The sequence below is a fragment of the Pleurodeles waltl genome, chromosome 7 (assembly GCF_031143425.1).
Source record: "Pleurodeles waltl isolate 20211129_DDA chromosome 7, aPleWal1.hap1.20221129, whole genome shotgun sequence".
Taxonomy (NCBI): Eukaryota; Metazoa; Chordata; class Amphibia; order Caudata; family Salamandridae; genus Pleurodeles; species Pleurodeles waltl.
In genome coordinates, this window is record NC_090446.1 from 1,499,911,811 (window position 1) to 1,499,983,899 (window position 72,089).

At 48.9% G+C, this 72,089-nt stretch overlaps 1 protein-coding gene across 1 annotated transcript; it reads left to right on the forward strand.

Annotated features, from left to right (window-relative positions):
- Positions 1-7,259: 7,259 nt before the first annotated feature.
- Positions 7,260-44,002, forward strand: LOC138246586 (interferon-inducible GTPase 5-like). Its single transcript, XM_069201277.1, has 2 exons — positions 7,260-7,473; positions 40,928-44,002. The coding sequence occupies exon 2, from the start codon at positions 41,000-41,002 to the stop codon at positions 42,224-42,226; it is 1,227 nt and encodes a 408-aa protein (XP_069057378.1). The 5' UTR covers positions 7,260-7,473; positions 40,928-40,999; the 3' UTR covers positions 42,227-44,002.
- Positions 44,003-72,089: the final 28,087 nt, after the last annotated feature.

The following is a 72,089-nucleotide window of genomic DNA, read 5'->3' on the forward strand; positions in this document are numbered from 1 at the left end:
TTGAAACCGACAGACAGGATAGAGGTAGACCTGTGAAAGTTAATGTAATGTCAAACATGAAAATGTTCTCACCTGTGTGTCACTGGAAATATTGCTGTATGACTGACTCCCTGTTGTCGTTGTCTTCTTCCTCAGCTTCCTCCTCATCACTGTCCACAGGCTCCACAGGCTTCACAGCTGCTACAACACCGTCATCTGGATTATCCTCCAGAAAAGGCACCTGGTGTCGCAAAGCCAGATTATGAAGCATGGAGCAGGCGATGATGATGACGCACACCTTCTTCGCTGAGTAGAATAGGGATCCACCTGTCATATGGAGGCACCTGAACCTGGCCTTTAGGAGGCCGAAGGTGCATTCGATCACCATCCTAGTCCGCCCATGGGCCTCATTGTACCGTTCCTCTGCCCTGGTCCTGGGATTCCTCACTGGGGTCAATAGCCAGGAAAGGTTGGGGTAACCAGAGTCCCCCAATAGCCATACACGGTGCCTCTGGAGTTGACCCATCATATCAGAGATGCTGCTATTCCGCAGGATGTAGGCGTCATGCACAGAGCCAGGGAACATAGCATTTACCTGTGAGATGTACTGGTCTGCCAAACAGACCATCTGAACATTCATAGAATGAAAACTCTTCCTGTTCCTGTACACCTGTTCACTCCTGTGGGGGGGGGGCAGAGCTACATGGGTCCATTCAATGGCACCTATGACGTTGGGGATATGTTCAAGGGCATAGAAGTCACCTTTAACTGTAGGCAAATCTGCCACCTCAGGAAAAATGATGTATCTCCTTACGTGTTTCAGCAGGGCAGATAACACTCTGGACAGCACGTTGGAAAACATAGGCTGGGACATCCCTGATGCCATGGCCACTGTTGTCTGAAAAGACCCACTTGCAAGGAAATGGAGCACTGACAGCACCTGCACGTCAGGGGGGATTTCCAGTCGGATGGCGGATTGGTGACATCAGGTCTGGCTCCAACTGGGTACATAGTTCCTGGATTGTGGCACGGTCAAACCGGTAGGTGACGATTACATGTCGCTCTTCCATTGTCAACAGGTCCACCAGCGGTCGGTACACCGGAGGATTCCACCATCTTCTCACATGTCCCAGCTGACGGTGCCTACGAAGGACAACAGCGACGAATCAGTCATAATTCCTCCAGGTATGTACCCACAGTTACACACAAGACTACACCACTCACAAATCCCTTCCTGTATGTTTGTTGAGTGTAGGCCTAGCTATGTGTGACGCAGAAGAAAATGAAGGCATGTGGGCCCCTGAAATGGCAGCTGCCTGACCTCTAAACTGGGACAATGGGATTGTGGGGTAACTGCGCTGGCGTTGCACACCGTCACGGTAGGCGGTCGTAGACCGCGGCGCAATGCTGCATTGGTTAACATTGGACCCTATGGGTCCCAGGAGCCAATGAACAGGTGCGCCGGCGGTGATGATGCGCACCGCCGCGGACGTCACCGCCATTTTCTATCTGTTCAATCACTAAATACCTGACCTTCGACAGGAGAGGACCTACACTGCAAGTACTGCTGTGACCTCGGTCTGGAAGCGACGATGGCTGCTGCGTCTGGGGAAAGGGCCCCTGCCTTCACTGCACAGGAGTTGGAGAAACTGGTAGACGGGGTCCTCCCCCAGTACACGCTACTCTACGGTCCTCCAGACCAACAGGTTAGTACACAGGGAGCACGTTGTATGGGCTAGGCCTGGGTGAAGAGGGCTGGTTGGATGAGGGAAGGGGGCAGAGTTCATAGAACATTTATGCATGGTAATGAATGGGCCACATGGCCAGAGTAGGGAGGGGGCCACTCACATCGACGGTGCAGTTGGTAATGACTGTTCCTCTTTCCTTCTGCATGTCATGTAGGTCAGCGCCCACCAAAAGAGGGACATTTGGCGTGCCATCGCCAAGGAGGTCTGGACCTTGGGGGCCCACCAGAGACGGGGCACCCACTGCCGGAAAAAATGGGAGGACATTCGCCGCTGCAGCAAGAAGACGGCGGAGGCTCAGCTGGGGATGGCCTCCCAACGTGGGAGGGGTGCCCGTCGCACCATGACCCCCCTGATGTTCCGGATCCTGGCGGTGGTCTACCCGGAGTTGGATGAGCGCTTGAGGGCATCACAGCAGACACAAGGGGGTGAGTACAACCTCATTCTGCGGACTTTGCGCGCAGTAGATGGGTTTGGGTGGGGGAGGAGGCCTGTGGGTGTACCTAGCCTAGGACGAGTTTCGTAGGCTAGGCCCCTCCGTAATGCAGGCCATGTGGCACTCTACCCCACCTCAGCAGAGTGCCAAGTACAGGTATAGTTGCCCCTGTGGCATCCATGTGTGCAGATGTCCACCATAGCCATGTAGGCCATATCCCAGAGATTGCATGTGCAGAGGGCAGGAGCACGGCGTAATGCAGGGGGCTGCTGTGTCGGTCTTGTCCGCCAACAGTTGCGGTATGCCATGCACTAAAACTCCCTTTCTTCTGTCTCCCCCCCTTTTTCTGCTCTCCCTGTCCTTTTGTACATCAGCATCATCAGGCGGAGGTACAGTGGCACCGGAGCACGAGGGAGCTGCATCCCACATGGCCATGGAGGGCCACACCACGGACTCAGAATGCACCAGTGGGACGGAGGGCGAGGGGAGCTTCACGTCGGCCACCGGATCACCAAGCAGCGACACGGACTCGTTCGCCGATGGGGGCTCCCTTGTGGTGGCGGCACCATCTGTGCGCCCCACTTCTACAGGTACAGCCGCCACCTCCGCTACCAGCACCGCCCTCCCAGCAGCCCCTCAGCATTCGCCCCGTGCCCGCTCACCCAGGAGGGTGGGCATCACCTTTGCCCCAGGCACCTCAGCCCCTGCCCCTGTCACCCCAGATGCCCTCAGTGAGGAGGCCATTGACCTCCTCAGGTCACTCACTGTTGGGCAGTCTACCATTGTGAATGCCATCCAGGGTGTAGAACGAGAGTTGCAACACAGTAATGCATTCCTGGAGGGCATTCATTATGGTCAGGCTGTTCTTCAGCGAACCCTGCAATCTCTGGCCTCAGCACTGATGGCAGCCATTGTCCCTGTGTCCAGCCTCCCCCCTCCAACCTCCTCCACCCAGAACCAATCTCCTGTACCCCAGCCCATCCCAAGCACACCTACAGACCAGCATGCACACAAGTCAGCACACACAAGTAGCTCAAGCAAACATAAGCACCACACAACCCACAGGCACTCACGCAAGCCTCACCCACGTACAGACACAGCAACATCCACTGCCTCCACTGTGTCCCCCTCCTCCTCTTCTCCCTCCTCCCTCCCAGTCTCGTCTACACACACACCTGCATGCACCACATCTACAGGCACCATGAATCGCACAAGGAGACCCAGCACCACGAGCCGCTCACCTGGACTCGCCACCTCCACTGCCATTTACACGTCCCCTCTGTCCTCTCCCAGTGTGTCTGTGACGCCCCCTCCCAAAGTATACAAACGCGGGCACCCACACACCCAACATCCATCCACCTCACGACAGCCTCCAGTACCTGCACCTGCACCCAAAACACCTAAAGTGACACCTCCGACAACCACCTCCTCTTCCTCCACTCCCAGACCCCCTCCAACTACCCATCCCAGTGTACGTCAGAAACTGGCCTCTCTGTAAAGTTGACCTTTTTGCTCCCACCCCCCCCTCCAATTCATCAGTCCCGTTGTAGCGCCTCAGCTAAAAAGCCTCCAATACCAGTGGTGCCTGTTCAAGGTTTTTGGAGTGCACCGGCCACCAGGGCAGGCAGTGTGACCCGGAGCCAAGGCACTGGCAGCCCACCCCCTGTAAAGGCTCTAAAATTAGAGATTGGACGACGGGACCGTGTGAAGACTCCTGGTGGGAAAACAACTCACAAGGGTTCCAAGGGGACTGGAGAGTCAGCTGTGACTCCACCAAAGGTGGGGAAGGGCCAGAGGAAGTCTGCCCAGCCTGTTGTGAGTGTCACGGCGGAGAACGGCGCCATCATTCCCGGCGGTCGAGACACAACCGCCAGCACCGTCGTCACTGGTCAGGAGGCCACCGCCAGAGTCACAGGCCAGGAGGGCCCAAGTATCGTCACTGGTCAGGAGACCACCGCCGGAGTCACAAGCCAGGAGGGCCCAAGTATCGTCACTGGTCAGGAGACCACCGCCGGGGTCACAGGCCAGGAGGGCCCAAGTATCGTCACTGGTCAGGAGGCCACCGCCGGAGTCACAGGCCAGGAGGGCCCAAGTATGGTCACTGGTCAGGAGACTACCGCCGGAGTCACAGGCCAGGAGGGCCCAAGTATTGTCACTGGTCAGGAGGCCACCGCCAGAGTCACAGGCCAGGAGGGCCCAAGTATCGTCACTGGTCAGGAGACCACCGCCAGAGTCACAGCCCAGGAGGGCCCAAGTATCGTCACTGGTCAGGAGACCACCGCCGGAGTCAGTGCCCAAGAGGGCCACGGCTGCCACAGCCCAGGTGGGCTATGATGGAACGTCATGCCACACACCAATGCCCAGTGTAGGGAACGTCATGCCACACACCAATGCCCAGTGTAGGGAACGTCATGCCACACACCAATGTCTGTACCAGAACCGCCATGGCAAAGCACCGCTGAACAGGGCAAAGACCGCAATGGTGAAGACCGCTGAACAGGGCAAAGACCGCCATGGCAAAGCACCGCTGAACAGGGCAAAGACCGCAATGGTGAAGACCGCTGAACAGTCCAAAGACCGCCATGGCAAAGCACCGCTGAACAGGGCAAAGACCGCCATGGCAAAGCACCGCTGAACAGGGCAAAGACCGCCATGGTGAAGACCGCTGAACAGGGCAAAGACTGCCATGGTGAAGACCGCTGAACAGGGCAAAGACCGCCATGGCAAAGCACCGCTGAACAGGGCAAAGACTGCAATGGTGAAGACCGCTGAACAGTCCAAAGACCGCCATGGCAAAGCACCGCTGAACAGGGCAAAGACCGCCATGGCAAAGCACCGCTGAACAGGGCAAAGGCCGCAATGGTGAAGACCGCTGAACAGGGCAAAGACCGCCATGGTGAAGACCGCTCAACAGGGCAAAGACCGCCATGGCAAAGCACCGCTGAACAGGGCAAAGACCGCAATGGTGAAGACCGCTGAACAGTCCAAAGACCGCCATGGCAAAGCACTGCTGAACAGGGCAAAGACCGCCATGGCAAAGCATCGCTGAACAGGGCAAAGACCGCCACGGCAAAGCACCGCTGAACAGGGCAAAGACCGCCATGGCAAAGCACCGCTGAACAGGGCAAAGACCGCCATGGTGAAGACCGCTGAACAGGGCAAAGACCGCCATGGCAAAGCACCGCTAAACAGGGCAAAGACCGCCATGGCAAAGCACCGCTGAACAGGGCAAAGACCGCCATGGTGAAGACCGCTGAACAAGGCAAAGACCGCCATGGCAAAGCACCGCTGAACAGGGCAAAGACCGCCATGGCAAAGCGCCGCTGAACAGGGCAAAGACCGCAATGGTGAAGACCGCTGAACAGGGCAAAGACCGCCATGGTGAAGACCGCTGAACAGGGCATGCACCGGGTAGGAATGCATAGACTGCCACATCAGGCATCCTTATCCCATGTGCAGCTGGGACAGTGACAGGACAGGAACTTTCACGGGGAGACTCATCCAGTCTGGGCACCAGTCCCCCCCAGAACCAGTGGAGAATGTTATCCACTTGTGAGACTGTGGCTTTGCACTCCCCAGGATGGCACAGTGGGCAAGCCACCCACTGTAGAGACTTGTGAGACTGTGGCTTTGCACTCCCCAGGATGGCACAGTGGGCAACCCACCCACTGTAGGGACTTGTGAGACTGTGGCTTTGCACTCCCCAGGATGGAATAGAGGGCATGGAGCCCCGTCGTGGATCTGGCTTTGCACTCATCCGGCTGAGGTGCCCCCCTTTCTCTTCCCCCTGGGGTGCTTGTAGTATTTCTATCTGATGCCCCGGCAGTGTTCTCTCCGATTCCGGACAGGTATCTTTAGTGGGCCTCGCCCATGCATTTTTGGACTGTTGGTGCACGGACATTGTTATGTACATATCTGCACTACTTCTCGTAATGTATATATTTCTGACTGAATTTCGTATATATCTGTATATTTTTGTAAGACATGTATATTGCTACATTACAATGTTTGAACGGATTTCGCTTTGTCTTTTCATTCTTCCGGGGGGATTGTGGGTTGTTACTGTGATTTTTGTGGATGCATTGGTGTGTATGTTGTATTATGCGAGGTTGGGGGTGGGGGTGTTTGGTGGGTGTCCCCCTAACTTTTACCTCCCCCCTCCCCCATGTCGTAGGTACAGTACTCACCGTTGTCTTCGGCGCCTACGTAGATGATGGTCGTAGAGGAGCAGAAAGACAAGGGCAGGGAGTATTTGGAGTTCCGGGTCCATGGAGTCCTCGTTCCTCGTGGGATGTGTTGAGGTGAGCGTTTTCCCATTGCAGAAACTGTTTCCGCTGTGTTTTTATCCACGGTGAATCCACCCCGGAAAAGGTGGGTTGTAATACTATGGGTGGTACATTGTGTTCCGCCTGTCTGTTGGCGGTGACCGCCGCACTGCTTGTCTGTACTGCCGTGGCGGGCGTTGTGTTAAAGTGGCTGTCTTTTTTGGCGGTTTCCGCCAGGGTCATAATTCCATTTTTTTATCCGCCGCACTGTTTGCGGTATTACCGCAGCTTTAACACCGTCCGCCAGGGTTGTAATGACCCCCAATATAATTTGTTAAAATAGTGTATTGCACTCAAATATACTCGTAGTAGACCTGCTAAACATTTGTGCGAAGTCTTAAGACCTGATGCCATTTCTTGTGATGTCCCTTCTTGTGAAGTCATGAGTTGTGATGTAATTGTCTCTGATGCCACGTGTGATGTCACCCATGGTGTCACTTGCAAACTGCTTACCCCCCACACACACTTCTGTTTTTTTGGACTTGTGCCATGCTTCTATGTGTTAAAGAAATGCTCTTAAAATTTTAGGGGTCCTTATCTTATGTGTACATGTTGCTCTCTCTTTCCTTTACATGCCGAAGCTTTTGGTGGCTCGGCTCGTGCTGTGGTACTTAGGGCCAAGCCAGACCCTGGGCTCGGCTCTGCTGTTCACGTCCTGTGGGTGGAAGAGGGAGATTCCCTGCAGTCCAAGGACACTCCCTCAGGCTCTCAAGAGGGGCGGGATTCACCCCGAGGCCGCACCCCAAGGCGGAAAACCGCTAGTTGAATTAAGAAAGTCACTCACTTTACAGGAAAGCGCCGCCAGCTCTCGGAGGAAACGAAACTAGCGGTAGAGGTTGCACTTAGTTTCGAATAATGCGCCTGTAGCTTCTCGCGGACTTCAGTCAGTGACGTCAGAAGTCAGACACATTTAAGTGCCCTCCGAGTGTCTGCTCCCCAGAGTGCACCTCCAGCAGCCGCCTGCCTCCAGGAGTCCCCCCAAGACCAGGTGAGTGAGCGGGGTTCGGGGTGGGGGAGCCAGCACATTACCAGAGAGCCGAGCCAGAGCTGAGCCTGACGCCGAGCCAAGGCCCTGGCCCGGCTCTAAGAGCCGTGCACGAGCCGAGCCGTCAACATCTGTATCGTGTAAATCATGCAACCAACGTAATGAAAAACCACGATAAAGTCGCTTCAAAATTGAAAAAAAAAAGTGAATGACTTTAACATGTGGTGGGATATGAACCGAGTCCGTCAGTTTATCGCACTGAATCGGGGGTATTTATTAAAAGCCATGGTTTTTACATGTAAACTTAGACGCTTTCATGCTCCGTCTCGCCTTGGACAGCCCATTAGTGAGGAAGGATGCAAGAGAAGGGAGCCCCCCTCATTGTCATCAGTTACTGCCTGTTTAAGTGACACACATGGGTTAGAATCAGGGAGTCTGAATATGTTCCTCGATATTGTTTCTGTGCTTGTTAACTCTTGGCGCAGATGTCACAATATAGGCCCAGATTTAAGAAAAGGGCGCTTCAAATTGCGCAGCCCCGTCCCCCTAACGCCACCACGCGTGCGCCGTATTTAAGATACAGATGCAATTGTGGCGCTTTGCTCCACTAGTGTCAAAAAGTCTGACGCTACTGGAGCAAAGTGCAAGGAGGCCCATTGATTCCAATGGGTGCGTCCTTTTAAAGGCTGCTCTCAGCAGTCGTGAAAAATGACGCTAAAATGGATCTTGTAGATTTCATTGCTTCTTTTTTGCGGGCCTCCTTGCGCTGAAACGCCCCCTTTGCATACATTATGCATGGTGCATGCATGATGTAGCACAAGGCTCGCAAAGTGGCGCAATGCATGCACTGTGCCACTTTGTAGATATGGTGCAGCGTTTTTGGCAATCTAACGCCACTTTAGCTTAACAAAAATGACTCTAATGTGGTGTTAGATGGCGCAAGGCCATCCTTGAATTTGGACCATGGTGTATTAAATCAAATGCAAGAGGTTTTTCTAGCGCACACATCCTCAACCCACCTATTTGAAAGCACTCTACTGTGTAATAATGGAAAAAACAGGCTGGTAAAAAAAAGTATTTGCCTAGGATCACACAATTTGGTCAAACAGGGAAGCTGTGGCTGAACCCTGGTTTTCTGATTTCAGATTGTACAAGATGGCTACCACATTTTCCTATTTCAAATTGCAAAATAATGCTTTTTCTTCCATTCTTGGCGCAGGGCGTCACACCGTGGGTGGCAGGCAGAAGCCACATGAAGGCCTGTGTCGTTTTGGGGGCAAGGCTTCAAGAGGACCCCCGGTGCCGGATTACCAAATAGGCAAAGTAGGCACAGACATGTGGACCCCATCTTTTAGGGCCCCACGACAACAGATCAAAATAATATTGATTTGATCTTGAAAGAAAATTACAATCAAGCTTTCTTAAATTGTTTTCATGAGATAGACAGCATGAATCGACTCAAAGAAACGAAAACTTTACATTAAAAACTCTATAGAAAAAATACTGCATCATTGTAATGTACCCATTAACAACTTTAACCCATAAACCATAGACATCTGATTCACATAACAGTTTGTCACTTTTACGTCCGTGTAATGTTTTGTTTTGTGTAATATTTGTTTATTAAAATTGTTAGTTGCTAAAATTAAAAACGTATTAGGAGATAATTTGTGAGGGGGGCCACAAAATTTCAAGTGCCTAGGGGCCTCCACACAGGGTTTAATCCGGCACTGACCCCGAGATCAGCCAGACCCAAGCATGTGGCTCAGGCTTCCAGTGGCTCGCCCACCCATAGTTCAGGGGCTCACACCATAAGGCGGGCAGCGCTTTCGTCAACAATACACCACAGTCAGGGCGACCAGATGACCACACGTCACAGGTACACCAGGTCCCCAGTTCTGGACTCTGCTTTGCAAGTGAGTGCGATCTGGAAGGTGTGGTCTTGGTTCATTGAACTAGCACACCTGATAATGATATGTTAAAGCAAAGTCCAGGAATGGAAAAGTGATGCCCCGTGACCTGGTCTCGCTAAACAAGGTTGAAGTGAGTGGGGACCATGGGGAGCCGAGTGCTGCAGCAATTACTTTTTTAGTGATAAATGTGTGTACTGCCCGTATAACTGTTTTCGCAGTTGCAGTGGTTTCTCTTCTGCAATTGAGGTTGGACACTTTCGTCGCATAAAGCAAATATTCCCTTCTAGGGCCCATCCTGCCCCTGTCCCCTAACCTATCAGAATACCCACCCATCCTTCACTCCCCACACTGTATAACGTTTGTACTTTGACCTCATTTAAAACACAGCTACATCTAGTCTAATTCTGCTGTTTAAACAATAAACCTGCTGCATCTGTGTGACCTTGGGCATGGCTCTGTTGTTCAATCTAGATTGGGCATTGCCAACAAATAGCTCGTGAGCTACTAGTAGCTCTCCAACTAACTGTAAGTAGCTCTCCTGTGTGCAGTTCAACCTACTAAATTAGAAGCTGTCGCTTGGTTGAATTAATATATGTATTCCTACGGAGACCTATTACTAATTACTTATTAGTAATATCATTACCTTGATGCCAGGGACACTGCAGCAATGTCTACCATGTAGAAGCAGTCCAAATTGACAAAACCTTTTTCACATTATGGTTGGAATCCCCACCTGCTGATGTGATCACTGTGGGTAATGTGGCTTGGAGTGGCCACTAATGTAATCTTGTCTGACGTGGTCACTATTCCCACACTAAAAACATTAATTGCTCGGGATGAAATGAATTGAACATGAGTAGTCCTTATTACAGAAAAGGTTGGAGATTTCTGATCTAGGTAATTCTCTGCTGTTTACACGACAAGCCTGCTCATTCTGTATGACTTGAGGGATAGTTCTGCTTTCCACACCACTGTGTGCATGAGGCGCAGCTCTGCTGTTTAATGAATACATTTGGAACGTCTGGGGTGACTTGACGTCTAGTTGGATAGTATGCCTGTCAATTATTGGGGATGTGTGCATTTTTTTCTTCCCCCTGTCTGTTTAGTCACTTACCTTGCAGCAAGCTCAGATGCGGTGTTTAATTTGTACATAAACAGGTGCATGGGTCCAAGGAGTTGCTCATGACGCCACTACAGGGTGCACTGCAGACTGGAACAGACAACACTGTCACATGCCAGGGTGAATGTTCCCTACTAAGCATCACTAGCCTATAAATATAATTTGAAAATTCTATAGTACCTGAAGCAGTAAGAAGGGCCTGGACACACTACTAGAATTCCTTTTCAAATGTGTATTTCATTGTTAAACTGAGGTAATCTGTACAAAAATAGACACACAGCGCCACCATGTACTAAATAAGTACTGTTACGGAGCACCTGCAAACACCGATCACCTAGGTTCCCTAGTGCTGAATCCACCCTGATGTCAACAGCAGTTTTTCCTTCAGGGCAGACGAGCGTCGCCCCTCTGCGTAAAATGCCCTTGAGTGATGACAAATAAAATGGTAATAAAGTTAATTTATTACCCTTTTATTTCCCATCCTCCGTCCTGAACCGAGTTTCAGGACGGGGCGGGGCCACTGCTGCTGAGTGGCAGCAGTGAGCTGTGCACAGTTTAAAGTGCGCATGTCCCTTTGTCCGGCTGTCTTTCTTTGGCCAGCCAGACATGCACACTTTAAACTCCTCTAGCCCAGCTGTCTTCAGACAGCTGGGTTAGAGAAAGCACAGGCCTCAAGTGCTCTTGTGAGCCCTGAGAGAGGTCGCTTCCTCCAATCCCAACGCTTCTTTCATGCTGGTTGCCAGCATGAAAGCAGCACCAGAATTGCTTCAGGGAGTTTGCTGAAGCCAGAGAGGAGACCGGAGTGAGGAGGACACGTCATGCAGCACGCAAGGTAAGTTTAAAAAAATATATATATATTTACACCACTACACACATGTAGTGCTTTCCTCTTATTTAGTTTCTAAGAATACAGAATGTAATGACTAATGCAATGTCAAAGCCCATAGGCGGCTAAACTGAAAGTAATGGCTAATGCCATGTCAAAGCCAATAGGCGGCTCAACTGAACAAAACATACCATGTGCTACTGGTGAACATTGAGCAACTAATATGCGCAGTGGTGAAACACAAAGTCATTGGTCAAAACAAAATTCAACAAGTGGCAGTACAACACACACACACACACACACACCAAAACCACATTTGCCTGACCCCCCGCCTACGTGTCAGCTGCCGCTGACCCCATGGCTCCTTAATCCACCAGCAAATACTCCCTGCCCCTTTATCCCTCTCTTGCTTGTCCCAGCTTTCTCCCTTTGTGCATCTTTTCCTTTTGTGCATCTTTCTCTTCCTCCTTTCCAGTCTGTGTGTGTAGGAAGTTGGCTCTGTATGTGCTATTTCAAAGTAAGGAATAGCATGCACAGAGTCCAAGGGTTCCCCTTAGAGGTAAGATAGTGGCAAAAAGAGATAATACTAATGCTCTATTTTGTGGTAGTGTGGTCGAGCAGTAGGCTTATCAAAGGAGTAGTGTTAAGCATTTGTTGTACATACACACAGGCAATAAATGAGGAACACGCACTCAGAGACAAGTCCAGCCGATAGGTTTTGTCATAGAAAAATATCTTTTCTTAGTTTATTTTAAGAACCACAGGTTCAAATTTTACATGTAATATCTCATTCGAAAGGTATTGCAGGTAAGTACTCTAGGAACTTTGAATCATTACTTTAGCATGTATACTTTTTACATAAAACACAAATAGCTGTTTTAAAAGTGGACACAGTGCAATTTTCACAGTTCCTGGGGGAGGTAAAGTTTTGTTAGATTTCACAGGTAAGTAAGTCACTTACAGGTTTCAGTTTTTGGTCCAAGGTAGCCCACCGTTGGGGGTTCAGAGCAACCCCAAAGTTATCACACCAGCAGCTCAGGGCCGGTCAGGTGCAAAGGTCAAAGAGATGCCCAAAACACATAGGCTTCAATGGAGGTAAGGGGGTGCCCAGGTTCCAGTCTGCCAGCAGGTAAGTACCCGCGTCTTCGGAGGGCAGACCAGGGGGGTTTTGTAGGGCACCGTGGGGGACACAAGTCCACACAAAAAGTACACCCTCAGCAGCGCGGGGCGGCCGGGTGCAGTGTGCAAACAAGCGTCGGGTTTCCTTTAGTTTTCAATGGGAGACCAAGAGGTCTCTTCAGCGATGCAGGCAGGCAAGGGGGGGGCTCCTCGGGGTAGCCACCACCTGGGCAAGGGAGAGGGCCTCCTGGGGGTCACTCCTGCACAGAAGTTCCGATCCTTCAGGTGCTGGGGGCTGCGGGTGCAGGGTCTTTTCCAGCCGTCGGGAAATGGAGTTCAGACAGTCGCGGTCAGGGGGAGCCTGGGGATTCCCTCTGCAGGCGTCGCTGTGGGGGCTCAGGGGGGACAACTTTGGTTACTCACAGTCGTAGAGTCGCCGGAGGGTCCTCCCTGAAGCGTTGTTTCTCCACCAGTCGAGTCGGGGTCGCCGGGTGCAGTGTTGCAAGTCTCACGCTTCTTGCGGGGAGTTGCAGGGGTCTTTAAATCTGCTACTTGAAACAAAGTTGCAGTTCTTTTGGAGCAGGGCCGCTGTCCTCGGGAGTTTCTAGTCTTTCTTGAAGCAGGGCAGTCCTCAGAGGATTCAGAGGTCGCTGGTCCCTTGGAAAGCGTCGCTGGAGCAGGTTTCTTTTGGAAGGCAGGAGACAGGCCGGTAGGACTGGGGCCAAAGCAGTTGGTGTCTTCTGTTCTTTCTCTGCAGGGGTTTTTCAGCGCAGCAGTCTTCTTCAGGTAAGTTGCAGGAATCTAAATTCTTAGGTTCAGGGGAGCCCTTAAATACTCAATTTAAGGGCGTGTTTAGGTCTGGGGGGTTAGTAGCCAATGGCTACTAGCCCTGAGGGTGGGTACACCCTCTTTGTGCCTCCTCCCAAAGGGAGGGGGGCACATCCCTAATCCTATTGGGGGAATCCTCCATCTGCAAGATGGAGGATTTCTAAAAGTCAGAGTCACCTCAGCTCAGGACACCTTAGGGGCTGTCCTGACTGGCCAGTGACTCCTCCTTGTTTTTCTCATTATCTCTCCTGGACTTGCCGCCAAAAGTGGGGGCTGGGTCCAGGGGGCGGGCATCTCCACTAGCTGGAGTGCCCTGGGGCATTGTAACACGAAGCTTGAGCCTTTGAAGCTCACTGCTAGGTGTTACAGTTCCTGCAGGGGGGAGGTGTGAAGCACCTCCACCCAGAGCAGGCTTTGTTTCTGTCCTCTGAGAGCACAAAGGCTCTCACCGCATGAGGTCAGAAACTCATCTCTCAGCAGAAGGCTGGCACAGACCAGTCAGTCCTGCACTGAACAATTGGGTAAAATACAGGGGGCATCTCTAAGGTGCCCTCTGTGTGCATTTTTTAATAAATCCAACACTTGTATCAGTGTGGGTTTATTATTCTGAGAAGTTTGGTACCAAACTTCCCAGTATTCAGTGTAGCCATTATGGAGCTGTGGAGTTCGTTTTTGACAGACTCCCAGCCCATATACTCTTATGGCTACCCTGCACTTACAATGTCTAAGGTTTTGCTTAGACACTGTAGGGGCATAGTGCTCATGCACATATGCCCTCACCTGTGGTATAGTGCACCCTGCCTTAGGGCTGTAAGGCCTGCTAGAGGAGTGACTTACCTATGCCGCAGGCAGTGTGAGGTTGGCATGGCACCCTGAGAGGAGTGCCATGTCGACTTAGTCATTTTCTCCCCACCAGCACACACAAGCTGGCAAGCAGTGTGTCTGTGCTGAGTGAGGGGTCCCTAGGGTGGCATAAGACATGCTGCAGCCCTTAGAGACCTTCCCTGGCATCAGGGCCCTTGGTACCAGGGGTACCAGTTACAAGGGACTTACCTGGGTGCCAGGGTTGTGCCAATTGTGGAGACAATGGTACATTTTAGGTGGAAGAACACTGGTGCTGGGGCCTGGTTAGCAGGGTCCCAGCACACTTCAGTCAAGTCAGCATCAGTATCAGGCAAAAAGTGGGGGGTAACTGCAACAGGGAGCCATTTCTTTACACAAGCCCCCCCCAGCCCACAGGCCAGGAGACTCAGCCAAAGCTGGGAGAGTCTTCCTAGTCTGTCAGGCGAGGAAGAGTAGAGGAAATAGGCTGGTTTGTTGCAGGGCCTACTCTGCCTTACATCCTCCTGTTCAGGTCATTCCCTCTGGGGAACTGACCCACTTCCACAGTGATAGGACCTAGTCTGAATTGCCTCTTGTTTGTCTCTTTAATATCTCCACCCATTCTCTCTATTTTGGGGTTAGAGGTATCCACCTCTGCTAATCTTATCTTAGCCAGGGTCACCCCTAGCTTACCCAAAGAGGTTACCCAGAGCTGGAGTAACCCCACCATGACCAACAGGGTCAGGGGGCCTAACTTGCTATTTGGCATGGGGTCAGACCACCATGCCAAGGATAGTGCAGCTATAAAGGCTAACACCCAGCAGAGGCCACTGACAGCTGTCAGTGCCCAGAACCACACCTTTAGCTCTTCACCTACAAGGGAAGGGGCTAAGTTACAGGCTTCTTTGGGTTCAGGGTGCCTGTCTGCTGTATTAGAGTGGGGGGTTACCACATCTTGTAGTAAACACCCTTCTTCCACTCTTTCTTCTGTTAGCTGAGGAGCCACACACTCAGGCTTAACAGTTGCCTGACTAGCCAGGACTTCTTGTGGGTCAGGTTGGACTGTACCAGTGTCACTTTTGGAGTTCTCCCCTACTGGAGCAGAATCTCCTTGGCTTGCTGGAACCTTGGCTAAAGGTGGCCCACCTTTCCTATTCTGTTTTCTTTTCTTTTTCTTCTGGGGCCTACTTGCAGTTCCTGCCGGTGCAGGACCTCCAGAATCCTTGGGAGAAGACTGGCACTGGACCAGTTCCTCTCTTGGGCTCTGACTAACCTCTGGGTAGTCATTTCCAAGGAGACAATCAAGGGGGAGGTCTGTACTGACTACCACCCTTCTCCAGCTAAAAGTACCACCCACTTCTATGGGCACAAAAGCCACAGGCCTATCAGTGACCCTGTCTGGGCTAACTCTTACTCTGGCAGTCTCACCTGGGATGTACTGGTTTGAGAACACCAGCCTGTCATGCACAATGGTGTGACTGGCACAAGTGTCTCTCAGGGCAGTGGCTGGGATTCCATTCACCAGTAGGTGGTGGAAGTGTCTACTTCCCTCTGGAATCTCCAATTCACCTGTTGGGCCCTTTTTCCAGTTGAAGGCTATGAAGACCTCCTCATCTGAGGAGTCATCCCCAATGGCTACACTGGTTACCCCTGGGATTTTGCTAGGGGGTTTGTTTTTGGGACAAGAAGTGTCCTTGGTGTGGTGCCCTGTCTGTTTACAGTTATGGCACCATGCCTTAGTGGCATCCCAGCTCTTACCCTGGTACCCACCTTTGTTTTGGGTTGTGTCTTGGGGCCCAACCACCTGTTCTGGTTTTTGGGGGCCTACAGAGGACTCTTTTTCTTTGTTTCTAGTGTCACCCACTTTCTCCTGGGGAGTCTTTGTAACCCCTTTCTTTTGGTCACCCCCAGTGGAAGTTTTGGTTACCCTAGTCTTGACCCAATGGTCCGCCTTCTTTCCCAATTCTTGGGGAGAAATTGGTCCTAGGTCTACCAGATACTGATGCAACTTTTCATTGAAGCAGTTACTTAACCCCTTCGCTGCCAGGCCTTTTCCCCCTCCTGTGCCAGGCCTTTTTTTGCCTATTTGGGGCAGTTCGCGCTTAGGCCCTCATAACTTTTTGTCCACATAAGCTAACCAAGCCAAATTTGCGTCCTTTTTTTCCAACATCCTAGGGATTCTAGAGGTACCCAGACTTTGTGGGTTCCCCTGAAGGAGGCCAAGAAATTGGCCAAAATACAGTGAAAATTTAGTTTTTTTCAAAAAAATTGGAAAAAGTGGCTGCAGAAGAAGGCTTGTGGTTTTTCCCCTGAAAATGGCATCAACAAAGGGTTTGCGGTGCTAAACTCAGCAGCTTCCCAGCTTTCAGGAACAGGCAGACTTGAATCAGAAAACCCAATTTTTCAACACAATTTTGGCATTTTACTGGGGCATACCCCATTTGTGCAATTTTTTGTGCTTTCAGCCTCCTTCCAGTCAGTGAGAGAAATGGGCATGAAACCAATGCTGGATCCCAGAAACCTAAACATTTCTGAAAAGTAGACAAAATTCTAAATTCAGCAAGGGGTCATTTGTGTAGATCCTACAAGGGTTTCCTACAGAAAATAACAGCTGAAAAAGAAAAATATTGAAATTGAGGTGAAAAAACCATCAATTTTTCTCTACGTTTTACTCTGTAACTTTTCCCTGCAATGTCAGATTATCGAAAGCAATATACCGTTACGTCTGCTGGACTCCTCTGGTTGCGGGGATATATAGGGTTTGTAGGTTCATCAAGAACCCGAGGAACCCAGAGCCAATAAATGAGCTGCACCCTGCAGTGCGTTTTCATTCTATACCGGGTATACAGCAATTCATTTGCTGAAATATAAGGAGTAAAAAATTGCTATCAAGAAAACCTTTGCATTTCCAAAAAGGGCACAAGATAAGGTGTTGAGGAGCAGTGGTTATTTGCACATCTCTGAATTCCGGGGTGACCATAGTAGCACGTGAATTACAGGGAATTTCTCAAATAGATGTCTTTTTTACACACACTCCTATATTTGGAAGGAAAAAATGTAGAGAAAGACAAGGGGCAATAGTACTTGTTTTGCTAATCTATGTTCCCCCAAGTCTCCCGATAAAAATGGTACCTCACTTGTGTGGGTAGGCCTAGCACCCGCGACAGGATATGCCCCAAAACACAACGTGGACACATCACAGAAAACAGAGCTGTTTTTAGCAAAGTGACTACCTGTAGATTTTGGCCTCTAGCTCAGCCGCCACCTAGGGAAACCTACCAAACCTGTGCATTTCTGAAAACTAGAGACCTAGGGGAATCCAAGGAGGGGTGACTTGTGTGGCTCGGACCAGGTTCTGTTACCCAGAATCCTTTGCAAACCTCAAAATTTGGCTAAAAAAACACATGTTCCTCACATTTCTGTGGCAGAAAGTTCTGGAATCTGAGAGGAGCCACAAATTTCCTTCCACCCAGCGTTCCCCCACGTCTCCCGATAAAAATGATACCTCACTTGTGTGGGTAGGCCTAGCACCCGCGACAGGATATGCCCCAAAACACAACGTGGACACATCACAGAAAACAGAGCTGTTTTTAGCAAAGTGACTACCTGTAGATTTTGGCCTCTAGCTCAGCCGCCACCTAGGGAAACCTACCAAACCTGTGCATTTCTGAAAACTAGAGACCTAGGGGAATCCAAGGAGGGGTGAATTGTGTGGCTCGGACCAGGTTCTGTTACCCAGAATCCTTTGCAAACCTCAAAATTTGGCTAAAAAAACACGTTCCTCACATTTCTGTGGCAGAAAGTTCTGGAATCTGAGAGGAGCCACAAATTTCCTTCCACCCAGCGTTCCCCCACGTCTCCCGATAAAAATGATACCTCACTTGTGTGGGTAGGCCTAGCGCCCGCGACAGGATATGCCCCAAAACACAACGTGGACATATCACAGAAAACAGAGCTGTTTTTAGCAAAGTGACTACCTGTAGATTTTGGCCTCTAGCTCAGCCGCCACCTAGGGAAACCTACCAAACCTGTGCATTTCTGAAAACTAGAGACCTAGGGGAATCCAAGGAGGGGTGACTTGCGGGGCTCGGACCAGGTTCTGTTACCCAGAATCCTTTGCAAACCTCAAAATTTGGCTAAAAAAACACATGTTCCTCACATTTCTGTGGCAGAAAGTTCTGGAATCTGAGAGGAGCCACAAATTTCCTTCCACCCAGCGTTCCCCCACGTCTCCCGATAAAAATGATACCTCACTTGTGTGGGTAGGCCTAGCGCCCGCGACAGGATATGCCCCAAAACACAACGTGGACATATCACAGAAAACAGAGCTGTTTTTAGCAAAGTGACTACCTGTAGATTTTGGCCTCTAGCTCAGCCGCCACCTAGGGAAACCTACCAAACCTGTGCATTTCTGAAAACTAGAGACCTAGGGGAATCCAAGGAGGGGTGACTTGCGGGGCTCGGACCAGGTTCTGTTACCCAGAATCCTTTGCAAACCTCAAAATTTGGCTAAAAAAACACATGTTCCTCACATTTCTGTGTCAGAAAGTTCTGGAATCTGAGAGGAGCCACAAATTTCCTTCCACCCAGCGTTCCCCCACGTCTCCCGATAAAAATGATACCTCACTTGTGTGGGTAGGCCTAGCGCCCGCGACAGGATATGCCCCAAAACACAACGTGGGCACATCACAGAAAACAGAGCTGTTTTTAGCAAAGTGACTACCTGTAGATTTTGGCCTCTAGCTCAGCCGGCACCTAGGGAAACCTACCAAACCTGTGCATTTCTGAAAACTAGAGACCTAGGGGAATCCAAGGAGGGGTGACTTGCGGGGCTCGGACCAGGTTCTGTTACCCAGAATGCTTTGCAAACCTCAAAATTTGGCTAAAAATACACATGTTACTCACATTTCTGTGGCAGAAAGTTCTGGAATCTGAGAGGAGCCACAAATTTCCTTCTACCCAGCGTTCCCCCAAGTCTCCCGATAAAAATGATACCTCACTTGCGTGGGTAGGCCTAGCACCGGCGACAGGAAACACCCCAAAGCGCAACGTGGACACATCCTAAATTTTGGAAAAAAACAGAGGTGTTTTTTGCGAAGTGCCTACCTGTAGATTTTGGCCTCTAGCTCAGCCGGCACCTAGGGAAACCTACCAAACCTGTGCATTTCTGAAAACTAGAGACCTAGGGGAATCCAAGGAGGGGTGACTTGCGGGGCTCGGACCAGGTTCTGTTACCCAGAATCCTTTGCAAACCTCAAAATTTGGCTAAAAATACACATGTTACTCACATTTCTGTGGCAGAAAGTTCTGGAATCTGAGAGGAGCCACAAATTTCCTTCTACCCAGCGTTCCCCAAAGTCTCCCGATAAAAATGATACCTCACTTGTGTGGGTAGGACTAGCGCCCACGAAAGGAAAGGGCCCAAAACACAACGTGGACACATCACATTTTTTTATAAAAAGCAGTGCCTACCTGTGGATTTTGGCCTGTAGCTCAGCCGACACCTGAGGAAACCTAGCAAACCAGTGCATTTTTGAAAACTAGAAACCCAGGGGAATCCAAGATGGGGTGACTTGCGGGGCTCTGACCAGGTTATGTTACCCAGAATCCTTTGCAAACATCAAAATTTGGCCCAAAAAACACTTTTTCCTCTCATTTCGGTGACAGAAAGTTCTGGAATCTGAGAGGAGCCACAAATTTCCTTCCACCCAGCGTTCCCCTAAGTCTCTCGATAAAAATGGTACATCACTTCTGTGGGTAGGCCTAGCGCCCACAAAAGGAAATGGCCCAAAACACAACGTGGACACAACATATTTTTTCACAGAAAACAGAGGTGTTTTTTGCAAGGTGCCTACCTGTGGTGTTTGGCCTGTAGCTCAGCCGGCCCCGGGGGGGGGGGCAGAAATGCCCTAAAATAAATTTGCCCCCCCAACCCCCACACTCCCCCGCCGGGAGCGACCCTTGCCTACGGGGTCGCTCCCCCTGCGTGACATTGGCACCAAAAAACAAATCCCCGGTGCCTAGTGGTTTCTGCCCCCTTGGGGGGAGGTTGACCTAAACTCAGCCAATCTGCCCCCAAGGGGGGCAGAAATGGCCTAAATACAATTTGTCCCCCAGGGGAGCGACTTTTGCCTGATGGGTCGCTCCCCATCACAAAAAAAAAGAAACAACAAAAAAAAACACACAAAAAAAATTGCCCTGGTGCCTAGAGTGTTCTGCCCCCCCCCCCCCGGGGGCAGTTCGGCCTAATAATAGGCCGATCTGTCCCCCGGGGGGGCAGAAATGGCCTAAAATAAATTTGCCCCCCCAACCCCCATCCCCCCCCCGGGAGCGACCCTTGCCTACGGGGTCGCCCCCCCTGCGTGACATTGGCGCCAAAAAACAAATCCCCGGTGCCTAGTGGTTTCTGCCCCCTTGGGGGCAGATTGACCTAAAATTGGCCAATCTGCCCCCAGGGGGGCAGAAATGGTCTAAATACAATTTGCCCCCCCAGGGGAGCGACCCTTGCCTGATGGGTCACTCCCCATCTCTAAAAAAAGAAACAATAAAAAAAAAACACACACAAAAAAAATTGCCCTGGCGTCTAGAGTGTTCTGCCCCCCCCCCCCCGGGGGGCAGTTCGGCCTAATAATAGGCCGATCTGTCCCCCGGGGGGGCAGAAATGGCCTAAAATAAATTTGCCCCCCCCCCCCGGGAGCGACCCTTGCCTACGGGGTCGCTCCCCCTGCGTGACATTGGCGCCAAAAAACAAATCCCCGGTGCCTAGTGGTTTCTGCCCCCTTGGGGGCAGATTGACCTAAAATTGGCCAATCTGCCCCTAGGGGGGCAGAAATGGTCTAAATACAATTTGCCCCCCCAGGGGAGCGACCCTTGCCTGATGGGTCGCTCCCCATCTCTAAAAAAAGAAACAAATAAAAAAAAAAAACACAAAAAAAAAATTGCCCTGGCGCCTAGAGTGTTCTGCCCCCCCCCCCCGGGGGCAGTTCGGCCTAATAATAGGCCGATCTGTCCCCCGGGGGGGCAGAAATGGCCTAAAATAAATTTTCCCCACCACCCCCCCCCCCCCGGAGCGACCCTTGCCTACAAGCAATCCGGCTTTTGAAACCCTCGGAGGGACTTCAAAGGGAAGGAAATACTTTTCCTTCCCTTTGAAGCCCCTCCGGGCCTCCCAAGTGATTGAAAAAGAAATGCTTTTGCATTTCTTTTTCAATCGCGTTGGAAGCAGAGCTTCCAGCGCGACGAGGGAGGCCCCTGTGACACATCAGCGCGCGCGCTGACGTCACAGGGGGGGGTGGGGGGGGTCGGGGGTGGAAGGGGAAGGTCTTCCCCTTCCATCCCCGACTTGGGGGGGAAGGGGGGTGCACGGGGGCACGCTAGCGCGCCCCCAAGTTCCCCTGTGCCATGGACGAGATGATCTCGTCCAAGGCACAGGGGAACTGTAGCCTTAGACGAGATCATCTCGTCCAAGGCACAGAAGAGGTTAAAATGTGTTCTTTCATAAACAAATTATAAAGCCCAACATAGTCATGCACTTCATTTCCAGTTACCCAACCATCCAGTGTTTTCACTGAGTAGTCTACAAAATCAACCCAGGTCTGGCTCGAGGATTTTTGAGCCCCCCTGAATCTAATTCTATACTCCTCAGTGGAGAATCCAAAGCCCTCAATCAGGGTTCCTTCATGAGGTCATAAGATTCTGTATCTTTTCCAGAGAGTGTGAGGAGTCTATCCCTACACTTTCCAGTGAACATTTCCCAAAGGAGAGCACCCCAGTGAGATTTGCTTACTTTTCTGGTTACACAAGCCCTCTCAAAAGCTGTGAACCATTTGGTGATGTCATCACCATCTTCATATTTAGTTACAATCCCTTTGGGGATTTTTAACATGTCAGGAGAATCTCTGACCCTAGTTATGTTGCTGCCACCATTGATGGGTCCTAGGCCCATCTCTTGTCTTTCCCTTTCTATGGCTAGGATCTGTCTTTCCAAAGCCAATCTTTTGGTCATCCTGGCTAACTGGATGTCCTCTTCACTGGGGCTATCCTCAGTGATTTCAGAGAGGTTGGTCCCTCCTGTGGGGGAGCCAGCATCTCTGACTATTATTGTTGGAGTCAGGGCTTGAGAAGCCCTGTTCTCCCTAGATAGGACTGGTGGGGGGGAATCACCCTCCAAGTCACTATCCTCATCCTCTGTGTTTCCATCCACAGAGGGGTTGGCTCTTTCAAACTCTGCCAACAGCTCCTGGAGCTGTAGTTTGGTAGGTCTGGAGCCCATTGCTATTTTCTTTAGTTTACAGAGTGACCTTAGCTCTCTCATCTGGAGATGGAGGTAAGGTGTGGTGTCGAGTTCCACCACATTCACATCTGTGCTAGACATTATGCTTCTAAAAGTTGGAATACTTTTTAAGAATCTAAAACTGGTTCTAGAATCTAATTCAAACTTTTACAAAACTTTTAAACTCTAAAAGAAATGCTAACAGGGACTAACACAAGGCCCTAGCAGGACTTTAAAGAATTTAGAAACATTTCAAATTGCAAAAATCAATTTCTAATGACAATTTTTGGAATTTGTCGTGTGATCAGGTATTGGCTGAGTAGTCCAGCAAATGCAAAGTCTTGTACCCCACCGCTGATCCACCAATGTAGGAAGTTGGCTCTGTATGTGCTATTTCAAAGTAAGGAATAGCATGCACAGAGTCCAAGGGTTCCCCTTAGAGGTAAGATAGTGGCAAAAAGAGATAATACTAATGCTCTATTTTGTGGTAGTGTGGTCGAGCAGTAGGCTTATCAAAGGAGTAGTGTTAAGCATTTGTTGTACATACACACAGGCAATAAATGAGGAACACACACTCAGAGACAAATCCAGCCGATAGGTTTTGTTATAGAAAAATATCTTTTCTTAGTTTATTTTAAGAACCACAGGTTCAAATTTTACATGTAATATCTCATTCGAAAGGTATTGCAGATGAGTACTCTAGGAACTTTGAATCATTACTTTAGCATGTATACTTTTTACATAAAACACAAATAGCTGTTTTAAAAGTGGACACAGTGCAATTTTCACAGTTCCTGGGGGAGGTAAAGTTTTGTTAGATTTCACAGGTAAGTAAGTCACTTACAGGTTTCAGTTTTTGGTCCAAGGTAGCCCACCGTTGGGGGTTCAGAGCAACCCCAAAGTTATCACACCAGCAGCTCAGGGCCGGTCAGGTGCAAAGGTCAAAGAGATGCCCAAAACACATAGGCTTCAATGGAGGTAAGGGGGTGCCCCGGTTCCAGTCTGCCAGCAGGTAAGTACCCGCGTCTTCGGAGGGCAGACCAGGGGGGTTTTGTAGGGCACCGTGGGGGACACAAGTCCACACAAAAAGTACACCCTCAGCAGCGCGGGGCGGCCGGGTGCAGTGTGCAAACAAGCGTCGGGTTTCCTTTAGTTTTCAATGGGTGACCAAGAGGTCTCTTCAGCGATGCAGGCAGGCAAGGGGGGGGCTCCTCGGGGTAGCCACCACCTGGGCAAGGGAGAGGGCCTCCTGAGGGTCACTCCTGCACAGAAGTTCCGATCCTTCAGATGCTGGGGGCTGCGGGTGCAGGGTCTTTTCCAGCCGTCGGGAAATGGAGTTCAGACAGTCGCGGTCAGGGGGAGCCTGGGGATTCCCTCTGCAGGCGTCGCTGTGGGGGCTCAGGGGGGGACAACTTTGGTTACTCAGTCGTAGAGTCGCCGGAGGGTCCTCCCTGAAGCGTTGTTTCTCCACCAGTCGAGTCGGGGTTGCCGGGTGCAGTGTTGCAAGTCTCACGCTTCTTGCGGGGAGTTGCAGGGGTCTTTAAATCTGCTACTTGAAACAAAGTTGCAGTTCTTTTGGAGCAGGGCCGCTGTCCTCGGGAGTTTCTAGTCTTTCTTGAAGCAGGGCAGTCCTCAGAGGATTCAGAGGTCGCTGGTGCCTTGGAAAGCGTCGCTGGAGCAGGTTTCTTTTGGAAGGCAGGAGACAGGCCGGTAGGACTGGGGCCAAAGCAGTTGGTGTCTTCTGTTCTTCCTCTGCAGGGGTTTTTCAGCTCAGCAGTCTTCTTCAGGTAAGTTGCAGGAATCTAAATTCTTAGGTTCAGGGGAGCCCTTAAATACTAAATTTAAGGGCGTGTTTAGGTCTGGGGGGTTAGTAGCCAATGGCTACTAGCCCTGAGGGTGGGTACACCCTCTTTGTTCCTCCTCCCAAAGGGAGGGGGGCACATCCCTAATCCTATTGGGGGAATCCTCCATCTGCAAGATGGAGGATTTCTAAAAGTCAGAGTCACCTCAGCTCAGGACACCTTAGGGGCTGTCCTGACTGGCCAGTGACTCCTCCTTGTTTTTCTCATTATCTCTCCTGGACTTGCCGCCAAAAGTGGGGGCTGGGTCCAGGGGGCGGGCATCTCCACTAGCTGGAGTGCCCTGGGGCATTGTAACACAAAGCTTGAGCCTTTGAAGCTCACTGCTAGGTGTTACAGTTCCTGCAGGGGGGAGGTGTGAAGCACCTCCACCCAGAGCAGGCTTTGTTTCTGTCCTCCGAGAGCACAAAGGCTCTCACCGCATGAGGTCAGATACTCGTCTCTCAGCAGAAGGCTGGCACAGACCAGTCAGTCCTGCACTGAACAATTGGGTAAAATACAGGGGGCATCTCTAAGGTGCCCTCTGTGTGCATTTTTTAATAAATCCAACACTGGCATCAGTGTGGGTTTATTATTCTGAGACGTTTGGTACCAAACTTCCCAGTATTCAGTGTAGCCATTATGGAGCTGTGGAGTTCGTTTTTGACAGACTCCCAACCCATATACTCTTATGGCTACCCTGCACTTACAATGTCTAAGGTTTTGCTTAGACACTGTAGGGGCATAGTGCTCATGCACATATGCCCTCACCTGTGGTATAGTGCACCCTGCCTTAGGGCTGTAAGGCCTGCTAGAGGAGTGACTTACCTATGCCGCAGGCAGTGTGAGGTTGGCATGGCACCCTGAGAGGAGTGCCATGTCGACTTAGTCATTTTCTCCCCACCAGCACACACAAGCTGGCAAGCAGTGTGTCTGTGCTGAGTGAGGGGTCCCTAGGGTGGCATAAGACATGCTGCAGCCCTTAGAGACCTTCCCTGGCATCAGGGCCCTTGGTACCAGGGGTACCAGTTACAAGGGACTTACCTGGGTGCCAGGGTTGTGCCAATTGTGGAGACAATGGTACATTTTAGGTGGAAGAACACTGGTGCTGGGGCCTGGTTAGCAGGGTCCCAGCACACTTCTCAGTCAAGTCAGCATCAGTATCAGGCAACAAGTGGGGTTAACTGCAACAGGGAGCCATTTCTTTACAGTGTGTTTTTCTCTTTCTTGCACGTAGTCCATGTCTGAAAAGGAAAAATAAGTGGCGGTCCCCAAAAATGAGTGCCGGTGTTGCCCCACTGGCAACCACAAGCTCAAATTAAGCACTTGCTTGTGGGGGGGCAACATACATAATGCTGACAGGTCTGCTGTGCATTTGAACCCAAATTCGTTCCTATAAATGAATGCTCAGCATCAAAACATTCAAGCAATTACAAATATACTGCATTTTTCTCTCCTTACCCCTTCACCGACCAGCGAACATCAGCCAAACCATTACCACCTGGTATCCGCTCACCAATCTGGCCACCTCTGCCATCATGTCTTCCATCCACTCTGTGGCGCCCATCGACCCCTGCCCCACCACCTCTTCAAACTCGCATCAAACCCAATCAGCATGCAACTCACCAGCATCATCAACACCTCCATCTCCACATAAATCTTCCCTCACAGATGGAAAAACACTTATGTCAGACCTCTTCTAAAGAAAACATCCGTCGACCCCAGTGATACCAAAATCTATCGTCCGATCTCCCTTCTCCTCTACCGACCCAAAGTACTCGAGAAAGCCGTCAACCAGCAGCGCACTGAATTCCTGAAAAAAAAAACACCTACCAGACGCTTCACAATCAGGATTCCATTCAAATCACAGCACTGAGACAATGCTGATCGCAGCCACAGACGACATCAGAACACTCTTCGACCATGGAGAAATTGTGGCCCTGATCCTCTCCGCGACTGTCCCCTGGAGCCAGGCCTAAATATTAAAATTTATTTTTGGGGAGGGGGGCTGGTTCCAGCCCCCAGGGACTGGCTTACATTATTTTTTTTTTATTTTTTTTTGAGGGAGTGGCCGTGCGGACTCCCCTCCTCAGGCTGATCTTGACCCTGAGGACCCCATCCACCGGGGCCAGGCCTAAATACTTAATTTTCTTTTGGGGAGGGGGGGTTTCATGGCCCCCACTCCAAAGGGCCGATCTTGGGCCCCAGTGCTCGGCCATGTCACAATGTTGGGGACCGCTGGGGAAGCCTGAAGGCTCCCACGGTCCCAGCAGGCTCCCCAATTCCTGTGGAAGCCAGCATTGCTGTCATAGAGAGGGAGTTGCTACAGCAGCTCCCTCTGTGAGAACATTATCCTCTGTTTCCCTGCCTGCATTTTCACGGGCAGGGAAACAGAGGAAACCTCCAATTACATCAAGTGAGAGCTGTTTGATAGTTCGGCGGTGGTTGGAATCACGTATAGCAATGCAAATGACTATACGTTAAAAAAAAAAACTAGAAATTCACTGAAAAAACAGAAGGTTACAGAGACGTTATAGTTAGGTTCTGAATTTACTCGTAGAGAACCGTAGAATTTCAGCAGTTATAGTTAGAGTTCTTTCAAGTAACTAAAACTCACACCCTAAGGTAACTATAATTTGCGCCTTTGCCATGAACAGCTTATTACTCCACATGTTATTTCATTGATGACACATTCTATGCCATCTTTCATATTTTTTCAGTGAATATTTTTACTGAAAAAAATAAAGGTTACAGGGATGTTATAGTTTGGTTCTGAATTTACTCGAACAAAACCATAGAAATTCAGCAGTTATAGTTGGAGTTCTTTGAAGTAACTAAAACACGCGCCCTAAAGTAACTATAACTCGTACCCTCGCCATGCACAGTTGTCGCATCAATAATTTTATTGCAAATGTTGCAGTGAGAACATGAAAGATGGCATAGAATGTTTTAACCTTTGATTTTTCAGTGTTTTTCTATGTTTTTTTTAACTTATAGTAATTTTCATTGGTATACGTGAATGCAACTACCACCGCACATGGCCAGGCCTGTTTGCAGTAGGGGCTGCCAGCAAGGGCTGGCCTGTAGCTAGTCCCTGCGGCCAACCCCCCTAACCACCCAACCCGATGCTGTGCATGGCCCTTTGTGCATGCACTGTAGAAGTTGTCTGTGGCCTCTCTTGGTGTGAGAATAGGTGTGAGAGGCTGTATCGGGGTTAAGAGTGGCTATCAGAGTGTCTGGGTGTGAGTGCATACATAAGTGTTTTAGTGGGTGTGTCAGTATGTGTGCAGGTCTGTGAGTGGGTGCATCATGGTGTCAGTGTGTCTATGAGTGGGTGTGTGATGGACTGAGTGGGTTTTTGAGTGGGTGCGTAACTGAGTGGGTCTGAGTGGGTGCCTGAGGGCCTGACTGGGGCTGTTAGTGAGTGCATGAACTTCTGAGGGGGTTTGTGAATGGGTGCGTGTATGAGTGAGTCTGTGAGTGTGTGCATGCGTGTCTGAGTGGGTCTGTGAGGGGTGAATCATCTTGTCAGTGGGTGTGTGATGGTCTGAGTGGGTTTTTGAGTGGGTGCGTAACTGAGTGGGTCTGAGTTGGTGCTTGAGGGCCTGACTGGGGTTGTTAGTGAGTGCATGAACATTTGAGGGGGTCTGTGAGTGGGTGCATGAATGTCTGAGTGGGCCTGTGAGTGGGTGCGTAAGTGCCTGAGTGGGTGTGTAAGTGGGAGAATTTATTGAAAGAGAGAGCGAAAGAATGTTAGAGGGAGAGTTTTTTAGTCTTTGATGTCTGCTATACTAAGAATGAGTAATTTGTTTCCAATTTAAAATAAAAAATGTATTTAAAAAAATACATAATAATTACAAAATATATTTTTAAATGACCTTCACACTGAGCTACAGGGTTTTTATTTATATAATTGTTAGCCCTTTATGGGCTATTTGGGACCACGAGAGAGCCCTCAATGGCTCCCAGCGGTCCCTATATATTTTTTTTAATTAATGTATTAAAAAAATATATAATAATAAAATAAATAAAATGCCCTATATGGGCAATGTGGCACTGCAGGGGAAGCCTCAAGGCTTCCCTCGCAGTGCCATTGCTTCAGCAAGCAGGAAGCCGCTTTGACAGCAGCTCCTTGCTTCCTGAAACATTTCATCTCTGTCCCCTGCACGCATGGCCCCCTCCAACGAGAATAGCCCCGGGGGTAGTGATCCCTGGGGTTTTAGGGTCCCAAGGGGACCCCCTTTCTTTTTTTTAATATTTGCCCCAGGGGGTGGTAGTCTCCCGGGCAGCGGGGGTAGTGGGCCCCTCGCATATTCTAAAAGGACAGCCCCGGGAAGTGGTGGTTCCCGGGGCAGTGAGGGGGGTGGTGCTTGTGCCCCACCCGCATATTTTAAAAGGGCCCTTCCCCCGCATATTCATAAAGGAAAGCCCTGGGAGGTGGTGGTCCCCAGGGCAGCAGAGGGGCTGCGCCCCCGCATATTTTAAAAAGAAAGCCCTAGGGAGGTCGTGGTCCCCAGGGTTGGGGAGGGGCCACAGGCCACTGCATATTCATAAAGGAAAGCCCCGGTGAGGTAGTGGTTCCCAGGGCAGCAGGGGGGACTGCCAACCCTGCATATTTAAAATGAAAGCCCCAGGGAAGTGGTGGTCCCTAGGGCAGCGGGGGCCATGGGCCCCACCCACACATATTTTAAAAGGAAAGCCCTGGGGAAGTGGCGGTTCCCAGGGCAGCGGAGGGCCACAGGCCCCCCACATATAAAAAAATGAACGCTTCCGGGAGGTGGTGGTCCCCAGAGCTATGGGGGGCACTGAGAGGCCCCTCCACACTCAATTTTTAATGCCCCCGTGACCTGGCCCACCCAGGGGCCTATGAGAGAACAAGCAAGGGATCCTGCACTTGTTTTTTTACATTTTTGTGCCACAAATTTGCTAATATCACTGCGCAACAAGATTCACTGCAACCCTTTTTTTTGGGAAAATTTTCTGAAGATTCATCAAATGGTGCCAAAGATATAGGCAAGTCAAAAACGCTTTTTCTATGGAAACATGTTCCTACCACTAGGTAATATATATATTTTAAACAACAGCATCCATAGTGGAACAACGCTTATTCCGGGCTGCAATAATCCACAAGTGCTTTATTACGTCAAACCACAGAACACCTCAGGTTTAGCTGTTTTATCTCTTGAGTGTGACATGAAGTAGGCTTATTTTGTTTAGTCGTATAGAGGACAGGGAAGGTACATAGTGCTGTATTTAGAACTTTTACTTAGTTTAAAGGTTATAACTAGTTGCCATATTTATTGGCTTTGTGGCTCAGAGCAGCACAGCAAGTCGCCTTAATGCGCTGCCCTGCATCACAGGTTAATTGCAGGAATGTGTTGTATTTATCCAATATGGCACATTCCTCTCCTTTCCCCCTACGCAGGTGCCCTTTTGGCAGTCTAGTGCCATAGTGCAAGGGTGCCTGTCTTGCATGATTGTTTTTGTGCAGGAAGGAACATCTTCCTGCACAGAAACAATCCTGAGAGTCTTTTGCAGCACACATAGAAAGAGGAAAAACGAGGAGGAAAAAATATATTTCTCCTTGTTACGCCTCTCCTGGGGAGGCGTGTCTTTTTGGAACATTCCAAGATTTACAAGTTCTTGTAAATCTGGGAATGCATTAAAACCATGGATGTTGCATGGGAACATCTACACAACACTCATGGAAATGTCTCCCTTGCGCTGAGGAATGTGACTAAGGCCCTCATTACGACCCTGGCGGTCGGCGATAAAGTGACGGTTATACCGCCAACAGGCTGGCGGTAACTACCGCCAAATTTTGACCATGGTGGAAAGATCTCCATAAGACAGCCAATGTACCACACCAACCGCCAGGGTCAATGTTCCGCCCACCATATTATGACATGCCAAACCGCCACCTTTTCCGGGGCGGTATCAACGACATCAAAAGCCTGGGGAAACAGAGCTCAGAAGGGAAAGGACTCACCATTTGAGACACAGGGAAGAACCACGCCACCATGGAACATGAACTGCATGTCTTCCCGATGATCTTCTACGTTCTGCTCCACCACGAACACCAATGCCAGTGAAGGCGACGACGGTGAGTACAGCCGCCTAGCACACAAGGGAGGGGGGAGGAAAAAGGGAGTGACACACACACACACAACACACACCCCACACCCCACACACACACACACACACACACACACCATACACACAATCAGATGCATTATAAAAATTATTTTACCCAGTCACTCGGCTGAATAATGCAAGGACAAAACGATTTTGCAAAAGTGAATGTAATGAGATCAACACAGTATGAAAAATAAGTTAGGCAAGATAATAGATATATACATATGTACAGAAAAAGGGACACAGCCCAGTCCACAGTGTTCGTAGGCCACATGACCACAGCCCAAAGTCCAAGGCCACACATGTCACCGCTTCAACATGGAGAGAACACTGCAGGGGCATCAGTTGGTAAATAGGCAGGCACTTCAGGGGGACGGGGGGCCCTCAGCTGGGAGATATAACAAGAACACTTGTTCTGGAGGGGGCAACATGCCCTGTGCTTGATCCTGGGGAGTGCAAGGACACAGTCCCTCAGGTGGGTATCATACCCACTGGTTCTGAAGGGAGCAACATGCCCTGTGCTTGATCCTGGGGAGTGCTGGGTCACAGTCTCTCAGGTGGGTGTCCTACCCACTGGTTCTGGAGGGGGCAACATGCCCTGTGCTTGATCCTGGGGAGTGTTGGGCCACAGTCTCTCAGGTAGGTGTCATACCCACTGGTTCTGGAGGGGGCAACATGCCCTGTGCTTGATCCTGGGGAGTGATGGGCCACAGTCTCTCAGGTGGGTGTCATACCCACTGGCTATGGAGGAGGCAGGCCGCACAGCAGTCCATGGAGGCAGGATTACATACCGTCTGCCGGCGGTGACGGCTGCACAGTGGTGGTGCTGCTGTTGGGGGGAGGCTCCTGCCCATTCCCTGCCACCTCAGACAGCTGCACAGTGGTGGTGGTGCTGCTGGCGGGGGGAGGCTTTTGCCCATCCCCTGCAACCTCGGATGGCTGCACAACCATGGTTGGTGGTGGGGGCTCCGTCACAGTTCCTGGCCCAGGCACCTTGGTCTTCCTGCCTGCTGGTGAAGGCTTCATGGTCTTCCCGGCTGCTGGGGCAGGCTCCTTTCCCTTCTTGCCTGCTTGGTGCAGGCTCCTTGGTCTTCCTGCCTGCTGGTGCAGGCTCTTTTCCCTTGAGGCTGGCTGGTGCAGGCTCCTTCTCCTTCAGAGCATGTGGTCTGGATCCCTTTCCACCACGAGTGGGTGTGGTGACGACTGGGCCCGTGGTCTGTGTGGCTGAGGTGCTTGGCTGGGTTCTTCCTGCCTGTACGTGCAAGACGGGGGTAGGGGTAGGGAAGAGGTCAATGGTGGATAGGAACAGTTTTTTGGGACATTGGGGTGGGAAGAGGGAGAAGGAATGGGAGTGGAGGACAAGGGAGTAGTTGTTGGAGGCGTCTGCTGCTTTTGGGTGCAGGTGCATGGGCTATATGCTGTTGTGAGGTGGATGGCTGTCTGAGTGCTTGCGTTTGTGTACCTTAGGAGGTGGGGGATAGACACAGTGGGAGAGGACACAGGGGACGTGTGCATGGCTGTTGTGGAGGTGTCTGCCAGTGAGGTGTGTGTTCTGCTTGGTGTGGTGATGCTGGTAGTGGATGATGATGTAGTGCATGCAGGTGTGAGTGTGGACGGAACTGTGTGGGAGGTGGTGGAGGAGGAGGAGGGGAAGACAGTGGAAATAATGGATGTTGGTGTGTCTGCAACTGGAAGGTGTTTGTGTGAGTGCCTGTGGGATGAAGTGTGATGCTTGTGTTTGCCTATGACACTCTTGGGTGTTGTCTTGTGTGCATGCTCGTCTGCCTGTGTGCTTGGGATGGGTTGGGGTTGAGGAGAATGGGACTGGGCAGTGGAAGTTGGAGGGGGGAGGGTAGAAGCAGGGACAATGGCTGCCATCAGAGAGGAGGCCAAAGCCTGAATCGATCTCTGTTGGGCCGCCAATCCAGTGTGAATGCCCTCCAGGAATGCATTAGATTGTTGCATTTGGTCTGTCAGCCCCTGGATGGCATTCACAATGGTTGACTGCCCTACAAAGATGGATCTCAGGAGGTCAATAGCCTCCTCACTCAGGGCAGCAGGGCTAACTGGGGCAGGGCCTGATGTGCCTGGGGCGAAGGAGATGCCCACCCTCCTGGGTGAGCGGGCACAGGCAACTCGCTGAGGGGCTGCTGGGAGGGCGGTGCTGGTATGGGGGTGGCGGATGTACCTGTAGCTGGGGTCGTCACAGAAGTGTCCACCACCACCCGGGATCTTCAATCGGAGGAGGTATCTGTGTCAGAACTGTCACCTCCAGTCTCTGCCGTGGTGCTCCCTTCGCCCTCTGTCTCACTGGTGCCCTCAGCAGTGGTGGACTCTGCCTACTGGGTCCTGTGGGATGCAGCTCTCTTCGTTGCCGGTGCCTCTGCTCCTCCACCAGATGATGCTAATGCACATAAGGACAGGATGACAAATCAAAAACAGGGGGTGAAGAGACAAAGGATACACTTGGTCAATGGATGCACCAACACCACTGTTGGCGTACACAGCACCCTTACACGCAGGGAACAGTCCTCTGCAATATGTCATTGCACTACCAGAGAAATAGTTAGCGGCCAAGGCATGGGAAGGGGCACACACCGCCAAATGCAGCACACTTGGGACCGACGCAGCCCTGACCAGTAGTGGATGCCTATGAGCTAGGTAACAGATTTTCCCTTCTGAACCCTAGCCACCAGGGGACCTACACCGCAATGTCAGTCCTGGCCTAGGAGCACCCACTGACACTCATTCCCCACCCAGATACCACCCTACCATGCGTAGTTTGTAATGATGGGCACTGTACTCACCCCCTTGTGGCTTCTGTGATGCCCTCAAGCACCCATCCAGCTCTGGATAGGCCACCGCCGGTATGCAGGCCATCAGGGGGGTCCGAGTTTGACTAGCACCCCTTCCTCGTTGGGAGGCCATCCCCAGCTGGGCCTCCGCTGTCTTCCGATCCCAGCGTCTCAGGTCCTCCCACCGTTTGCGACTGTGGGTGCTCTGCCTGCCATAGACCCCCAGGGTCTGCACCTCCTTGGCGATGGCACACCATATACCCTTCTTTTGATGGGCGCTGACCTGCAGAGGCAATACACACAGGAAAAAAGATTTAGACAAACAGTCCTGCCTGTTAAAAATATGGCCCCCCATACCTATTTCCATCACCATTTACACACACATGGCCCAGCACACAACCTGTACGCTGTCCAGAAGACATCCACCCACCTTACACGAGGCCTTCACACACACCACTCCATGCATTCATGCCACATGCATCGTGCCCACAGTGTACTCACCTGTTGATCTGGAGGCCCATGGGGAAGGACCCCACCCACCAGTCTCTCCAACTCCACCGATGTGAAGGCTGGAGCCCTCCCCGGTCACACGGGCCATGGTAGGTTCCAGACACAGGTCACAGCAGCACATGCAGTGTAGGTCCTCTCCTGTGGGAGGTCAGGTAGCCAGTGAGGTATCAGATAGAAAATGGCAGTCATGTCCACGGTGGTGCATACCGTCACCACCGGTGTAGATCACCATTGGCCACTGTAACCCATTGCGCCCAATTATAACCAATGAGGAGTTGCACGACTGTTCCCGACCGCCTCCCGCAACGGTGCACAACATCAGTGGAATTACCTCACTTCCACCTGTCCCTCCACACAGGACAGGCAGATGCCATTTCAGGGGAGGGGGGGGCAGGCCCTGGAAAATTGCTGCATCACTGGTGATATTAGGACATACTGGACAAATCACACTGACCCATTACAAGTTAACAGGATACAAAGTTCTGTTATAGCTCCATTGTTCAGTTTGTGACTGGCTCCTCACTCTTTTGTCCCTTAGATTCCTTCCACTGCGGATGAATAGGAGATGGAGACATACCCCCGTGTACAGACTCCTGGTGAGCTTGGCAACACTGGAGGACAGGCCCACATCCTCACCTATAGACTTGACAGGGCCATGATCACAGAGCTGTGTACCCAATTGGAACCTGACCTGATATCTGCTATCAGTCACCTCACTGGGATCCCCATTCTTGTGTAAGTGCTATCAGTGCTCCATTTCCTGGCAACTGGTTCCTTCCAAGTGACAGTGGGCTTGGCAGCAGGAATGTCACAGCCAATGTTCTCAAACGTGCTGAAAAGAGTGTCTGCCCTGATTAAACACATGTGCAGCTACATTGTTTTCCCCCAGGTTGAAGATTTGGCCACAGCGAAGGCCGAGTTCTATGCATTGGGATATATCCTGAACATAATTGAGGTGATTGATGGAACACATATTAGATTTGTCCCCGCCGCCAGAATGAACAGGTGTTCAGAAATCAGAAGTTTCCACTCTATGAATGTACAGATGGTGTGCCTTGCGGACCAGTACATCTCCCACGTCAATGCTAAGTATCCTGGGTCGGTGCATGATGCCTTTGTCCTGAGGAATAGCAGCATCCCAAATGTGATGGGCCAACTACAGAGGCACAGGGTGTGGCTAATAGATGAGCCCTGGTTCCCACCCAGTAGATGTTGGTGTATGGGTATGGTGTGGGCCATATGGGATAGTGTGTGGCTGAATGTTGTCCCTCAGGTGACTCTGGTTATCCCAAACTATCATGGCTGCTGACCCCTGTGAGGAATGCCAGAACAAGGGCAGAATAACGTTATAATGAGGCCCATGGGTGAACCAGAAGGATAATTGAAAGCACCTTTGGCCTCCTGAAGGCCAGGTTCCGGTGCCTCCATCTGACATCTCACCCAAGAAGGTCTGCCAGATAGTGGTGGCATTCTGCATGTTGCATAACCTGGCCCTCAGACGACATGTCCCATTCCTGCAGGAGGAGAAGGCTCGAGATGCCTGTGTGGCAGCAGTGGACCCTGTGGACAGTGAGGATGAGGAGGCAGAGGATGAGGACAACAGAACATCTGTGATCAGACAATACTTCCAGTGATACACAGATAGGACAGTGTTACTTCACATTTCAATGACATTTGTTTGAATTTCTGTGGCACTGGCATGCTGATATTTCCCACTGCTATGCCCACTTACTGTTCCCTCTGGCAATTCATTTTGCAGATGTTGGTGACCTCACATATACTCCTGGTGTGATCACTGCAGCCAGCTACAGGTTATTAATCTTTGCTAATTTTCTGTACAGTTGAATTGCAATGTTTGTACATGTTTCAATTAATACATAATTGATATACATGACATACTCCAAACTTCTTTTTTTCCCAAGGGTGTTTATTGAAGTGTTAAAATATAGAGGGGCAAGTGCAATGGGATGGGGTGATGATGGAGGAAAGTCCAGGGTATTGTTCCAGTCTGTTTGTAGCACAGGTGCATTGTCCAAGGGGACATAGGAAGGGAAGCAATAGCAGTTCAAGGTGGACAGGGTGACAGAGTGGGACACAAGGGGGACAATCAGGAGAGTCTCATTTCCTGGTGGGGGCCTTGGCAAGTGTTTCTGGCTTCATCTGGATCGCAGGGAACGTTTGCGGGGTGGTTCACCTTCTGCAGGGGGAGGGGTGCTGGTGGCCTGTGAGTCCTTTGGCGGGGCCCCCTGTCCACTAGCGGTAGCGGAGGTGGAAGGCTGTTCAGTTGTCTGGCTAGTGGCAGGGGCCCGCTGTTGTGAGACTGCCTCCCTTATTATATTGGCTATGTCTTCCAGCACCCCTGCTATGGAGATCAAGGTGTTGTTGATGGCCTGCAAGTCCTCCCTGATCCCCTGGTACTGTCCCTCCTGCAGCCACCTGTTCTCCTGCACATTGTTCAAGATCTGGATCATCGTGTCCTGGAAATGTTGATAGGCTCCCAGGATCTCTGCAAGTGCCTCCTGGAGAGTTGGTTCCCTGGGCCTGTCCTCCCCCTGGCGCACAGCAGTCCTTCCAGTTTCTCTGTTGGCCTGTGCTTCTGTCCCCTGAACCGTGTGCCCACAGCCACTGACCCCAGGTCCCTGATTATCTTGGGTATGAGGTGTGGGCTGGGGTCCCTGTAGAGGTGGATACACTGCTGATTGACGTGTCCTGGGGACAGAGGTGTAGGTACACTGGGTGTGTGCTGTGGTGGTGTTTCCTGATGGGGGAGGCTCTGTGGTGGTGTGTGACTGGGCCTGGGTAACCAGCTGCCCATAGGTCCCTGATGGGCCAGGTAGGTCATCCAGATCCTGAAGACCAGAGTTGCTGTCATCACTGTGGGCTTCTTCAGTTGGGGGACTGGTTATTGCTGGCTCTCCTCTACGCTGATATTGGCTGGGGTACCTGCGGGGATGTAAATTATGTGTTATGGTTTCTGTGTCTGACATATTGTGCATCCGTGGCTTGCCTTCTTTGGTTGTATTTGCCCTTGCAGCTTTTATTTGTGTACGTTGGTGTATGGTGGGATGATTAGTTCTCTATATTGTGCAAATATTTGCTCCTCCCATGATGCTAGTTGTGGGGGAGGAGGTGGGGGTCCACCGCCAGTCCTCTGTACAGCGAGCAGGTGTCTTGCTGCAATGGAACATACCTTCCCCGTAGTTCGTTCCACCTCTTCCTGATGTCATCCCTAGTTCTTGGGTGCTGTCCCACGGCATTGACCCTGTCCACGATTCTCCGCCATACTCCATCTTGCTAGCTATTTATAACTGCTGCACCTGTGCTCCAAATAACTGTGGCTCTACCCTGATAATTTCCTCTACCATGACCCTTAGCTCCTCCTCTGTGAAACGGGGATGTCTTTGTGGTGCCATGGGTGTTGTGTGAGGTGTGTAGGTGAGGGTGTTTTTGGTAATGTGTTGGGGTTTGTGATATGGGGTGTGTGAGTGGTGATTTGGTGTGAATAGTGTGTGGCTCTAGTTGTGTCAGTGGTCTTGATGTCTCTCTACTGGCAATGGTTTGAAATGGTAAAGGGTTGTGGGTTCTGTGTGTGTGTATTTTATAGTGGTGTGGGTGTGTATATGGGTGTCAGGTGTGTGTTGTCTGAATTGTCCAATGTGGTGGTGTTTTGTTTGTGTGTGTCCATTTTGAGCACATCGGTATGTACCCCCAATGGTATACTGCTGCTGAATGTCTGACATGGTGATTCGTGGGTCATAATGTGATGGGTGTAGTTCTGTTGGCGTAACGGTGTGGGTTTGATACCAACAGTTTATCACTGTCCTTTGGGCTAGCGGATTTGTGTATGTGGCTGAATACTGACGGGTTGGTGTGTGTGTGTGGGTCATAATATGGTGAACGGATATCCGCGGCGGTAGGATGGTGGCAGTCAGCATTGCGGTAAGTGGGATTTACCGCCAGTGTCATAATGTGGGCCTCAGTGTTTTGCAATGCGTTACATTACTTGAGATTTATGAAGCCACTTAAGGTTTGTGTTGATTTTGAATAACGTCGTATGGTGCAAGAGCGACACAAACCAGGCCATAAATATTGCCCTATATTTTATAAGGGTATTGTTAAAGGCTTCTTTGTTAACTTTGTTCCACTGGCAACATGATATCAATTGCCTGGGAGAAGATTTTGGGGCATTTTTACGAGCCCCAGTGTGTTTCTCTTGCATCAAGAGTGCAAGAGTGACACAACTCAAAAAAAGAGATTTATGAAGCAATGTAAGGCCACCTTGCGTGGCCCTGTGTGGTTTCATAAATCTCAAGTAACCCAGCGCAAATCACTGCATTGCATTAATCTGTTCCAGGGAGGTATTTCCATGGATTGTGATGCATTCCCAGATTTACAAGAACAGGTAAACCTGGAAATGCACCAAAATGATACGTCTCCCCAGGAGAGGCGTAACGAGGAGAAAGCACACATCGAAAGAGGAAAAAGCCTCTGAAGATTGTTTTTGTGCAGGAAGGTACCCCTTCCTTCACAAAAGCAATCCTACATACGGCACAGACACCCTCGCACCAAGGTGCAAGGATGCCTGCATTGGCGCTAGGTAGCTCATTGTGCGCCAGCACAGAGGAAAGGACAGGAATACATAGTATTCATTTAAAAACGGCACATTCCTGCTCTTTCCCTGTCACTCAGCACTGCAAGGTGACTTGCTGCGCTGTGCGGCATGACTTTTTTGTAAATGTGCCCTTTCTTCCCTTCAGCTAAATAGACATGTTATGTGTATTCATTCGTACAGCGCACTATCACCAGCTAGGGTATCCTGGTGGTGAATAGATATATGGACCTATCCATGCCTGTGGTAGGTTGGTTAATTGAAAAGCCAGGTCTTAAGCTTCTTGCAGAATTCAAGAAGTGAGAGGAGGCTCTGATGTGGAGTGGGAGGTTGTTCCATGCTTTAGCAGTGATGTAAGAGAATGCCTGTCCTCCTGATCTGGTTGTGTGTGTGAATGGAATGTGCACTAGTTGGAGACCCATGGAAGAGAGGAGTCTGGTAAGTTGTTGGAAGGGGATGCAAATGTACAGGTAGGTGGGGACTGAGGACTTTGAATTGAGCATGTTGTTGTATCAGGAGCCAGTATAATTTCCGGGGGTGTGGTCAGCGGCGGCCATGGCAAATGTCAAGGGGGGGCAACGATGAGGAAAGGGGGTAAACAAAAAAGATAAAGAAAGAAAAAATAAAATAACTTACCTTTTTTGTTGTTCCGCAAACTCCTGTTGCCTTTCTCCTCTTCTGGTGTCCCAGCATTCACTAGGACACCAGCACAGGCTCCCCAGCAATCCTTGCGCTGCTTTAATGCTAAAGCTAGCATGACAGCAGCATTGGGATTGGTCTGAGAGGCAGTGACTGCCACTCAGACACAGCCCTGGGGTCTCGGCAGTTTCTCTAGCCCAGCTGTTCAACACAGCCAGGCTGGAGAAAGCTAAGTGTGCATGTGTGTTTGGCCGGCCTGAGGTGGCCCTTTCTCTCCTCCCCCACCCCGCCTCCCGTGGCCCAGACCTGCCCATCTCTGCACTGCTGGTCGACCCAGCAGAAGAAAATTAAAAAAATAGTGTAACTATCATTTTATTTTTCATCTCCTGGCTCCTGGCCAGGGGTGCAATGCTCAGTCATTGCGGAGGAGCCACCCCTGGGTGTGGTGTGATGTGAGTGATACATCATTAACCATGTAATGTAGTGATCTGATCAGATACACTTGGTATGGTGCTGCTCAACACAACAGCAAGGAGGGCAGGTGGTGAGAGGTGATGAGACCTGAAACATGGTGTAATAAAAGTGCTCGGTAAGATGAATGTGAACTACTTGTTAAAGTAGTCCACATCCACAAAATGCTGTGTGCTGATACAAACACTAATGAAAAGCCCCTAAAATCAGTGCCTTAAGTGAGCAAAACCACAGCATCTAATGGCTGTTCTGTATCTTTAGGAATGAGTTTGTGTATATTATATGTTGTGTGTATGTGTGCTGCACGTTCGTGCCTTGAAAAATTATAAAAATGCTACTAGACCTGCAGGTTGTGTAACTTGAATAATCTATTTGACCTAACTGTAATGTACTTGACCCGTAAATGGGTCTCAAATTGTGTGATCCTAAGCAAATATTTAACTTTACAGAGTTGCTTTTTTCTTCATTCTCACATATGAGTGCATGTTCAAGTATGTGAGTTCAGTATTTCTGCTGCACAAAAAAAATGTTAGAATAATTAGACTAAAGGTTTGCTCTGTGTATGATAAGAATCTAGCCCACATATAGGGTACACATGATTCATAACTTGTCTTTTAGTTTACTAATAGCATTGCCATAAGGGCAGGAGTTTCACAGTTTATGTTTAAACACTCAGTTTTAATAAATATATCACTAAAGCATGATATGGTAGCGCACTGTCATTTACAGACAGTAAGTTTACAAGAAATGTCCAAAAACCTTTCTACTAACTTTCAGGTTCATTGATTAAACTATATAGTGTATAAACAATAATCTGTGAAAATTGTGTTTCAGAAAATATAATTATCATTTGCACATCACCAAGTAAAGTGTTCTGATTTGTTTTCATACCATTAAAATATTTTTTTTCACTACACAGAAGTACAAAAAATGGGCTTTCACAACTACTAAAATACATTTTGAAATGCCTGTACAGTTGACTTAGGTTGTTCCTAACACACAGCATTTAAATAACTAAGTCCCTAATGCCTTCCATTTCACACACTTTGTTTAGCAGGTCAGATGGTTCACCTTATAATTATTTTTCCTTCTGACTTCAGAGTTCTAGGATTTTGTAAGAAGACACACTGACTTTTTACCTCTGTCTCTAAATTCAGAGCAAATGTAACAAGACAAGAAGATTTAAAAGTGTTTTTATTGCTCCTTCATTTTCTGACTGAACGGAGCACCTGTTCTTTGTCAACTCGCCTGAACGGGCGAATAGGTCCTAAAAATTGCTTAACCTAATAAAATGACTTGACCTAGCGAGTGGGTGAGTAGATTTTTCGAGGCCTGGTTGTTGACAGCAATAGCTCTTACCAAACCTTTAAAGCTGTTTGTACGAGAGACGTAAAAATGGAAGAGTCTTACTGTCCCGAAGATGATACTTAAAAGGAGGTGATGATATATTTATTGTAGATTGTGATTTGGTAAAGAAATCTGTGCACGTGTGACAACATGATTCCCGGACTACAAATTGCAAATTGTTCTGACCTCTGCACCATCCCATTTTCTTCCTAGGAAAGCTTCTCAACTTTGGAAACTGAAGTTACTTCAATTTTCAAGAATCTGAAACTACCTTCCTTTTCTTACATGGCTGGTGTTGAGGATAACAATGGACAGGAAGCCTATGATTTGATCACTGATGAAGAAGTGGCAGACGTTCGGGCTGCACTAGAAAAAGGAGACCTGGCCGAAGCTGCTTCAACGCTGAAAAAATCTCTGGAATCCCTGGAGAATGCCAAGTTGGACATTGCCATCACAGGAGAATCAGGGTCTGGCAAGTCTACCTTTGTCAATGCCATCCGGGGAATGGAAGATGAAGTAGATGGAGCAGCCCAGACCGGTGTGGTAGAAACCACCATGGACCCAACACCTTACCAGTACCAGAACCATTCCAATGTGACCATCTGGGACCTGCCGGGCATTGGAACTCCCAAGTTCAAAGCCGACACTTACCTGGAGAGAGTCAATTTTAGCCGCTATGACTTCTTTATTCTCATTGCCTCTGAGCGCTTCAAGGAAAACCACATCGAGCTGGCACTCGAGATCCAAAAAATGGGCAAAAAGTTCTACTTTGTGCGTTCAAAAGTGGACTCTGACTTGTTTGCGTCCAAAAGACGTCGCAAGTCTACGTACAATGAGGAAAGGATCCTAAATGAAATTAGGGACAACTGCACCAACTGCTTGAAAGAAGGGGGCATAGACTCCCCAAAGGTGTTCCTCCTGTCTTGCTGTGAGTTGGCCCGCTTTGACTTCCAGAAGATGCAGGACACTCTGGAAAGGGAACTGCCTGGCCACAAAAGGCATGCCTTCTTGCTCTCACTGCCCAATATTTCAGTAGCAGTTTTACAGAAAAAAAAGGAGGCCCTGAGGCAGCAGATCTGGAAGCTGGCCACACTTTCCTGTGCTTTTGCTACCATCCCAATACCTGGTCTCTCAGTTGCATGTGACCTCACCATCCTGGTGAGAGCGATGAAAGGTTACCTCAAGGAATTTGGTCTGGACGAAGAATCGCTTAGTAAACTTGCTAAAAAATTTGACAAGTCTGAAGATGATCTCAGGGCAGTGATCAAGTCTCCACTGGTCGTGAAGGAGATAACCACAGAAATTGTCTTGAAGTTAATGACCAAGGCTGCCGGAGCTGGGTTAATGACCATTGAATATGCTATGAGTACCGTCCCTTTTTTCGGCTCTGTGGCTGCTGGGGGAATTTCCTTTACCACTACATACTACCTGCTGAAAAGCTTCTTAAAGGAAATTGCAGAAGATGCTGAAAGGGTTCTGACGAGGGCCCTGGAATCAAGTGTAGATGCTTAATACCTAGACTAGAGAAGCACCTGAGATCGAGGGCATAATGAGGCAGAATGCGTACTGGCTGCTATCCAAGATGTCACTGAAATACCAAGTGGCATATTTCGAACCCCTTGGGCCTCCTTGCGCCACATTGGTGTCATTTTTTACGCTAATGTGGCGTTAAGGAGGCATTTTCACCATGCCATAATTACAAAGTGGCGCAATGCATGCATTGCGCCACTTTGGAACTCCTTGCTCCACATTATGCCTGTGTCAGGCATAATGGTGTCAAGAAGGCGTTCCGGCGCTAGAAGGCCTGAAAAAATGGCGCAGTGAAATTTACATGATTTCACTGTGCCATTCTTTCTGTCATTTATAACGTCTGCTCAGAGCAGGTGTTTAAATGACGTACTCATTATAGTCGATGGGCCTCCCTGCACTTTGCTGCACTAGCGTCAAAATTTTGGACACTAGGGTAGCAAAGCGCCACAATATCATAAAAAATGTTGACTCTATTTTGGTAACAACCATCATGGTGCACTGTATCATAAATACGGCGCTACCATGGTGGTGTTAAGTAGTGGAAGGGGGGGGGCGCAAGAAAAGTGGTGCACCACTTTCTCGTAAACATGCCACAAAGGGTGTGGTGTATATCAATGAGGAGGAAATCTCTTACTCTGATTAGTCCAGATGATGAGCTCTTATAGTATTACTTGATATCATTGGCTAAAAGACTGACTTTATCCATGCTATTGACATATTTTTAGACTACTGCATTTCATACTTTTTTTTTAACAAAGAGTAAAACAGCTGAAGGGAAGGGTGTTTTTTGTTTGTTATTACCGTTGTGGTTGGGTTGTAGCTGTTCCAGTGCGGCATCAACTGGCAGAAAAGGCTTTCTACCAGCACACCTCTGAATGTTGTTTTATTAGAACTTGATGGGCACTCTAAGTAGGACTTGACCAATCAGCTGCCAATCGTCCCTCCAGAAGTTCTATGTAGGCCGGTATCTGTTTCATGTTCTCGCGGCACCTTGTCTGACAAGGGAGCCATCAACATCTGCAGGTTACTCTGCTCCTCAACACCACGCAGCACAGCCAGAAACTTTGCAGAAAAGACAAATTTCAGGTTTAGAAAGTTGCTCATGTTCCTCATGTCTTTTGGAAATGTGGCTGCAGGAGTCTGTTACAAACTAAACACCATGTTTATTTATTTTTCCTTCACTTGCTGCTAAACCACAACTTATAGAGTCCGCAACTATGGGTGTGTGTATAGGGCACCGGCATTCAGTGCCAACTGGGTATGTGTCGCAGGGCAGCTAAATGTGGACAACCGATTCCAGGAAGACCCTGAGAGGTGGACAACAACAGGTTTCTGTAATTTATCTGTCCAAGAAGGCAATGTTGGAAGGTTTTAATTCACTTTAATGAGATGAGGCATTTCTTTATGAATTCCAAGGAGATTTGAGTTTATCTACCAAATGTGTTTGTTATGCTTTCTTGGGAGAGTTGTGCCAGGGCTAATCAACTTCAGAGTGACTTGGGACTCTTCATCCTATCCTGGGATTGTCTGGGAGAATTTTATAATGTATTGCAGTCGGATTCATGGTGATTTTTATAGTATTTGTGAGAAGTGAGTGTTGATGATTTTTCAGTGAAGTATGGGGTTTATTTGAAGTAACTCAGGAGACACATTGTGTAAAATTTACACAATATTTGGTGAATAGAGATAATTTCCACCCCATCACTGAGAGATTTCTGTAACTTTCAATAAAAGTCGGTCAGGGGAATTTCGGAGCTAGCTGCACCAGCATGTGCCTCTGTTTGTATCTGCTGTTCATTAATTGTGGGTGAGGGAGGTGATCAAGTGAGCCGAGGCTTTCCATGGCGTTCCAGATTACTCAGGCATTTTATAAACGACTCGATCAATCCAAACATCTTTTTAAAGTTTTTCAGCTTACTGTTCTGTTAACGTACTGAAAAGTGAAAAGGCCCTATCACTGTTTTGTGACAGAAAACAAACTGTACAGGGAGTGCAGAATTATTAGGCAAATGAGTATTTTGACCACATCATCCTCTTTATGCATGTTGTCTTACTCCAAGCTGTATAGGCTCGAAAGCCTACTACCAATTAAGCATATTAGGTGATGTGCATCTCTGTAATGAGAAGGGGTGTGGTCTAATGACATCAACACCCTATATCAGGTGTGCATAATTATTAGGCAACTTCCTTTCCTTTGGCAAAATGGGTCAAAAGAAGGACTTGACAGGCTCAGAAAAGTCAAAAATAGTGAGATATCTTGCAGAGGGATGCAGCACTCTTAAAATTGCAAAGCTTCTGAAGCGTGATCATCGAACAATCAAGCGTTTCATTCAAAATAGTCAACAGGGTCGCAAGAAGCGTGTGGAAAAACCAAGGCGCAAAATAACTGCCCATGAACTGAGAAAAGTCAAGCGTGCAGCTGCCACGATGCCACTTGCCACCAGTTTGGCCATATTTCAGAGCTGCAACATCACTGGAGTGCCCAAAAGCACAAGGTGTGCAATACTCAGAGACATGGCCAAGGTAAGAAAGGCTGAAAGACGACCACCACTGAACAAGACACACAAGCTGAAACGTCAAGACTGGGCCAAGAAATATCTCAAGACTGATTTTTCTAAGGTTTTATGGACTGATGAAATGAGAGTGAGTCTTGATGGGCCAGATGGATGGGCCCGTGGCTGGATTGGTAAAGGGCAGAGAGCTCCAGTCCGACTCAGACGCCAGCAAGGTGGAGGTGGAGTACTGGTTTGGGCTGGTATCATCAAAGATGAGCTTGTGTGGCCTTTTCGGGATGAGGATGGAGTCAAGCTCAACTCCCAGTCCTACTGCCAGTTCCTGGAAGACACCTTCTTCAAGCAGTGGTACAGGAAGAAGTCTGCATCCTTCAAGAAAAACATGATTTTCATGCAGGACAATGCTCCATCACACGCGTCCAAGTACTCCACAGCGTGGCTGGCAAGAAAGGGTATAAAAGAAGGAAATCTAATGACATGGCCTCCTTGTTCACCTTATCTGAACCCCATTGAGAACCTGTGGTCCATCATCAAATGTGAGATTTACAAGGAGGGAAAACAGTACACCTCTCTGAACAGTGTCTGGGAGGCTGTGGTTGCTGCTGCACGCAATGTTGATGGTGAACAGATCAAAACACTGACAGAATCCATGGATGGCAGGCTTTTGAGTGTCCTTGCAAAGAAAGGTGGCTATATTGGTCACTGATTTGTTTTTGTTTTGTTTTTGAATGTCAGAAATGTATATTTGTGAATGTTGAGATGTTATATTGGTTTCACTGGTAATAATAAATAATTGAAATGGGTATATATTTTTTTTTGTTAAGTTGCCTAATAATTATGCACAGTAATAGTCACCTGCACACACAGATATCCCCCTAACATAGCTAAAACTAAAAACAAACTACAAACTACTTCCAAAAATATTCAGCTTTGATATTAATGAGTTTTTTGGGTTCATTGAGAACATGGTTGTTGTTCAATAATAAAATTAATCCTCAAAAATACTACTTGCCTAATAATTCTGCACTCCCTGTATAATGCAAAGAATTGTGTATCTTCATTGAACTCTCATGAGCTGTACAGACCAATTCCTTTTCTTGCACATAACAGACCTCAAACTTTCAGCAATACTGACGTCAGTCCTGTGTTTACCTGCAGGATCACAGCTTCCATGAAGTCAGTGTGCTCGGTGATACACAGGAAGTGGAGTTTGACAATACAGACTGATTGAAACCCTGCCCCAGGTCACTAAACTCGCTGTAGGAGCATTGCCTTAGGGTGATGGGCCCTAGAACTTTTCAGGGTAAAAGTCAAGAACACTGTTAAACTCCAGGCAACATTCAAATGCACAAGTCATGCAAGAGTCCAAAATGGTACCGAAGCATGTTTCAGCCTTTGATTTAACATCATGCCTCTGTAAGATTTGATATGGAAGGCTGTTGCCCCCTATCCACTACAGGCCACCAAACCATATTTTTTTTAATTAAAGAATTCAGTAATGTGTACACGGAAAAATATAAATGCTAGAAATAGGGTCTCTAGTTGGCAGTGGTTTGGACTCTGTCCAAATAGGGACCCTCACTCTAGTCAAGGTAAGGGAATCACACAACTAAGATAACCCCTACTAACTCCCTTGGTAGCTTGGCAAGAGCGGTCAGGCTTATCCCAGAGACAGTGTGTAAAGTATATGTACACACACACACACACACACACACACACACACACAGAGTAATACAGTTAAAACACCACAAAAGTACTCCACACCAGTTTAGAAAAATAGCCAATATTTGTCCGAGTAAAACAAGGCCAAAACGAGAAAAGCCAACATACACAAGCAAAAATACAGATCGTCAAAGACTAAATATTAGTAAAGCACTTAGGGCCAGATGTAGCAAAGTGTTTTACCCATTTTGTGTCTATGGGAAAATGTGTTCGTACATATGGCCCTTGGAAACATAATAGCTCCAACTGGGGCAATCCAGACTTCTTGACAAAGTTGTTCTCAACAGTCTCACACCACTCGTGAGGGAGTGCAGGCCGGTCATGGAGTTGCACGGACCCCAGGTATAGTACCTTGGAAAATGAGGAAACAAAGATGTCTCACGGAGCTGGGGAGGTAAGGCATCACTGGAGCTGGTCCGGTGTTGGTTCCTTTCTGCCAAACAGGGGAGGTGAGGCATCGGTTCCATAGGGTTGCTGGGGAAGTGATGCGGTGTCAGCGGTGAGGTGCTGGTTCCTTACGATCCAGCGGAGTCAATGAATCCAGCAGGTCAAGGTGCGAGGCGTTGACTTTGTCGTGTCTCAGTCACACCATTGGGCCACAGATGCTGCAGCAGAGTCAGATTCGGGTGTCAGGATGTCAGTGACACGGTACGCGGGACTCACGCTGTGGTTGAACTTTGGAGGCACTGCCGTGGCATCAGGCCTACAGCATCAGTCGCATTTGTTGCACTCGGCGGGACCACAACTCCGGTGCAGGCAACAGTGCGGAGTTGGACAGCAGTGCTGGTTCTGAAGTCACTCTGGAGTCAATGTGCTTCTTTCTTCTGGGTTACACCAGAACTCACTCCCACGGGCCGCATGCAATTTGGCGTTCTCTGGCTGGCTGAAGCAAATTGGTGAAATAACTTGGTCGTGCCACATGCAGAAGTGATGTTTTGGCTTTACAAGGAACGATTAGGCAACCCGGTATATTGTTTCACCCTGATACCGGGCAGACAAAATTAGGAAATTGGTGGAGGAACCTTTGGGGATAACCAATAGTAACAACCATTTCCAATAAGAATAATTTAAGGAAGGCTATAATAATAGATTGACACAACTTGACCTATTGCTGCTCCCTAGAAAAATATTCTGTCCTGATGATGACCCATTGTTGCTTGGATTCTATATGTTGGGTTAGAACGTCAGCATAGTTTGATGTGGATTATTTTTGGAAATGATTAGTGACTTCAAGACACCTGGACTGAAGGGGTCTTTTTGAAATCACTTTTAGCCACACCTTTGTACATATTGTATATAACACAGTTGCACTTTGTTCTTCACTTTCCTCACCTTCACTGCACCATCACTTTAGGAGCACCTTGACTTCGAATCAGTATGGAACTGAAAAGTGAATAAAATGTAATCTTATCAAGATGAAAGATTTCTAGAATGTATTTAAATCACTGCACTGGAAGCCAAGGGCTACACTTCTCCCGTGGGAACCAATTTTTGCTATACACTTTCTAAAAGTGGCATTCTCAAACTTACAATTTAAAAACCAACTTCACTGAAAGGTGTTTTTTTACATTGTGAGTTCAGAGACGCCAAACACTGTTTCCCTATCTGCTCCAACTTAATAGATATCCCTATGTTATCCTATGGGAGAGATCTTGCAATAGTGAACCACACAGTATATGTCCTACCTTTTAAATACACTGCACCCTTCCCATGGTGCTGCCTTGGACCTTCCTTAGTGGTGACTTACATGTAGTAACAGGGAAAGTTTGGGCCTGGCAAGTTGGGGCACTTGCCAGGCCGAAATGGCAGTTTAAAACAGCACCCACACACTGCAGTTGCAGGTCTGAGCTATGTTTATAGTGCTACTCATGTGGGTGGCACAATCAGTGCTGCAGGCCCACTATAAGCATTTAATTTACATCTCCTGGGCACATATAGTGCTCTTTACTAGGGACTTACAAGTAAATCAAATATGCCAATTGTGAATATGTAATGCCCGATCAAGGCTATCTGTAATATCCAATTCACAACAAATCGTGAATTTTCCGGCATCACAGCTATCCTTAATAGCTTGCCTAGGGGGGTGTTCAAGTCATTCAGTACAGCAGGTAGGACCTGAGTGATTGAATCCCAAAGGGCAGGAATCTAGCAGCCCACGTGGCACTTGGCCCTGATGGATCATAAGGCCAAGCTCGTTGAGGAGAACATGTGCTTCCCAATAATTTAAGGTGCTTGGATTTTCAGTTTATGGTGGGGTAGTAGGGAAAGCATTGGGGATGACCCAGCTCATTGCACCCTGCATCCCCAAGCTTTCTGGAGTTGCATTAGGAAGGCCGGATTGCCTAGGACAGGGCAGTGACACCACATAATCTGCCTGTTCAGTGGGGGTCCAAAACATGGCTCTGCCCATGGCCCATGTCTGTGAGCATTGAAAGGCAGTAGGGGTTCAGTGTTAGTTTGGGCTGGAGAACTTCAGTGATGACATTGGTTTTCACCTCCATAGTGGACAAATGGAGGTCAAGAACCTCAGCCGCCCTTTATATAAATACTGCAAAGGAGCTACCCTTTTCAGTAGCGAGCAAAAAGAGAGCCCTTGTCTCTGGAGAAGTATCCAGGTAACTGGCATCTGGCAGCCCGTTATTCCAGTTGACGTTTGTAAAGGGTAAGTAAATTCGTCCCTGTCATTGTAATGGTTGTTATTGGAGACTGTGACAAACATTTTGTGGCTAATTTGGGCCCTTCCTTGACTATCCCAATAGGTTGTTGGAAGACTGCAGCCCAGTGGGATCAGGCACCACCTCGGTCGAAGTCAAAGTGGAGTCAGCTCAGAGTTGGAGAGTACTATTAGTTCTGCTTTGTTCATCCAGCATCAATGACGTGATGCTCCAGGGTCTAGCATTGGTTGTGGTGCCAAGCCTTACACCAGCACCAAAGTGTGAGAAGGTAGCCTCTTTCTAGCCTTGTTACCCCCACTTTTGGCCTGTTTGTGAGTGTATGTCAGGGTGTTTGTCACTGTTTTCACTGTCTCACTGGGATCCTGATAGCCAGGCCTCAGTGCTCATAGTGAAAACACCATGTTTTCAGTATGGTTGTTATGTGTCACTGGGATCCTGCTAGTCAGGACCCCAGTGCTCATAGGTTTGTGGCCTATATGTATGTGTCACTGGGACCCTGTCACACAGGGCCCCAGTGCTCATAGGTGTGCATGTATATGTTCCCTGTGTGGTGCCTAACTGTCTCACTGAGGCTCTGCTAACCAGAACCTCAGTGGTTATGCTCTCTCATTACTTTTAAATTGTCACTAACAGGCTAGTGACCATTTTTACCAATTTACATTGGCTTACTGGAACACCCTTATAATTCCCTAGTATATGGTACTGAGGTACCCAGGGTATTGGGGTTCCAGGAGACCCCTATGGGCTGCAGCATTTCTTTTGCCACCCATAGGGAGCTCTGACAATTCTTACACAGGCCTGCCACTGCAGCCTGAGTGAAATAACGTCCACGTTATTTCACAGCCATTTTACACTGCACTTAAGTAACTTATAAGTCACCTATATGTCTAACCTTTACCTGGTAAAGGTTAGGTGCAAAGTTACTTAGTGTGAGGGCACCCTGGCACTAGCCAAGGTGCCCCCACATTGTTCAGAGCCAATTCCCTGAACTTTGTGAGTGCGGGGACACCATTACACGCGTGCACTACATATAGGTCACTACCTATATGTAGCTTCACCATGGTAACTCCGAATATGGCCATGTAACATGTCTATGATCATGGAATTGCCCCCTCTATACCATCCTGGCATAGTTGGCACAATCCCATGATCCCAGTGGTCTGTAGCACAGACCCTGGTACTGCCAAACTGCCCTTCCTGGGGTTTCACTGCAGCTGCTGCTGCTGCCAACCCCTCAGACAGGCAGCTGCCCTCCTGGGGTCCAGCCAGGCCTGGCCCAGGATGGCAGAACAAAGAACTTCCTCTGAGAGAGGGTGTGACACCCTCTCCCTTTGGAAAATGGTGTGAAGGCAGGGGAGGAGTAGCCTCCCCCAGCCTCTGGAAATGCTTTGTTGGGCACAGATGTGCCCAATTCTGCATAAGCCAGTCTACACCGGTTCAGGGACCCCTTAGCCCCTGCTCTGGCGCGAAACTGGACAAAGGAAAGGGGAGTGACCACTCCCCTGACCTGCACCTCCCCTGGGAGGTGTCCAGAGCTCCTCCAGTGTGCTCCAGACCTCTGCCATCTTGGAAACAGAGGTGCTGCTGGCACACTGGACTGCTCTGAGTGGCCAGTGCCACCAGGTGACGTCAGAGACTCCTGCTGATAGGCTCCTTCAGGTGTTAGTAGCCTTTCCTCTCTCCTAGGTAGCCAAACCCTCTTTTCTGGCTATTTAGGGTCTCTGTCTCTGGGGAAACTTTAGATAACGAATGCATGAGCTCAGCCGAGTTCCTCTGCATCTCCCTCTTCACCTTCTGATAAGGAATCGACCGCTGACCGCGCTGGAAGCCTGCAAACCTGCAACATAGTAGCAAAGACGACTACTGCAACTCTGTAACGCTGATCCTGCCGCCTTCTCGACTGTTTTCCTGCTTGTGCATGCTGTGGGGGTAGCCTGCCTCCTCTCTGCACCAGAAGCTCCGAAGAAATCTCCCGTGGGTCGACGGAATCTTCCCCCTGCAACCGCAGGCACCAAAAAGCTGCATCTCCGGTCCCTTGGGTCTCCTCTCAGCACGACGAGCGAGGTCCCTCGAATCCAGCGACACCGTCCAAGTGACTCCCACAGTCCAGTGACTCTTCAGCCCGAGTTTGGTGGAGGTAAGTCCTTGCCTCACCTCGCTGGGCTGCATTGCTGGGAACCGCGACTTTGCAAGCTTCTCCGGCCCCTGTGCACTTCCGGCGGAAATCCTGTGTGCACAGCCAAGCCTGGGTCCACGGCACTCTAACCTGCATTGCACGACTTTCTAAGTTGGTCTCCGGCGACGTGGGACTCCTTTGTGCAACTTCGGCGAGCACCGTTTCATGCATCCTCGTAGTGCCTGTTTCTGGCACTTCTCCGGGTGCTACCTGCTTCAGTGAGGGCTCTTTGTCTTGCTCGACGTCCCCTCTCTCTGCAGGTCCAATTTGCGACCTTCTGGTCCCTCCTGGGCCCCAGCAGCGTCCAAAAACGCCAAACGCACGATTTGCGTGTAGCAAGGCTTGTTGGCGTCGATCCGGCGGGAAAACACTTCTGCACGACTCTCCAAGGCGTGGGGGATCCATCCTCCAAAGGGGAAGTCTCTAGCCCTTGTCGTTCCTGCAGTATTCACAGTTCTTCAGCCTAGAAAGAGCTTCTTTGCACCAACCGCTGGCATTTCTTGGGCATCTGCCCCTCTCCGAGCTGCTTGTGACTTTTGGACTTGGTCCCCTTGTTCCACAGGTACCCTCAGACAGGAATCCATCGTTGTTGCATTGCTGATTTGTGTTTTCCTTGCATTCTCCCTCTAACACGACTATTTTGTCCTTAGGGGAACTTTGGTGCACTTTGCACTCACTTTTCAGGGTCTTGGGGAGGGTTATTTTTCTAACTCTCACTATTTTCTAATAGTCCCAGCGACCCTCTACAAGGTCACATAGGTTTGGGGTCCATTCGTGGTTCGCATTCCACTTCTGGAGTATATGGTTTGTGTTGCCCCTATCCCTATGTTTCCCCATTGCATCCTATTGTAACTATACATTGTTTGCACTGTTTTCTAAGACTATACTGCATATTTTTGCTATTGTGTATATATATCTTGTGTATATTTCCTATCCTCTCACTGAGGGTACACTCTAAGATACTTTGGCATATTGTCATAAAAATAAAGTACCTTTATTTTTAGTATAACTGTGTATTGTGTTTTCTTATGATATTGTGCATATGACACTAAGTGGTACTGTAGTAGCTTCACACGTCTCCTAGTTCAGCCTAAGCTGCTCTGCTAAGCTACCATTATCTATCAGCCTAAGCTGCTAGACACCCTATACACTAATAAGGGATAACTGGGCCTGGTGCAAGGTGCAAGTACCCCTTGGTACTCACTACAAGCCAGTCCAGCCTCCTACATTGGTTGTGCAGTGGTGGGATAAGTGCTTGAGACTACTTACCACTCTTGTCATTGTACTTTTCATAAGAGAAAAATATACAAAACAAGGTCAGTGTATATACACATAGCCAAAAAGTTTTGCATTTCCTCTTTTCACTCTTTTCTAAGTGCTGAAAAGTACTCCTAAACTTTCAAAAAGTTCTTAAAAGTTTAAAAAGTTTTTTCTGTCTTTCCAAAAAGTTCTGAAAACTTTTTTCCCTTTTTCTATCACTTTAACTCTCTCAAAAAAATGTCTGGCACAGGAAAAAATGTTGAACTGTCCAAACTTGCATATGATCACCTTAGCTGGAAAGGAGCAAGGAGTCTCTGCATAGAGAGAGGTTTGAGTGTAGGGAAGAATCCTTCCTTAGAACTGTTAATTAATATGCTTAGAGTACAGGATAAGGCCATAAGTGCCCAATCTGTAGAAAAAGTAGCTAATGGTTCTCAATCTGATCCAGGGACTCCCCCAGGAAAAGGTTCAGGAAAGAAACTTCTCAGCCTGCCCATTACTAGACAGTCTAGCATAGTTGGTACAGAGGTTGAATCACACCATACTGATGGTGTGCTCTCACATTATGCTGGTAGCCAAGCTGTTAGGGTGCCCTCTGTAAGGGACAGGTCTCCTTCTGTTCATTCCCATCATACCTCTGTATCTAGAAATGTCCCTCCCACCCACCCTGATGACAGATTGTTAGAAAGGGAGCTCAATAGATTGAGAGTGGAACAAACCAGACTGAAGCTCAAGAAGCAACAGCTGGATTTGGATAGACAGTCTTTAGAAATAGAGAGGGAAAGACAGAAGTTGGGTTTAGATACCCATGGTGGCAGCAGCAGTATTCCCCATAGTCATCCTGCAAAAGAGCATGATTCCAGGAATCTGCACAAGATAGTTCCCCCTTATAAGGAGGGGGATGACATTAACAAGTGGTTTGCTGCACTTGAGAGGGCCTGTGTTGTACAGGATGTCCCTCAAAGGCAGTGGGCTGCTATCCTATGGCTATCATTTAGTGGAAAAGGTAGGGATAGGCTCCTTACTGTGAAAGAAAATGATGCCAATAATTTTACAGTTCTTAAGAATGCACTCCTGGATGGTTATGGCTTAACCACTGAACAGTACAGGATAAAGTTCAGAGAGACCAAAAAGGAGTCTTCACAAGACTGGGTTGATTTCATTGACCATTCAGTGAAGGCCTTGGAGGGGTGGTTACATGGCAGTAAAGTTACTGATTATGAAAGCCTGTATAACACAATCCTGAGAGAGCATATACTTTATAATTGTGTGTCTGATTTGTTGCACCAGTACCTGGTAGACTCTGATCTGACCTCTCCCCAAGAATTGGGAAAGAAGGCAGACAAATGGGTCAGAACAAGGGTGAACAGAAAAGTTCATACAGGGGGTGACAAAGATGGCAATAAGAAGAAAGATGGTGAAAAATCTCAAGATAAGCATGGGGATAAGGGTAAAACCAAAGATCCCACTTCAAATCTTAAACACTCTTCAGAGGGTGGGGATAAAACAAATTCTTCCTCTTCTTCCCAACCTGCACACATTAAAAAGCCTTGGTGCTTTGTGTGTAAAAACAGAGGCCATAGGCCAGGGGATAAGTCCTGTCCAGGTAAACCCCCTGAGCCTACCACCACTAATACATCAAGCTCTAGTGCCCCTAGCAGTAGTGGTACTAGTGGTGGGACTGCTGGCAACAGTCAAGCAAAGGGTGTAGTTGGGTTCACTTATGGGTCCATAGTGGAAACTGATGTCATCAGTCCCAAGACAGTTTCTGTCACACCTAGTGGCATTGGCCTTGCCACACTGGCTGCTTGTCCCCTTACAATGGATAAGTACAGGCAGACAGTTTCAATAAATGGTGTTGAGGCCTTGGCCTACAGGGACACAGGTGCCAGTTTCACTTTGGTGACTGAAAACCTAGTGCCTCCTGAACAACACATCATTGGACAACAGTATAAGATTATTGATGTCCATAACTCCACTAAGTTTCTTCCCTTAGCTATAATTCAGTTTAGTTGGGGTGGAGTTACTGGCCCTAAGCAGGTGGTGGTATCACCTAGCTTACCTGTAGACTGTCTCTTAGGTAATGACCTAGAGGCCTCAGGTTGGGCTGATGTAGAGTTTTATGCCCATGCAGCCATGCTGGGCATCCCTGAGGAATTGTTCCCTCTCATTTCAAGTGAAATGAAAAAGCAAAGGAGAGAAGGCCTGAAAACTCAGGATCCCTCTCCATCAACAGGTAAAAAGGGTATCACAGTATCCCCTAACCACCCTACCATTCAGGATACTATTCCTGTGGTGGGAGAAACCTCTCCTGGGGTGGCACCTGTTCCAAGGGAATCATCAGCTGGCAAAGCTGGACTCCCTGAGGTGGAAGTACCTCTCTGTGGGATAACTAACATTGGTGAGAAAAAGAGCACCATTTTAGTTAACATGGAGCATCCCTCCAACCCTCCCAGAGAAACTTTAGTGCAGAAACTCTGCACTGCCTCACAACACTTAGGACAGCATCCCTGCCCTAGTGTGGAGCTGATAGGACAGCATCCCTGCCCTGCTCCAACCCAAGAGAAACAGCATCCCTGTTCTCTCTTCCAGCCATATGGACAAAGTTTTTGCCCAGCTATGGCTTTTCTGAGACAGCATCCCTGTCTGGCATTTCCATCACTACAAATAGGTTCAGTGGACAATTCCCACTGCTCTAAACTAAAACTTACTGATAGAAACTCTGAAAATACATCTTCACATTGTTGCTTAGCTAAAAAACTTCAAACAGGGTGGTTTACATCCCCACAGGGAAGTAACCATATAGTGGATGATAAAGGGAGTAACCAGTCTATTGCAGAGCTACTCTCTACTTATCACCACTTAGACAATAAAGTCTCAACTGGCCAAGGTTAGCCTTATTGTCCTTCGTTTGGGGGGGGGTTGTGTGAGAAGGTAGCCTCTTTCTAGCCTTGTTACCCCCACTTTTGGCCTGTTTGTGAGTGTATGTCAGGGTGTTTGTCACTGTTTTCACTGTCTCACTGGGATCCTGATAGCCAGGCCTCAGTGCTCATAGTGAAAACACCATGTTTTCAGTATGGTTGTTATGTGTCACTGGGATCCTGCTAGTCAGGACCCCAGTGCTCATAGGTTTGTGGCCTATATGTATGTGTCACTGGGACCCTGTCACACAGGGCCCCAGTGCTCATAGGTGTGCATGTATATGTTCCCTGTGTGGTGCCTAACTGTCTCACTGAGGCTCTGCTAACCAGAACCTCAGTGGTTATGCTCTCTCATTACTTTTAAATTGTCACTAACAGGCTAGTGACCATTTTTACCAATTTACATTGGCTTACTGGAACACCCTTATAATTCCCTAGTATATGGTACTGAGGTACCCAGGGTATTGGGGTTCCAGGAGACCCCTATGGGCTGCAGCATTTCTTTTGCCACCCATAGGGAGCTCTGACAATTCTTACACAGGCCTGCCACTGCAGCCTGAGTGAAATAACGTCCACGTTATTTCACAGCCATTTTACACTGCACTTAAGTAACTTATAAGTCACCTATATGTCTAACCTTTACCTGGTAAAGGTTAGGTGCAAAGTTACTTAGTGTGAGGGCACCCTGGCACTAGCCAAGGTGCCCCCACATTGTTCAGAGCCAATTCCCTGAACTTTGTGAGTGCGGGGACACCATTACACGCGTGCACTACATATAGGTCACTACCTATATGTAGCTTCACCATGGTAACTCCGAATATGGCCATGTAACATGTCTATGATCATGGAATTGCCCCCTCTATACCATCCTGGCATAGTTGGCACAATCCCATGATCCCAGTGGTCTGTAGCACAGACCCTGGTACTGCCAAACTGCCCTTCCTGGGGTTTCACTGCAGCTGCTGCTGCTGCCAACCCCTCAGACAGGCAGCTGCCCTCCTGGGGTCCAGCCAGGCCTGGCCCAGGATGGCAGAACAAAGAACTTCCTCTGAGAGAGGGTGTGACACCCTCTCCCTTTGGAAAATGGTGTGAAGGCAGGGGAGGAGTAGCCTCCCCCAGCCTCTGGAAATGCTTTGTTGGGCACAGATGTGCCCAATTCTGCATAAGCCAGTCTACACCGGTTCAGGGACCCCTTAGCCCCTGCTCTGGCGCGAAACTGGACAAAGGAAAGGGGAGTGACCACTCCCCTGACCTGCACCTCCCCTGGGAGGTGTCCAGAGCTCCTCCAGTGTGCTCCAGACCTCTGCCATCTTGGAAACAGAGGTGCTGCTGGCACACTGGACTGCTCTGAGTGGCCAGTGCCACCAGGTGACGTCAGAGACTCCTGCTGATAGGCTCCTTCAGGTGTTAGTAGCCTTTCCTCTCTCCTAGGTAGCCAAACCCTCTTTTCTGGCTATTTAGGGTCTCTGTCTCTGGGGAAACTTTAGATAACGAATGCATGAGCTCAGCCGAGTTCCTCTGCATCTCCCTCTTCACCTTCTGATAAGGAATCGACCGCTGACCGCGCTGGAAGCCTGCAAACCTGCAACATAGTAGCAAAGACGACTACTGCAACTCTGTAACGCTGATCCTGCCGCCTTCTCGACTGTTTTCCTGCTTGTGCATGCTGTGGGGGTAGCCTGCCTCCTCTCTGCACCAGAAGCTCCGAAGAAATCTCCCGTGGGTCGACGGAATCTTCCCCCTGCAACCGCAGGCACCAAAAAGCTGCATCTCCGGTCCCTTGGGTCTCCTCTCAGCACGACGAGCGAGGTCCCTCGAATCCAGCGACACCGTCCAAGTGACTCCCACAGTCCAGTGACTCTTCAGCCCGAGTTTGGTGGAGGTAAGTCCTTGCCTCACCTCGCTGGGCTGCATTGCTGGGAACCGCGACTTTGCAAGCTTCTCCGGCCCCTGTGCACTTCCGGCGGAAATCCTGTGTGCACAGCCAAGCCTGGGTCCACGGCACTCTAACCTGCATTGCACGACTTTCTAAGTTGGTCTCCGGCGACGTGGGACTCCTTTGTGCAACTTCGGCGAGCACCGTTTCATGCATCCTCGTAGTGCCTGTTTCTGGCACTTCTCCGGGTGCTACCTGCTTCAGTGAGGGCTCTTTGTCTTGCTCGACGTCCCCTCTCTCTGCAGGTCCAATTTGCGACCTTCTGGTCCCTCCTGGGCCCCAGCAGCGTCCAAAAACGCCAAACGCACGATTTGCGTGTAGCAAGGCTTGTTGGCGTCGATCCGGCGGGAAAACACTTCTGCACGACTCTCCAAGGCGTGGGGGATCCATCCTCCAAAGGGGAAGTCTCTAGCCCTTGTCGTTCCTGCAGTATTCACAGTTCTTCAGCCTAGAAAGAGCTTCTTTGCACCAACCGCTGGCATTTCTTGGGCATCTGCCCCTCTCCGAGCTGCTTGTGACTTTTGGACTTGGTCCCCTTGTTCCACAGGTACCCTCAGACAGGAATCCATCGTTGTTGCATTGCTGATTTGTGTTTTCCTTGCATTCTCCCTCTAACACGACTATTTTGTCCTTAGGGGAACTTTGGTGCACTTTGCACTCACTTTTCAGGGTCTTGGGGAGGGTTATTTTTCTAACTCTCACTATTTTCTAATAGTCCCAGCGACCCTCTACAAGGTCACATAGGTTTGGGGTCCATTCGTGGTTCGCATTCCACTTCTGGAGTATATGGTTTGTGTTGCCCCTATCCCTATGTTTCCCCATTGCATCCTATTGTAACTATACATTGTTTGCACTGTTTTCTAAGACTATACTGCATATTTTTGCTATTGTGTATATATATCTTGTGTATATTTCCTATCCTCTCACTGAGGGTACACTCTAAGATACTTTGGCATATTGTCATAAAAATAAAGTACCTTTATTTTTAGTATAACTGTGTATTGTGTTTTCTTATGATATTGTGCATATGACACTAAGTGGTACTGTAGTAGCTTCACACGTCTCCTAGTTCAGCCTAAGCTGCTCTGCTAAGCTACCATTATCTATCAGCCTAAGCTGCTAGACACCCTATACACTAATAAGGGATAACTGGGCCTGGTGCAAGGTGCAAGTACCCCTTGGTACTCACTACAAGCCAGTCCAGCCTCCTACATTGGTTGTGCAGTGGTGGGATAAGTGCTTGAGACTACTTACCACTCTTGTCATTGTACTTTTCATAAGAGAAAAATATACAAAACAAGGTCAGTGTATATACACATAGCCAAAAAGTTTTGCATTTCCTCTTTTCACTCTTTTCTAAGTGCTGAAAAGTACTCCTAAACTTTCAAAAAGTTCTTAAAAGTTTAAAAAGTTTTTTCTGTCTTTCCAAAAAGTTCTGAAAACTTTTTTCCCTTTTTCTATCACTTTAACTCTCTCAAAAAAATGTCTGGCACAGGAAAAAATGTTGAACTGTCCAAACTTGCATATGATCACCTTAGCTGGAAAGGAGCAAGGAGTCTCTGCATAGAGAGAGGTTTGAGTGTAGGGAAGAATCCTTCCTTAGAACTGTTAATTAATATGCTTAGAGTACAGGATAAGGCCATAAGTGCCCAATCTGTAGAAAAAGTAGCTAATGGTTCTCAATCTGATCCAGGGACTCCCCCAGGAAAAGGTTCAGGAAAGAAACTTCTCAGCCTGCCCATTACTAGACAGTCTAGCATAGTTGGTACAGAGGTTGAATCACACCATACTGATGGTGTGCTCTCACATTATGCTGGTAGCCAAGCTGTTAGGGTGCCCTCTGTAAGGGACAGGTCTCCTTCTGTTCATTCCCATCATACCTCTGTATCTAGAAATGTCCCTCCCACCCACCCTGATGACAGATTGTTAGAAAGGGAGCTCAATAGATTGAGAGTGGAACAAACCAGACTGAAGCTCAAGAAGCAACAGCTGGATTTGGATAGACAGTCTTTAGAAATAGAGAGGGAAAGACAGAAGTTGGGTTTAGATACCCATGGTGGCAGCAGCAGTATTCCCCATAGTCATCCTGCAAAAGAGCATGATTCCAGGAATCTGCACAAGATAGTTCCCCCTTATAAGGAGGGGGATGACATTAACAAGTGGTTTGCTGCACTTGAGAGGGCCTGTGTTGTACAGGATGTCCCTCAAAGGCAGTGGGCTGCTATCCTATGGCTATCATTTAGTGGAAAAGGTAGGGATAGGCTCCTTACTGTGAAAGAAAATGATGCCAATAATTTTACAGTTCTTAAGAATGCACTCCTGGATGGTTATGGCTTAACCACTGAACAGTACAGGATAAAGTTCAGAGAGACCAAAAAGGAGTCTTCACAAGACTGGGTTGATTTCATTGACCATTCAGTGAAGGCCTTGGAGGGGTGGTTACATGGCAGTAAAGTTACTGATTATGAAAGCCTGTATAACACAATCCTGAGAGAGCATATACTTAATAATTGTGTGTCTGATTTGTTGCACCAGTACCTGGTAGACTCTGATCTGACCTCTCCCCAAGAATTGGGAAAGAAGGCAGACAAATGGGTCAGAACAAGGGTGAACAGAAAAGTTCATACAGGGGGTGACAAAGATGGCAATAAGAAGAAAGATGGTGAAAAATCTCAAGATAAGCATGGGGATAAGGGTAAAACCAAAGATCCCACTTCAAATCTTAAACACTCTTCAGAGGGTGGGGATAAAACAAATTCTTCCTCTTCTTCCCAACCTGCACACATTAAAAAGCCTTGGTGCTTTGTGTGTAAAAACAGAGGCCATAGGCCAGGGGATAAGTCCTGTCCAGGTAAACCCCCTGAGCCTACCACCACTAATACATCAAGCTCTAGTGCCCCTAGCAGTAGTGGTACTAGTGGTGGGACTGCTGGCAACAGTCAAGCAAAGGGTGTAGTTGGGTTCACTTATGGGTCCATAGTGGAAACTGATGTCATCAGTCCCAAGACAGTTTCTGTCACACCTAGTGGCATTGGCCTTGCCACACTGGCTGCTTGTCCCCTTACAATGGATAAGTACAGGCAGACAGTTTCAATAAATGGTGTTGAGGCCTTGGCCTACAGGGACACAGGTGCCAGTTTCACTTTGGTGACTGAAAACCTAGTGCCTCCTGAACAACACATCATTGGACAACAGTATAAGATTATTGATGTCCATAACTCCACTAAGTTTCTTCCCTTAGCTATAATTCAGTTTAGTTGGGGTGGAGTTACTGGCCCTAAGCAGGTGGTGGTATCACCTAGCTTACCTGTAGACTGTCTCTTAGGTAATGACCTAGAGGCCTCAGGTTGGGCTGATGTAGAGTTTTATGCCCATGCAGCCATGCTGGGCATCCCTGAGGAATTGTTCCCTCTCATTTCAAGTGAAATGAAAAAGCAAAGGAGAGAAGGCCTGAAAACTCAGGATCCCTCTCCATCAACAGGTAAAAAGGGTATCACAGTATCCCCTAACCACCCTACCATTCAGGATACTATTCCTGTGGTGGGAGAAACCTCTCCTGGGGTGGCACCTGTTCCAAGGGAATCATCAGCTGGCAAAGCTGGACTCCCTGAGGTGGAAGTACCTCTCTGTGGGATAACTAACATTGGTGAGAAAAAGAGCACCATTTTAGTTAACATGGAGCATCCCTCCAACCCTCCCAGAGAAACTTTAGTGCAGAAACTCTGCACTGCCTCACAACACTTAGGACAGCATCCCTGCCCTAGTGTGGAGCTGATAGGACAGCATCCCTGCCCTGCTCCAACCCAAGAGAAACAGCATCCCTGTTCTCTCTTCCAGCCATATGGACAAAGTTTTTGCCCAGCTATGGCTTTTCTGAGACAGCATCCCTGTCTGGCATTTCCATCACTACAAATAGGTTCAGTGGACAATTCCCACTGCTCTAAACTAAAACTTACTGATAGAAACTCTGAAAATACATCTTCACATTGTTGCTTAGCTAAAAAAACTTCAAACAGGGTGGTTTACATCCCCACAGGGAAGTAACCATATAGTGGATGATAAAGGGAGTAACCAGTCTATTGCAGAGCTACTCTCTACTTATCACCACTTAGACAATAAAGTCTCAACTGGCCAAGGTTAGCCTTATTGTCCTTCGTTTGGGGGGGGGTTGTGTGAGAAGGTAGCCTCTTTCTAGCCTTGTTACCCCCACTTTTGGCCTGTTTGTGAGTGTATGTCAGGGTGTTTGTCACTGTTTTCACTGTCTCACTGGGATCCTGATAGCCAGGCCTCAGTGCTCATAGTGAAAACACCATGTTTTCAGTATGGTTGTTATGTGTCACTGGGATCCTGCTAGTCAGGACCCCAGTGCTCATAGGTTTGTGGCCTATATGTATGTGTCACTGGGACCCTGTCACACAGGGCCCCAGTGCTCATAGGTGTGCATGTATATGTTCCCTGTGTGGTGCCTAACTGTCTCACTGAGGCTCTGCTAACCAGAACCTCAGTGGTTATGCTCTCTCATTACTTTTAAATTGTCACTAACAGGCTAGTGACCATTTTTACCAATTTACATTGGCTTACTGGAACACCCTTATAATTCCCTAGTATATGGTACTGAGGTACCCAGGGTATTGGGGTTCCAGGAGACCCCTATGGGCTGCAGCATTTCTTTTGCCACCCATAGGGAGCTCTGACAATTCTTACACAGGCCTGCCACTGCAGCCTGAGTGAAATAACGTCCACGTTATTTCACAGCCATTTTACACTGCACTTAAGTAACTTATAAGTCACCTATATGTCTAACCTTTACCTGGTAAAGGTTAGGTGCAAAGTTACTTAGTGTGAGGGCACCCTGGCACTAGCCAAGGTGCCCCCACATTGTTCAGAGCCAATTCCCTGAACTTTGTGAGTGCGGGGACACCATTACACGCGTGCACTACATATAGGTCACTACCTATATGTAGCTTCACCATGGTAACTCCGAATATGGCCATGTAACATGTCTATGATCATGGAATTGCCCCCTCTATACCATCCTGGCATAGTTGGCACAATCCCATGATCCCAGTGGTCTGTAGCACAGACCCTGGTACTGCCAAACTGCCCTTCCTGGGGTTTCACTGCAGCTGCTGCTGCTGCCAACCCCTCAGACAGGCAGCTGCCCTCCTGGGGTCCAGCCAGGCCTGGCCCAGGATGGCAGAACAAAGAACTTCCTCTGAGAGAGGGTGTGACACCCTCTCCCTTTGGAAAATGGTGTGAAGGCAGGGGAGGAGTAGCCTCCCCCAGCCTCTGGAAATGCTTTGTTGGGCACAGATGTGCCCAATTCTGCATAAGCCAGTCTACACCGGTTCAGGGACCCCTTAGCCCCTGCTCTGGCGCGAAACTGGACAAAGGAAAGGGGAGTGACCACTCCCCTGACCTGCACCTCCCCTGGGAGGTGTCCAGAGCTCCTCCAGTGTGCTCCAGACCTCTGCCATCTTGGAAACAGAGGTGCTGCTGGCACACTGGACTGCTCTGAGTGGCCAGTGCCACCAGGTGACGTCAGAGACTCCTGCTGATAGGCTCCTTCAGGTGTTAGTAGCCTTTCCTCTCTCCTAGGTAGCCAAACCCTCTTTTCTGGCTATTTAGGGTCTCTGTCTCTGGGGAAACTTTAGATAACGAATGCATGAGCTCAGCCGAGTTCCTCTGCATCTCCCTCTTCACCTTCTGATAAGGAATCGACCGCTGACCGCGCTGGAAGCCTGCAAACCTGCAACATAGTAGCAAAGACGACTACTGCAACTCTGTAACGCTGATCCTGCCGCCTTCTCGACTGTTTTCCTGCTTGTGCATGCTGTGGGGGTAGCCTGCCTCCTCTCTGCACCAGAAGCTCCGAAGAAATCTCCCGTGGGTCGACGGAATCTTCCCCCTGCAACCGCAGGCACCAAAAAGCTGCATCTCCGGTCCCTTGGGTCTCCTCTCAGCACGACGAGCGAGGTCCCTCGAATCCAGCGACACCGTCCAAGTGACTCCCACAGTCCAGTGACTCTTCAGCCCGAGTTTGGTGGAGGTAAGTCCTTGCCTCACCTCGCTGGGCTGCATTGCTGGGAACCGCGACTTTGCAAGCTTCTCCGGCCCCTGTGCACTTCCGGCGGAAATCCTGTGTGCACAGCCAAGCCTGGGTCCACGGCACTCTAACCTGCATTGCACGACTTTCTAAGTTGGTCTCCGGCGACGTGGGACTCCTTTGTGCAACTTCGGCGAGCACCGTTTCATGCATCCTCGTAGTGCCTGTTTCTGGCACTTCTCCGGGTGCTACCTGCTTCAGTGAGGGCTCTTTGTCTTGCTCGACGTCCCCTCTCTCTGCAGGTCCAATTTGCGACCTTCTGGTCCCTCCTGGGCCCCAGCAGCGTCCAAAAACGCCAAACGCACGATTTGCGTGTAGCAAGGCTTGTTGGCGTCGATCCGGCGGGAAAACACTTCTGCACGACTCTCCAAGGCGTGGGGGATCCATCCTCCAAAGGGGAAGTCTCTAGCCCTTGTCGTTCCTGCAGTATTCACAGTTCTTCAGCCTAGAAAGAGCTTCTTTGCACCAACCGCTGGCATTTCTTGGGCATCTGCCCCTCTCCGAGCTGCTTGTGACTTTTGGACTTGGTCCCCTTGTTCCACAGGTACCCTCAGACAGGAATCCATCGTTGTTGCATTGCTGATTTGTGTTTTCCTTGCATTCTCCCTCTAACACGACTATTTTGTCCTTAGGGGAACTTTGGTGCACTTTGCACTCACTTTTCAGGGTCTTGGGGAGGGTTATTTTTCTAACTCTCACTATTTTCTAATAGTCCCAGCGACCCTCTACAAGGTCACATAGGTTTGGGGTCCATTCGTGGTTCGCATTCCACTTCTGGAGTATATGGTTTGTGTTGCCCCTATCCCTATGTTTCCCCATTGCATCCTATTGTAACTATACATTGTTTGCACTGTTTTCTAAGACTATACTGCATATTTTTGCTATTGTGTATATATATCTTGTGTATATTTCCTATCCTCTCACTGAGGGTACACTCTAAGATACTTTGGCATATTGTCATAAAAATAAAGTACCTTTATTTTTAGTATAACTGTGTATTGTGTTTTCTTATGATATTGTGCATATGACACTAAGTGGTACTGTAGTAGCTTCACACGTCTCCTAGTTCAGCCTAAGCTGCTCTGCTAAGCTACCATTATCTATCAGCCTAAGCTGCTAGACACCCTATACACTAATAAGGGATAACTGGGCCTGGTGCAAGGTGCAAGTACCCCTTGGTACTCACTACAAGCCAGTCCAGCCTCCTACACAAAGCCAGTGATGGATCCAGAGGTCAAGCTGGCACTGAGGGCAGACCAGCATATGGAATCCCAGGTGAAGGTCCTCAGGGTTCCTTGGGGCCCAGAAGTTCCCAGAGGGAGCTGGCAGAGATGCAGCCTATCTTCACAGAACATGTGTATAAGTTGGATTGCCCCAGAATAAGAGAAGGAATTAGCTCAGAAGTAGATTGAGTTTGGGAGCAAGACCAAGAGGAATATTTACGTCCTCAAGCATCTCAAGAGATCAAGAGTAGTGGGAAAGTGCTGAGTGCCACCTGGACTTCTTGTGCTTCTTTTCTGACTGACTGGTACAGGAATAACTTCAGAAGCAAGAATGGGAATTTCTCTTCGACTCCATCTAGTCATGGTGGGGAGTTTTTCTTGTACTTGGCGATACATAGCTTTAGCTCATGGTTCTGAATGGCCTTTGATTTAAAAAGGCACAGTCTCTTCAGTTCTTGGAATCTTGTTTCAACCCTAAGCATCAAAGACAAATCTGATGGGGATCTGTCACAGACATTTGCTTGTGACAGTCCCTACAAGGTTTGAACTCTGCGGTTTTCAGGGGTTACATAGCAACAGTGTTTTACAGAATTTCTTTGCAGAAAGCTGTGTTGAAAAGAGATGAGGGGTAGCTCCAGATCTGCACCTAGTGGTGCAGAAAGAAAGGAGCTGATGTTGACATGCATGGGTTGCACTTATATGCAGCTTTGCATGTCACTTCCAGAGCGGAACGACGTTGGCGTGGAGCTGCACAGTGCCACATACAGTTGTGCAAGGGTACTGATGAAGACTTTCGGGATCCAGTCTGGCATCTGAGAAATATTCAAAAAGTGAGGAGTCTGTGGTCCATCATAAATATAGTTTAAGATACCATATCCAGGGACACTGGACTTGTCTGATTTTGTGATTGTGGCATTTTCTGCATAATTATGGATTTGCCATATTTGCAACATTATCAATCACCTGCTGAATAATCTGCAGATTTTACCAAAAAGCTCAGATGGATCAAAATTTACCACACCCGCAGCAACACGTGTTGCTTTACAGTGGAAAGCCCTTGGCAAACGTTGACTAGTCATCTTTCTGTTGCTTAGTGCACTAGTTAGGTGAGGTGAAATCTATGCCCACACAGTGTTAAGAAGTGTAAAAATGTTAAAATAAGGAAGTCATGCTAGCACAAAATGCGCTGCATAACGCCAAGTTATTTGCCTTTTCTTCCCACATAATCAAGTCAACCCTGCTGGGTAATTTAGTGTCTCTCTGGTGCATAATTTCAGTGGCCCTCACTATTAATTGTGAAGTTTAGCTAGAGGCTACCTTTTTTTTAAATGTATGACATTGTACCTGTTAATTGTATAAGCTAATCTGTAGATTTCAAACACACTAGATAAACACTTTTTTCAAGTAAATGTCATTTTATGATTCAAATCTGTTTATTCGTATTTCAAACAATACAACATACATCCAACGACATCCAATGGCTGGTGGGTAAAACATGTACTAGGCCAAAGATAGGGAACAGGAAGAAGGAGGGAAAACTACATTAAACAAACTCATGAAGTGCTGCTTTAGCCTGTATTTGGGGCATGAGAGAGGACAACAAAGCGGAGGGCCTCTGTAAGCTCATGAGGAAGTATGCGGTGATTGTGTGAGGCCTAATATACGTAAGTAGGAAGGGCAGGAGAGTTCTCTAAATTATTCAGACAGGAAGCGCACACAGCTTCCCCAGGTTTTCTCAAATTGTGCAATGTGTGTGTTACACTAGCCGTTAATTGTTCCATGCTCAGAAGATCCCATCATTTATGGATCCATTGCAAGTGTATCCCCCGGTATGTCAGTGTGACTTGTTTAACTTGTTTAGCCGCGCCCAGTGCCAAGGTGATCACTCGCCCCTTTCGCGAGGTGAGTGGGTATGTGAGTGGGTTCGGTGGTCCCAGAAGGATGTAGCTTGGGAATCTCGGTATATCTGTGTGCCATATTGTGTTAATGTTGGCCAGCACTGCTTCCCAGTAATACCGTAATTAGGGGCAGTGCCACATCACAGGCACTAGGTTGCCAGGCTGTCTCCAGTGTCTCCAACATAGTCCATCCGCACCGCTCTTCCAAGTAGACACTCTAGCCGATGTGTAATACCATACTAATAGTGAACTGTTTTAATCAACGTCTCCTTTCCCATTGCGCTAGTTGCCAATTGGTGTGCTCTGCGCCAGATATCCCTCCATTCCTTGTCTGTGAAGGTGTGCTCGCACTCCCATTCCCAGCGTTTCTTCACCGGGGACTTATTAAATTCTGAAGTGGTGTTCAGGAATATGTAAATATCTGAGAGAATACTCTTGTCTTCTGAGCGGGTAATCAGCCACTTTTCAAAGCTGGATAATGGGTGGCTCGCATGAGGGTGGATGTTTGGCTGTAGAAGCCAATGCCTTAAGGCCAAGAATTGCCATCGAGCAGCGGTCAGTAGATCGTAACATGTTTGTAATTGCGAAAAATCCATGAGGCCCTCTGCATCAAAGACATTTCCCAGCCTCTTGCAACCCGCATTTTGCCAAGTGTTGAAGGAGGCGCTCTGTGCTGCAGGGGGAAACTCTGGGTTACCTATGAAAGGAGTCAGGGGTGATATACAAGAGGACAGGCTGTGTCGTGTCTGGACTGCATCCCAGACTCCCAGAGTAGCTCTTAGGATAGGGGAAACATAGACGCCCGATGGCCAATGAGGTTTGGGCAGCCAGGGTACCTTCCATTTGTGGAAACCAGCCACTGCTTGACCAATGAAGCACCAGGGCTTCTCCGTGCAGGGTCTGGCCCACTCCACCATGTATCTCAGTTGTCCTGCCTGGTAGTATTTCTTTACACACAGGATGCCCAATCCTCCCTCCCATGGGCAAAGATGCGTGTTTCCCCGCAATTCACGCCTTTTTGCCTCCCCAAATAAAATCATCTATTAGCCATTGTAGTTTAGCAAGGACTGAGGGGGGAGGCTGTAGTGGCAGGGTTTGCATGATGTACAGCATCTTTGGAAGCAGTGACATCTTAACTGCCACTAGTCTGTCCAGCCAAGATAGTAGCTATTTCTTCCAGGCTATTAGGTCAGTCCTGGCCCTCTGTAAGAGCTTTGTTCTATCGTACGCCCCAGAGTCGGGAGTATCTGGAGTCCTAGGTATGTAACTCCTTGAGATGCTCACATAAACGGGAAATGTCGTTCCTACGTCTGGTCGACTTTCAGAAGTGTGATGTTAAGAATGCTGGACTTTGCATAGTTGATTCTAAAGCCTGCGTCCTCCTCGAATCTCTCCAGTTCCCCCATAAGTGTGGGTAGGGTGGACTTGGGATCCGTCAACACCCGCATCACGTCATCGGCATATAGCGCCAGTTTGTGCTCTCTACCGCCCATTCTCAGGCCTTTAATATCCCGATTGAGTCACACCCTGGTTGCAAACGGCACTATGTAGAGAGCAATGGGCAGCCGTGACGGGTTCCCCTGCTGATAGCGAAGGTGGGCGATGATATGCCGTTCACTCTAACTGGTGCTCTTGGGGATTTATAATTGGCCCAAACGCATCTACTAAATCTCTCTCCCATTCTAGTGAGAACCAACTGTAGGCATGGCCAGTGTACTCTATCAAATGCTTTCTCCGCGTTGACCGAGAGAAGTGCCATGGGGGTTTGGGAATGGTGAGCCTCGTCGACCAAGTGACACAGGCATTTAATGTTATCACTGCAATTCTGTTTGGGGATGAAACCTGCTTGGTCTGGGTCAATTAGGTGTTGCATATGGGGGTCCAATCGTGCTGCCAGAATTCCCGTATATATCTTTGCATCTACATTTAATAGCGAGATGGGGCGGTATGATGAGCACTGTGTCGGGTCCTTACCTGGTTTAGGAATGATGATAATAGTGGCCTGAAGCATAGAGTCTGTTAGGGTTCCAGTTACACTAAATGAGTTGTAGAGTCTTGCTAAGATAGGCACTAGAGTTGGGGTAAAGGTCTTGTAAAAGGCCACCCTATAGCCGTCTAGACCTGGTGCTTTGTCGAAGGCCAGTTTTTGTATGGCTTGCAGCACTTCCCCAACCTCAATATCTTCCTCTAAAGCTAGGGACTCCAGAGTGGCGAGACTGTTCAGAGGCAGTTGATCCAGATAGGAGTCTGCCTAGCTGCTGTCCAGGCGGTCAGCCGCATATAATGTGGTGTAGAAATGTTCAAATGCCTGTGCTATATGGGTATCTTGGGTTACTCTATTGCCCTGAGAATCTGTCACCTCTACCACCCGCTGTCAGAGGGTTTGAGCATGGAGTCGGTGGGCAAGTAAACAACCCGCTCTATTGCCTCCCACATAGAATTTCTGTTTTAAGCGCTTTTCCTAAATCTAAGGCTTTGTGCTGTTTGCGGGCGGCCGTTAGCTGCCTTCTGATTCTGCATGCACCTGTGCGTTTGTTTTCCGCGTCCAAGTCCCTGACCTCAGACTCCAGTTGAGCCCTCTTATCTCTCCTATCCCTGTTCAACCTGGCCACCCTTGTAATGAAGGTGCTGTGAATCACTGCCTTCAGTGTGTCCCACAGCAGGGCCACCGGGACTTCTGGGCTATCGTTAGTTTGTAGGAACTGTATGATAGCTAGAGGTATTTCTGAAATCGTCTCATCCTGGTGCAAAAGTGTAGCGTTTAAACGCCAGGAATTCTGTTGTACTGGTGACTCTGGCAGGTGGCAGATGATTGAGATGGGTGAGTGATCCGACAGGGCTGCCACCCCTCTGTCTGCCACTGTGGTGTATGCACACAAATGATGTGAGAGGAGAAAGTAATCAATCTGGTGTAGGACTGGTGGACTGCAGAAAAGAAGGTGCAGCTCTTATCTAAAGGATGACGTTGCTGCCAAATGTCAACAAGGCCCGCCTCTGTCAGCCACTGTCTGAATGTCGAGGAGTGTGCACCCGCCTGTCCCACCCTCTGTGTGGACCTGTCCAATTTGGTGTGTGGGACCAAATTAAAATCCCCACCGATCATAATATCCATATCTGGTGTTCTCAAAATTTGCCCTATAGCCTCCTCTAAGAACACCTCCTGCTGGGAGTTTGATGGGTAAATGTTTGCTAATGTGAACATATATCCTTGAGTGCTAATGCGCAAAGAGAGAACCCTGCCATGCTTTCAAATTGGATCTGAATCACTTAGCCTGGGAAATGCATGGCCATTAGGATTGCTACTCTGGCTGTTTTCTTAGGGCCGGAGGTGAACTATTGCCGGTCAAACCATTTTGAGCGCATGCGCCTCCAATCAACTCTAAGCAGATGAGTCTCTCGTATAAGGCTAATGTCACATCGCGCATCTCTGAGATAGGAAAGGGGCACCAAGCGCTTAACCAGAGCATTCAACCCCCAGACGTTCAGGCTTAGGATCTTAACCATAGGTCTGTAAGCGCAGCTGCTTCATTGTTTTTGGGAGGATGGAGGGCCCCTCTTGTGTCCCTTCAAAATTTGTTACATGTGTGTACAAGTCATGCTATGTTCCATCTGTTTGAGCTACTTGTGGGGAGAACATAGAAACATAAAAACGACCGATTAACTGGTAGATTCCCCGCCTTGGAACCTGCATCTGAAACGTAACGTTGGGGTGGACAGTAGCATGTAACTTCATCATCACACACCAAGTTGGGTGAGCACCGCCACCAGCGGCCATCAACTGCCGCCAAGGTGAAGACCCATGAGTTTACCATCTGCTCTCACCCCCGGCGACCCAGCATTCCACTGGGAGTACTCACCTGGAGGGACAACATTCAGTCATTATCCGGGTCTGAGGCAGGGTAGAAGGAGAGCTGCTCTTTCATGGCCCCTCTCTTGGGCAGTTGGTTTCCTGATCTTCTTTCCCCAGCCCCAGCGGGTGGACCCCCCTGGCACCGGTGGAGTCCGGGAACCCCCTGGGGGTGCGAGAGGCTCGTCCTGGTCCAGAGTCTCTCCGCCTAGCAGTTGACGGGCCTCTTCCATCGTACGCAGGCTAAATGTCTAGTTATTTCAAACGAAGGTGATGCAGAAAGGGTGACCCCATTTGTATTTGATCCTCTTTTCTTGCAGGAATCCGGTGAGAGGCTGGAGCAATCTTCGTCTTTGAAGGGTGGCCTGGGCAAGATCTTGATAGAGCCACACTTTGTTGCCTTCGAATTCGATAAATGCTCTTACTGCTGCCATGATTGCCTCCTTCTGCCAATAGTAAATGCAAGCAGGTAAGTATGTCTTGTGGTTGTCCTGGTGAGCTTGCCGGCTGACCCGCTCTGTGAGTGCGGTCTAAAAGGATGTCTTGCTCCACCAGGTCTGGCGCTACATAGCAGAACAAGCGGAGGACATATTCCTTCAATCTCCCCGGATCTGCCTGGAGCGAAACCCCTTTGATGCGTATGTTGCACCTCCCTGAACAGTTCTCTATATCCTCCAGCTGGTAATTGAGGTCTGCCGTTTTGTCTCTTAGTGTGAGGATCTCTCTCTTGTGCACCTCTAACTCCTCATGTCTATTGTCGCTTCCCCACTCTAGGGAGTCAACTCTCTGTTCCAACTCACCCATATTGCATCTAATGTCTTTGACATCTGCGGCTAGTTCCTGTTTCGAGGGTACTATGTCGTCTCTCAAAGTAGTAAAGGGGTTTTCAAGAAACGGTTTTGTGCCCGGTGCATCTACGTCCAATGTGGGATCTAGGATGAGCTGGCCCTCTTTTTCAAAGCGTTCTGCCTTTTTTCCTGCTGGTTTTGCGAACATGTCTTTAATAGAGGACTATTTCCGTGCTGCTCAGGCAGTTGCCATGCCTACCTTGGGTGCCCCTGGGATCACCGTGTGAGGTGGGGGCGCGACAGAGCCTCGTTGTCCAAGTCCCTATTTGGCCCTTGTTTCACCCTCCTCCTTTATCTCCGGCCACTTTAAGGTTCCCGACCAACAATGTCACGTTCCAATGCTGATGGACTTGGTTAGAGGGCGACAGCTTGTTCCCCGAGGAGGTCTTTGTAAGCCACATGTGGGTTGCTCTTCCTTCCTCCGGGAGGCATCACCGATCTGGCCAGGCCCAGTACTTGGACAACCACAATAAGTCCTCATTCAATCCTTTTGGTGCAGGCCCATGGGTTGTCTTCCTCTGGTGGACCCCACTGCGGTTGGGGGTATGTGTAGTTGTCTGGGCCTACGCTTGTGGGCCAATCCAACCGGTCTCCCTTTCTCACTTCCGGTTCTGGGTGGGCCACGATGATGTCACTGGCCCACAGGGTGCCCCCGCTGCTTCCATCTCGCCCCCTCTCTCAGTTCCGGTCCTTAGGGGACCGTGGTCCCTCCGCCGACCA

Excerpts from the sequence above, each read along its gene's own strand:
- LOC138246586 (XM_069201277.1), top strand. The coding sequence starts at position 41,000 with ATGGCTGGTGTTGAGGATAACAATGGACAGGAAGCCTATGATTTGATC.